Raw genomic sequence first — 72089 nt, 5'->3', positions numbered from 1 at the left:
CATTGATAAAAATTTGATTCTGCCTCCATGCCCATATAAGGCATGCTTTTCCTAGCATCTCCGCTGCCAGAGGCCTCTTGCATTCCTTATAAGCTGCAGCTGTCTCGGCAGTGGAGACCCCAGAGAGACTTGCACGCTCTCTCATGGGGGGAGGGGGGGTGGGCATCAAGTATAAAAGAGCGCAAGATGAAGGGAAACATGAAACATTTGGTCACTCCTCAAGCACTAACTCCCAAACCTGTCCTTTTTAGTCCCTTATTTTACACTTGGAAGTCTGGATTTATTGTTCTGAACTGATGGTTCGGTGAGAAGCATTTGGCCCTATACTGTTTTTATTTAGTTTTAGTTTTTTTTTTTCTTTTTTCTACAACTTCAAACAACATTTAAATAAAATACAGCTGACACATTTCTGTCAGACCATAAAGTTTGTTCAGGTGTGAAGCCCTCTGTCTCAAATGATGACAACCTGACACCAGATGGCCAGGTTGAGGTCCCAGATTGGAGATCATTTGCACAGAGTGCTGGCCATGAGGAATTTTCTCTTCACAGGACTACGCTTCTCCCATTTTCCTTGCCATATAACAGACTTGGGTGCTGTCATGGTTCCTTTGCACACTGTGAATAATGTGAAGGAAACCAGAAATTTAAAGAAGGATCGGTTTGTTTAACCAATGCATTATATAGGGAGGGATGAACTGAGGGAGGAGTACAGAATCGAGGAAACTAGGCACCTGTACCCTTAGTCTGCACTTTTATTAAACAGCTTTACACCTGCCTCCCCAGCCGGTAAGCCACTGCTTCAAACTTGACTTCAGACTCAATGGCTTGAGGCGATTTTAATGCTGTATTTACATGATATGGAAAATACAAGCTTCCTAATAATAATTTTCACTTTTCCAAGTTACCTGATTTTTTCCTGAGATAATAAGTCTGTGACCTCTCAACTCATTTCTTTATTTAAAAAAATTGAAAACAAAGGGTTTGCGTTTTGTACGGCATTTAGGAGGTTAGGAGCACGCACTGATACAATGCATTGCCGCACCCAACTCAGGATCTCAGATTAGGACCCAAGTGCAGCCATGCACCTCACAAGTTCAGATGGAACCTGGACACAAATAGAAGAACATACACAGGCTTGGACCACAATAGAAGTAAAATCCTGCAGTACTTCTTTGTATTCCCTGCTATGCGCTCCAATAAACACATGTTATCGGCAATACACTAATAACCCAATTGTGCACCACTCACTTAGAATCTGGAACTAATGTAGAAGGCATTTTAAGACGGAGAAGCTTCTATCTGTGGCACCTCTGCAAGAGAACCATCTCTTTCAACCTTCACAAACATATGCAGTTTTTAATATCTGGAAAAAATTTGGAATTAACTTGCTTAGAGATCTTTATATAGACAACGTCTTTGCATTCCTATGAACAATTACATTCCAAATTTAACATTCCAGCTACACATTTCTTTCACTATCTTCAAATCAGGAACTTTGTTAAACAGAACCTTCCAGATTTTCCTCATCTTGCACCCTCATCCATGCTGGAAAAAATCTTGCTCAATTTCAAGGACTTAGACTCCATCTCTGCAATATATAAAATCATTTTACAATCCCTCCCTTTCAAAGATCCAAGAGGACACTGGGAAAAAGATCTCTCAATTAATATATCAGAAGAGGAGTGGAAAGTAGCAATGCAGAGAATTCACTCGAGCTCCATATGCGCAAAGCATACAATTATACAACTCAAAATTATTTATCGAGCACATCTGTCTCGACTAAAACTCTCCAAAATGTATCCAGGGCATGATCCAACCTGTGAACGCTGCAAATTAGTTCCAGCCTCACTAGGTCACATGTTCTGGGCCTGCACCAAATTAACATTATTCTGGACAAAAATTTTTAATTACCTTTCAGATAGCCTTGGATTCACAATCCCTCCTAACCCATTAACAGCTGTGTTTGGGGTTCTTCCAGAGGGTTTAAAGTGGAGAAGGACAAACAAATTGTGATTGCCTTTACTACACTTTTGGCACGCAGACTTATTATGATAAACTGGAAGAATCCAAACTCTCCTCTTTTAAGTCAGTGGGAAACTGATGTGTTATATTATTTGAAATTGGAAAAATCAAATACTCAGTTAGAGGATCCGTACAGACGTTTTTCAAAACATGGCAGGATCTAATCAGTAATATTTTAAAATAAGTTCATGAAGCATAGAGAATTTATTAATTTAGGTATGTTTAAAAGCTGTAAAATTTTTATGCCGTTTGGCTTGCTCTCTCTCTCAAGGGTGGGGATCGATCTGTTCTTAACTCTATTTTTCTTTTTGTAAAAACTTGATTGCTTTGTATGGAGTGTAATAAAATTAATAAAAATAAATAAAAAACAAGTTCAGATGGAATGGAATACTGTGAGGTTTTTTTTTTTTGGTGGCTGGAGTGCCAATTCTGCCTCCAACCCCCAGGTTTTCCCTGCAGGTTGGAGGGCCTACGTGCAGGGCTGGATGAAGGATAACATCCTACCCAGCACAGATACGACATATAGAGTGATGGTAATATTTGCCTAATGCATTTCATTTACTTGCGATGAATATGTGAGCATAATCTTTACTGCTTGTTGTATTCATCGATTAGCAAAACAACAGGGACCTCATGTTTCTCACAGACTTAGAACTGGACACGTTTGGGAACAGAATAAAGTGGGAATGTGCAATGTCCTAAATGGTCACTTGAAAAACCTTCAAAGCATGTGAAGGCAGTAGTCATTCCTCACTGCGCTCAATTCCACTTTACACACCTGATTAGAACTCATCTTAGTGGCCCCGATTGACTTGTACCTTTAACGCTAAAGTAGTTTCCTGGCTCTGTACTTTGTGAACTCGATTGGCATTTTATAATCCGTTTCATAGATCTTTTACTTAAAAGTGTGTAGCTAGCAAGTATGCATGGTCCAGTTCTCCTTATTTGAGACCCCTGTCAGCCAAGACATATTCTAACCCATTACAGTCCCTCCTTGTACATTTTGTCCCCCATTTTCCCCCAGCCCACGTTGAATCATAGTTACAAGGAACACTGCTCTCTGGTGGTTGATCAGTTTGAATTTTATTCTCTCTTTCTGTAAAGGCTTTGTGGTTCCCTCTCTGTAATATTATAAACTGAGCAATACTTCACACCACGCAGTCACTTGAGTGGTTCCTGTTCTTTAGGAACTCTCTGCCAAAATTTGTCTGGGAGTTTTACATTGATCAGAACATTCAAATATCTATTCACCCCAACCACCCCTTTCCTTTCCTGAATTTTAAATATGCTTCTTGTATTCAACTACTATGAAAAGAACAGAAAAGTGCTGTTAAGATACATACTGATAACTGTCAGCTTATCCATTCATGTTTTTCACAGGTTGCTAACCCAGCAGAAACAGAATGTCAGGCCACTATAAGGGTATACAAGCATATCACACAGACTGGAAACTTCTATTTTGAACTATGCTTAAAAAGCTTACTCAGTGCATCTTTCTTTCCTTTTCATTTTCTAATCTGAATTCTAATTGCCCGTGAACACATTTTAGTGTGTACTATGGAAAGGCACTAAACAAAACGTGATCGACTGGATTTCCTTGCCCAGCTTGTTGTATGTGTGTCCCTAATGAAAATGTGCATAATCTACTAGAAAGGCTCCTACCTTGACATTATAGGTGGGCTCAACTCTCATTGTTGGCCAATAAGCATATTCATGTTGTTGTTTAATTTGCCTTTACATTTATTTGTATTCCAGATTTATTGTAACAAAATTTAGGGTAATTAGTCAATTATTCTGTGGACTTTTTATTTTTGCATATTTATTTCTAATTAAACCTACACCTTTTGAGTTATGTTCTTTAAAGTCTCCAGCTGTTTAGTGCTACTGGTTGTTTTAGAATTGTGAAGAAGGAAGATGACTGATGCAACAATATGTTTACAGTAGGAAGTGTTTGCTGGATAAGTTTTAAATGGTGCAAAAACTACACCCTGGTTAAGCTGTCAGGTTGTTTCACTTTTGCAATCTATCTACCCAATTTAAAACTAAAAGTTATAGTATTTAAAGATCAACCTTGTCTATGCGAATATCAAATGTTCAAATAAATTTCAAATGAGTTGGTCAGTAATTGCTACATTTGTGTATACATCTGTGCCTGTAAATACTTTTTTATGCCTTGGATCCACCAGGCTAATTGTGTGTCTCTCTTATGTTGGACATACATTGTGCAATTTTTGCACAGTTTTAAGCCTGATTTGCAGTTGATGACAGATTTTCTTTTTTTTTTTTCCCTGAGTTGGCCCAAATTTTGGTTTCACCCGCCATCAGTTTATTTGAAGTATGAGACATATGATTGGGCTGTTGAGTTCCTGTCATGTCAGAAATTTTGTTTGGTTGTCTTGTAGTGTGAAGAGTCTCACAACTCGATTTTCTGATGCCACTGTAATGCTTCCTTGTGCATCGATGACAGTACATTGTACATTAGGTCTTGCCATTGTCCTGCTTGTTTTCACATTTTTAAATTCAAAAAACTAACAATCATATAGCAACACACATAAAGCATCTTAGGAAACATTTACTGGAAGAACCTGAAATAAACACACAAAACAGTGAATTACACAGACTATGTAATTCTCTCTGTGCAATAGACAGACCGTATTGTCCGTGCATCAACCATCCACATGTTCAGTTACGCCTTTTTCTTTGTTTTTTTTTTTTTACTTTCAGAAAACAGTATGGCAGGAGACAGGAATGCAATTTTTTATTTTGTTGACAATTTGAGAAGCCTGTGGCTATCATGTTATTTCCGAATGGGTAAAACTGTCCTTTGAGGCCATGTACATGTATAGTCTTGGCATGGCAATCAGACCGAACATGCTTATACAGTTTAAGTACATACACGACTGGAAGGTCTATCATGCAGTCAGAGTACTTTCTAAAAATCGTTCATTGTAAGCCCGGCAATGGCTATCTCATCCATTCTTTAATATTGTTTCCACACCAAGAGTGAAGAGTCAGAATTTCATTTTAGCTTTTATTTGTAGTTTTTGACTTTACTGTTAGTTTAGAGTTCTTTAGTTCCCCCAGATCAACAACAAAATAAAGTATCAAAAAAAAAAAAACTTCACTTTAAGTGAATATTATTAATTATCCTTTTCTTACTGTACTAGTCATGTCTAAGATTTCAACATACATAGTCAAATCCAACATCCCATCTGCATAAGTGAAAGTGCTTTCTTAATGGAGGGAGCTTCTCAAGAACTATGTCTGGTAGCTGATGTTTTTAAGTTGTTAAAAAGAACATTTGTTATTCTGTCCCATATATAAAGATGCTTCTCATTCAATTAAACCTTACAGATATCTAACATGCAGTCAGTTCAAATCTAAATTGCTTGAACAAATGTAGATCTAACAAGTAGCAAAAATTGCACAAAATAATTTGGAGTTATCGTAAAATCAAAACAAAGGAAAGTGTTGAAGTTACTTATATAAAAATCATAGTGTATGAAAGTGAACTAAAGCGTTTGTACATTAAGCAGGTTATTATAAATACTAGACATTAAGCCCGTTACAATAACGGGCGCTAGAACAGTAGTGCATAAACATTAGTAGGAACAGTCTACAGTATATTAAATGGCAAGGGACCTTGTATGTGGCTGTAATATGCGTCACTGTATTGTGTGCCTTTAAATTTCTCTCTCAGTAATACTGGTTTGTATTTACATAAAATGCCTGTAATTTTGTCTGACAGTAATGCAGTGGAACCTCGGTTCAAGACCATAATTCGTTCCAAAACTCTGGTTGTAACCTGATTTGGTCGTGAACCAACGTAATTTCCCCCATAGGATTGTATGTAAATACAATTAATCCATTCCAGACCGTATGAACTGTATGTAAATATATATTTTTTTAAAAGTTTTTAAGCACAAATATAGTTAATTATACCATTGAATGCACAGCATAATAGTAAACTAAATGTAAAAGCATTGAATAACCCTAAGAAAACCTTGAACAACAGAGAAAACAGTTTCTGCTATAGCCTTACGACCCGCTCGCTAAAAACACTTTTTTTAAAGGAGTTTTAAGCACAAGGAAAAAAATGAACATTTGAAAAATACGTAATTTAATAAACAACCAAGAAAAGTAACATTGTAACAATGCACATGTGCGCCTGTGTGTGTCTCTCTCGCGGGCCTGTGTGTGTGTGTCTGTCTCTCGCGTGTGTGTGCATGTGTCGGTCTGTCTGTCTCTCTCTCGTGTGTGTGCCTGTGTGTGTGTGTGTGTGTGTGTGTGTGTGTGTGTGTGTGTGTGTGTGTGTCTGTCTCGTACGCGCCTGTGTGTGTCTGTCCCACGCACGTCTGTGTGTGTGTGTGTGTCTCTCTCGCGCGCGCCTGTGTGTGTGTGTGTGTGTGTGTCTGTCTGTCTCGCGCGGCCTGTGTGTGTGTGTCTGTCTGTCTCTCGCGCGCCTGTGTGTGTGTGTGTGTCTCTCTCTCTCTCTCTCTCTCTGCACAGGGAATGCACAGGAAGAGACTGAACACGTGCCGTGTGGCCCTGCGTATGCGCACTTCACCAGAAGAGAGACACACACGGACACCTGGATGCACACAGGGATTTTATTAAAGAGGATGTGCTTTTGCATTGTAACCCTAGTAGCTGAAATGTATAATTATTTGTTTTTACTATCTACATCACTGTCATTTAAAGTTGCTTTCAGCTTTCTATTATCGTTTTGTAATGTCAATATTGTCACATCTGCAGAGTTGAGCAATTCTTAACTGCAGCATGCAGCACTTCGCCACTATCTTACCTCAATACGTATGTATTCTTTACCTGAAAAAACTTGTGTTTGTCCTAGGAAGATATATTTTAATAATGTATATGGCAACCCCCAGAATTTTTAACAGTAACTCCACATTTGCCATATTAATATAAAGCATATTAAAAGTTACTGTTTATATTAAATATTTTATTCATTAAAAACGAATAACATGACCTTCTGAAACCTGCTTAAGATATTCAAAATGGAAATTCATCCTAAATGAAGAGTTTTTCCCATCACAGAATACATAAAAGCAGAGTTTAGTACCTTCTTTACTGTAGAAAAAAATTCAGAACCAGATTTGTTGGAATATCCATCTGCTCTCAATCTGATTTAAGGCTAGGTTAAAGTTTCCAGTTATTCTAACTGCATGTCTTTGGGAAATAGGAGAACAACTAAGTAACTGGAAAAGAAGACCTAGGCATAACGTATTCACATTTATTATAACTGAAATGAAGTGCAGGTCAGCTTCTAAATAATATTATGTAAAGGAACAGCTATCTTCGATGCACCAAATAAAACTAAATGGAGAGGATATGAAAATTCCAGAGAAATGGCATTTAGCTGGATGCCACTGAGTATAAGAGCTCAAGATACTCTGTGCCTTGAGACCTGGAAAAAATAAAAAGTAAGGACTATTAAACCTCAGACCTTTAAGGGAAGGAAGAGAGAGGGAGCAGCAAGAAAAGTAATTGGAGTTGGGCTGATAATGTGAAAGCCTTAAAGTGTTGCCTTCACTGAAAGGTGCTCAAATATACAGAAAAAACACTTGAGTGAGTACACTTGTTAGAATGACTGGTCAAAATTGTTTTTTGTGCATGTGTGAGTTTTAAGATCATAATAAGAATTTTATTTCCTTTATTTAGTCAGTCATAATGTAGTGTAAAAGGTACGAAAAGGTGTAATTCAGTAACATCATATGAAGGTGTGATCACCACACTACTAAAGAGAGACAGCAACTTTAGTAGCTGTGCGGAGGAGAGTAACTAAGTGTATCCCTGAACTAAAGGGCTGGTCCTGCTCTGACATCCTAAGAGATTTAAACCTCGTAGTCTAAACAGGGCAGCAGCACAGCACAATGGTTAGCATTGTTACGTTGTGGAACCAGTGTTGTGTTTAAATGGGGTTTCTTTCTTCATCTCCAAAGACATGTAGATTGTGTTGTTCTGTGTTCCCAGTATGACAGAGTGCTGGTTTGTGTGTGTATGAATACGAGTGGAACTAGCAATGCACCAGTGCACTGTCCACTGTTGTTTCCAGCATTGCATTTGGCGCTACCAAGGGGGTAGGCTCTAGCGCCTCATGATACTGAATTGGATAAAGGACATTTGAAAATGTATATATGTATTCTTCAGTAAGAAGTAGCTACTTCAGAACCCACTTCAGTTCTTCAAAGGACAATTCTTTTAGTTAAATAGTGAGCCAGTTACGTGGGGATACTTAGTAAGAAAGTGGAAAGTATCTGAGTGACATATAGGGGCAAGTGATCCTGTCCAAATGATCTTGATGGACTGAATGGTCACCTCTCATCTGTCGAGTGTATGGGCTAACAGCTGCTTCAAAGCTCATGTGACCTGACACTTAATTCTTTAAAAACATGTTTTTGTATTAATCTGCTGTGGCATTCCCAGGGTCATTGGTAGAGCTGCAGTTGCCTATAGCTTTGAGTGTGCAGGGCTGATTATTGATTTCACCAAGCAGCTGCATTTGGATTTGACAACCTGGAAATTCAGCCTGGGGTGAGTGATGCAGGGTTCAGTACTGCATTGCCAGTCGACAGAATGAGGTGTGAATGTGTTTTGCTGATGTGTGGCATTTGTGGATTGTTGCTCATTTGCAACTTTCACCTGTGTCTGTATGGGTTTTCCTCTGGTTACTATTTTTTTTGTCTTCAATATTCGAAAGATGAGCAGGTTAGATAAATTGGTGATTCTAAGTTGACACCAAGTGAGTTTGAGTTTGTTCTACATTCAAATGGTGTCCCATCCAGGTTTGGTTCCTGCTTTGTCCCTAGTGTTACAAGGCTAACCTCCATGACTCTGAATTAAATGAAGTGGATTTGTTAATGTTGTCTGATTTCTGATATGAGAAGATGCATGAGGGTGTTTTTTTCCCTTCCCTGCAGATTTTTTCATTTTTGTGCCTGACTTGTAATCATTTACAAAATTTGTTGAGCAGGCTGCTGTGCTGGCAAACTATGTAGTAATCGGGGCAGGCCTGAGTATGTATAATCAAGTTATATAGCACCTTTTAGTGTGAATGTTTTCATAGCCGAGGGGGACAATGGTATAGGATGAGAAACAGAAGGCTGTCATGTTTGTAGACAAGAGGAAGTGTCAGCACTTCCTTTTGATCATGCCGGATGTAATCACCACTGCTGGAGATTCTCGGGGTAGTGGTAAAGTTGACTGGTCGTAGCAGTTGCATTTAGGTTGAAATTCAAAAGCCTCACAAGAGAGTTCCCCAGTGAGGGGACAGCAGTAGGGGGAGGTTGTATCAGAGTGGAAAGATAACATGAAGTTTAGTCACACAGATACAAAGTCTTATCAGGGAGCTAATCCAGCAGTGGCTGGCTGGGTGGGCAGAAGACTGTGATTATGGCTGCCCCTCTGTGTGTATGTGTAAGAGTGAGACTAAGGGGGGGGTGTTTTTCCCTCCCCTTTCCCAATTGGGACTGAGCACATCTCTAGCCATTGGCTGCTGCTGTCCAAATTGGACTGCTTTGCCTTTTTTAGTTGTCGCACACAGAGCTCTGCATGCCTGTCTGGCTGGCAGGCTGACAGATAACAAGATGGCAGCTGGAAAATGTGAGATTAGGCAGAGGGGAGGTCCAGCTGCAGAATTGTGTCTTGCCACCTATTGTGATATTTATCTTGAACCCTTTCAAGTTTTTTAATTTAGTTCTAATTATGGCTGCACATAAGCCACTATGAAGTCCTAAAGTTATACTTTGTGGTGTTTATATGCGCTCAATGAAAGTCCAGATTATAATAAGCATAAACTAGAAAACAAAAGGGACTCCTGTCATGGATCTAGCGTCTTAGTTGAATCTTGTGTGCAGATGTTGGCTGTGTGTAGTTTGCATGATCTCTCCCTGTTTTTCTGGCACTTATTTCACACTCCAAAGATGTGTGTGTTAGACTAATTTATGACTCTAAATTGAACCTGTGTGGGGATGCACATGCAAGAGACCGGAGGCACATCTTCATCGATGTAGACACAGGGAGCACATGCCAACTCCACACAGACAGAATCTTGAATTTCTGAAGTTATAAAAGTAGCACAGATAGTTTTACATGGATTTAATACACTTTTTCAAAGAGCTGCCATTGGTAAGTTTAATAAACTTCAGAGCTTCAAATTGGCCTTAGCACTCGCACATTTTGTGCTTAGGTAAACACACATCTTTTTGAAATATTTTATTAAGGGACAAGAAATTAGTGGTCGCCTTCCAAGAAAGTGACCCTGAATTATCTACTTTTGGTTAGCTGCCAGTTTACATTAAGTTTGCTCTATCATCTCGGACACTCTTAACACATCACCATGTTATAAAGTCAGAAACACCAAAGACGATACTTTAATCCCAGTGCCAAAACATTGTGTGCATAATTAATAAAGAATTCTATCAATTGCTAAATCAGACACATCATTTTCATTCATTTGTATGAGGGACAGTGAACCGGAACACACAGAACAGTTGATTGAGGTAGCCCATGTCTAGCATCAGTGGTGAGTAACAGATCAGATGTGAAATTCCAGCATTGAACTGCCTTAGACTGTTTGTATTAACACCTTATTGGTTGACAACCAGGGGTTTTGATTTGGATCTTGCTATCCATCCATCCATTGGAATACAGGGTCACAGGGGGTCTGCTGGAGCCAATCCCAGCCAACACAGGGCACAAGGCAGGAACCAATCCTGGGCAGGGTGCCAACCCACCGCAGGACACACACAAACACACCCACACACCAAGCACACACTAGGGCCAATTTAGAATCGCCAATCCACCTAACCTGCATGTCTTTGGATTGTGGGAGGAAACCGAGTGCCCGGAGGAAACCCACGCAGACACGGGAGAACATGCAAACTCCACGCAGGGAGGACCCGGGAAGCGAACCCGGGTCTTCTAACTGCGAGGCAGCAGCGCTACCACTGCGCCACCGTGCCGCCCTGCATCTTGCTATCCAAAATCAAATTCCATTGATTTATATAAACTAAGGAGCACATATTTGCTCTTCAAATTTGTTTATTTTTTATTTTTTTTACCAAGAAGCTGTGTTATTTGTCACACTGAGAGACGTTTTTGTGATTTATCTCTGAGAGCTTCTATGTAAAAAAAAAGTTTTCATACTGTATATGAAAATCTGGTACCAAAACTTAACATTCTTCAACCAACTTAATCGAATTAAGTTTTTTTGGGGGCCCAGAGCCTATCCCATTAACATTTAGCAGGGACCAACCCTAGATGAGAAACCAGTCCATTGAAGGGGCACAACCACTCGCGTACCAGTAATGGGCCAATGTAGAGTTGCTTATTAACCTAATGTAATCCTTTGCATTTGGAAGAAGACTGAGTATCTTGAGGAAAATCTACACGCAAAATCCCAAACCAGCATTACACTTAGCAATGGATAACCACTGTGCCACCCATAACAGAGCAGCTGGATAGATTTTCAAATAGAAAATCAAGTTCAAATCCAAAAGGCTCCCCGTTCTTCAGACGTCTGAGGAAAACCTAATTGTCTTTGCTCACTTCAGGTGCACAGTAGAATCTTATCTTCATGAGTAGCATTTCATTCTAGGAAGAGGATGGTGATGGTGACACAGAACGCTACTGGTGTACTGCTTCAGTCACACATGCTAGTCAAATGGTATTATTAAAGACTTTGACTATCCCACACCATTAATTTCTTTGTTCAGGCTTACATTCTAGATTCTGGAACAGTTTTTTCCCAGCCACTCAACAGTTACTTTGCTAACTGAAGACGCATACTTGACAGTGTGCCCTGTCATTTAATGCTCTTGCATTCTTTGTCTGTTAGTGATATACTTCTGTCACTTGTCTGTGGGAGACATCAGGGTAAAAAAAGTATCATTGTTCTCTGCACACATGACAAATACACTTGAAGTTCTCTTTATTTTTTTTTTTTAATTGACCAGGAAACAGTATTTTTTTTTCTTTTAAAAATGGCAGGAGCACAAATAACCTGGGGACATGAGGGAATCTAAGGTCAGGGTTGTAGTTCCACATTCTGTGCATTATCCACCACAACATAATACACTGACTGCCTAAAAAAGATTTTGGTACTTGTGCACTAAACGGACGTCACTATTATCGTCACGCAAATCGTTGGGGCCACCGCCCAAGTTACTTAATTTTTGGAGTTTAAATTATTAGACTGACCTACCCCAACCACACTTCTTCTTTTGGCTGCTCCCATTAGGGGTTGCCACAGCGGATCATCTTCTTTCATATCTTTCTGTCCTCATCATCTTGCTCTGTTACCCCCATCACCTGAATGTCCACTCTCACCACATCCATAAACCTTCTCTTAGGCCTTCCTCTTTTCCTCTTCCCTGGCAGCTCTATCCTTAGCATCCTTCTCCCAATATAACCAGCATCTCTCCTCTGCACATGTCCAAACCAAAGCAATCTTGCCTCTCTGACTTTTGTCTCCCAACCGTCCAGCCTGAACAGACCCTCTAATGTCCTCATTTCTAATCCTGTCCATCCTTGTCACACCCAATGCAAATCTTAACATCTTTAACTCTGCTACCTCCAGTTCTGTCTCCTTCTTTCTGGTCAGTGCCACCGTCTCCAGCCCATATAACATAGCTGGTCTCGCTACCATCCTGTAGACCTTCCCTTTCACTCTTACTGGTACCCTTCTGTCACAAATCACTACCAACACTCATCTCCACCCATTCCACCCTGCCTGCACTCTCTTTTTCACCTCTCTTCCATAATCTCCATTACTTTGTATGGTTGATCCCAAGTATTTAAACTCCTCCACATTCGCCAAATCTACTCCTTGCATCCTCACCATTCCACTGACCTCCCTCTCATTCACACACACATGTATTCTGTTTTGTTCCTACTGAGCTTCATTTATCTCCACCTCTCCAGGGTCTCCTCAACCTGCTCCCTACTATCGCAACAGATCACAATGCCATCAGCAAACATCATAGTCCACAGGAACTCCTGACTAATCTCGTCTGTCAACCTGTCCATCACCATTGCAAATAAGAACCTACCCCAACCACAAATACTAACCTTAAAGTTAGTAGGGGTGGAGCATAGTTGCCTATAGGTCCCTAATGTTAATGTCCCCTTTGGGTGCCTAATCTTAAAAACGAAAATCAGATTTGAGTCACGATAATAGAAAAGGGTACTAGCCGTCCATTTAGTACACAAGTACCCAGATTTTCTTAACATTCTATGTAAATTGTGGTGTTGTTCAGTGAAGTACAGAAAATTTACTGGTATAATTGTATACATCTTGTCTGTTTTTCTTTCACATTTCAATATTATCATTTTTTTTCCAGTTACATTCATCACAGTATTGTTCCAGACAGCACAAAGCATGAGATTGTGCTGCACTTCCAAAGCTAAACCACCTCCACATTCAAAATGGGCTTCATGCCTTGCTCCATCTTGCCAATAAACAATCTAGTATTTGACAGTCCTTAAAACAACTTACCCACATAGTCAGACAGTAAAGCAGCCTGCACTCAATCCTTCTAGAGAAAACGTTGAAAGTGTTTTACAGTATGTGATGGTTTGTGTTTCTCTACAATTTGGCTTCCTTCAGTCGCATAGTGCCTGCCTGGCCTTTCATTTTCAATACTGCTGAGCAGTAAAGTGCCATGTGGCAGCCAAAGCATTTGAAGACCTATATTTCTATCCAGGTGTTCATAGGTCTTTTTTAGTTGTAATTGTCAGCTTTGCTTTTAATTCTGCACACTCCCAAAGGCACTTTTTATAAAATGAATTGATCTATCATTCGTAGAACAAGACTTGCTTTTTGTTGTTTCCTCTTCAGTGGCTTGGGGTGCATTTAAGAGTGGATTGCTAGTCTTGTTTAGTATTTCATAACTGGAGTCTTCTTAAGCAAATGGATATTTTTCATTCTCTTAGGTTGTTAGTAGTTAATTGAAAGCTTGGAAGTTTTTCCTGAATATTTTTACTTTACTTTTGCTTTTTTTCATTTTGCAGGATTGGTACTCCAGCCACTGTAAAAAATAAATAAATGACATCACTCTGTTCCATTCCACCTGAGCTATTGTGGTGCTGAGGTGTTGCACGGCTGTGTTTGGGCCCTAATTTAGGATCCTGAGGTGGTTTGTCGTGTGGTGGATACGGCAACACGCTGTATTAGTGAAAGCTCCCAACCTCTCTTTCTTTCAATAAAAATGAAAGAGGACACATTCCATAGTTTGTGATGTTGGAATTTATTATCCACATTTGCTTGAAATGACATACTACAGTTCACCTGTTTCACAATGGGAAATGAAGAACAGCTTGCCTGTTTTATGTACTAGACTCTTTCCCAGGCAGCTAACAACCTCTGCTAGGCCTTGAACGATTTTGTGGAACCATGCTTAGTAATTGTCATAACACATGGATCATGGATTGATGTTACAAGATCTTAACAGGTTATGGCTTAAAAATAATAGTAAAATCCATAACAAGTAAGCCTGAGCTGAGATTCTTCCTAGAGCGAATCAGTTGGCAGGTGTATTGACCCTAAGAGAGATGTAATATCCAGCATGGAATTGTGTCTGTGGTGGTCCAAAAAGATGCACAGTTGAAAGTATTCAGTCTACAGGGTGTCCCATAAGTTTGGAATCCCTCAGAAAAATTACCAATTTCGTTTGTTTATCTTTGCAACTCTAAAATGTCTTTGAGTAAGGAAGAACAGGTTCAGATAATTCTTATAGAAACTGAGAGACATTTCCACTGAATGTACTGTTATTACAGCCATGTTGTATTTTTTGCTGTGGTTTCAGACTCGTAGGATACCCTGTGCATACCCACTGAAGCTATTAATTGGAGTTTAAAATTTGAAATGCACTTTAGAATGTCTTTTAATTGCAAATTTTAACTCAAGGTTCTTTAAAGTTGTTTCTATATTTGGACACCTAAAAACCTGGCAGGTTATATGACTTCCTCAAGGTCGCACAGTGAGGCAATGGTGGGATTGACACAGGCACTTTGTGGCTTCCAGTCAAGTGTTGCCTCCAAAGCATTGCATCATTTTGATGCCAACTTTTTTAGGCCGATTGGCCTCTCATACAACGGCACTTCTGGCAAGGATGTCAGAAGCAAGTATCTGAAGGCATGGCCGTATGAGGTCACAGTAATTAGAGCAGCTAAGCAGTGGCCAGAAGAGAACAGGCAGATGCTTTCTTCTGCCATCGTCCCCTAAGTGGCTCTGAATGAGTTAACGGCTTTCTGGTAGAGATTGAGTTTCATTGCTCAGCTGTCTAGGGTCTCAGCTGTTGTCAAACACAAGTTGGCTATTACATGGGAGACCCTCACCCCTCAAAGCTGCTTGAAAAGACACCTATGCACCTCAAGTTAACATTTTGTTTGGGTCCCTAAATGAACTCGGTTCTTTTGATTCTAATTTAAATGTTGTTCAGGTATTGTATGAGAGAGCTAGCAAAATGTAGCATGTGTTTTTATCCAAATCACAGTATTTTAGTTGTTCCCCTTTTCCCTCTGAGAGCAGTGAATGGAAGGGTAAGTGACTTGCTCAAGGTAGGTAGAGGTAGAGACTGAAACAGCAGTTTGCCTATTGTATTGAAGCTTTATTGTAAACTCCAACCTGCCTTTTTACATAAAGGATTAATTGTATAAATGTTAAGAGAACTGTATGCCCACTACATACATATAATTGACTTTAGGCAAATTATCTAATTTACATTCTACAGTCTTTTGAGTAATGTGTGACCTAATAAATGACCTGAAGTAACTGTAAGCAGGATGAAGGCTTCCCTTTCTGCTCTTAATCATGTGAATGGTGTGACTTGAAGATCTCGAGAATCATCTTGAGCACTGCTCACATCCTAAGTTGTATTTTGGTTTCTCCCTGTCTTTACTGTTTTTCGGCCCATGTCGAACAATTGGGTATACAGTAGCTTGTGGCAATCGCTGACAACTTAATATGTTTTAGCATAAGAAATGCCTCCCTTTTAACAAAAGGGTACTGAAGCTGGGAAGTGCTTAAGAGTTTTTGTACCAGGGGTCCTCAATCCCAGTCCTGGAGAGCCGCAGTGGCTGCAGGTTTTTGTTCTGAACTGGTTGCTTAATTAGAAAGCAATTCTTGCCAATAAAGCACTAACAAGCTATGAAATTAAATTAACTCTGCTATGTCAGGTCATTCTCATATCCTAGATTTTCTTTCGCTTTCTATCATGCAAATGATTTGAAGGCTAAAATGGACGAGTAATTCTCAGTCCTTCACTTTTTTCTCTTCATTTTTCTTCCAAGTATTTAATTAAACCCAATAGTGCTGATAAATACACACAGGTGTAAATGTAAATAAGCTAAATGGAGAAATGCTGCTCTCTCTTGTCATTTGCATGTTATTGATAATAAGGAGCAATTAAAATAGCTGTTTAAGACAAAATGAAGCAATAAGGGCTCAAAATCACAAAAGTGAAGCAGAAGTGTTACTTTAGCAATAAGTGCTTTTTATTAAGCAACTGGGTTGGAGCAAAAACCTGCAGCCACTGCGGCTCTCCAGGACTGGGATTGAGGACCCCTGGTTATAGACTAAAATCTTGTTCACCAGGACCAGAAGTGCTACAGAGGAAGGTGAAGTTGGCTCAGATAATCACTGGCACAGCTCCCCTCTGTTCAGGATTATATCTTACACTGGCGTAGATGTGAAAACTGTATTATCTGAAGCTTCAACCATTCTGCATGTTTACTCCTCTCTTCCCTTACTGACCAATCACACTTCAACCATGAGACTCAGGCAGTTTTTATCAAAATATCATAAGGATAATCAATAGCCGTTCATACAACTGTGATATGTTTGTGATGTTGTATTTATTATATGGTATTTTATTTATTCATTTGCTGTTGTTAATAGTAATACAGCGGAATCTCGGTTTGCGAGCATAATTTGTTCTAGAAACGTGCTCTCAGTCTAAAGCACTCGTATATCAAAGTGAATTTCCCCATAAGAAATAATGGAAACTCAGATGATTCGTTTCACAACCCAAAACTATTCATATAAAAATGATTAATACAAAATATAAAGTAAAAATACACAAAACAAATTAACCTGCACTTCACCTTTAAAAAGAATCATGGCTGGTGTGAGTGACTTTCTAAACTCTTGTGGGATTCCACCCAATAGGACGACACACGGAAGAGCGTCCCAGCGCTGTAGCAGTTCGCCGTAAAAGTGAATCCGAAAAGATCGCGGACACGCTATAAGCGCCTGCCGTCGATGGGTGTTACAAGGAACATTGTAAAGATCCCGCTACAATAAATAACCGCGCTGTTGCTGTTTCAAGCTGAATAAAGCTGGTGTTGTTAAAGTACTGAGACTCGGCTTTGTGTTTTAGGGCACAAGACGGGGACACGCACTTCACAGCGTGTGCACACACACAATCACAACGCTGTAGTAAACAGTATATGCTTGTACGGATGTTGACTATATGAGTGAGGCACGCAGACTCAGACGGAGAATAGGAGATGATTGCCCTCGAGAGAGAGAGAGGAACCATCAGCTCAGTTGTGATCACATGACGCTCAGCAGACAAAGTGTATCCATACTACTCGTATTGCAAGACATTGCTCGTTTATCAAGTCAAAATTTATTAAAAAATTTAGCTTGTCTTGCAAAACACTCGTAAACCAAGTTACTCGCAAACCGAGGTTCCACTGTATTTTTATTGTAATATGTACACATGGCTATAAATTTGAACATGAAATTTCAACAAGTTGCATTTATTGAATCCCCTCTTAACCCACAATTTTGACATGCAGGAGGAAACTAGGGTAGCTGGAAGACAGCCGCATAAATACAGAAAGCACATGCAATCATCACAGATAGTGATTGGGCTAGAATTTGAACCTAGTATTCAGTAACTATGAAACAGCAGAGAGAGCTATTTTTGTCTTATGTACTGTGCCACATTTACATAGCTTAGTTTATCTTTAATAGTAAGAAATGAATTATCCATCACCATTGACTAACACATGTTTATGGATTAAAATCATTTAGCACTGCATAGTGATGTTATGAGTTAACTTTGTTTACCGGTCAATCGCTGCCATAGCTTCCAATTAGTGGTCAACAAGTCTTTAAACACCCTCATGTACATGTCACAATAGTTAACCTATACACTTCGATCTCAACAATTTTGCCATCAGTCATTATTGTAGGTGTGATCAATGAATGAGTGAGACAATAAAGAATACACTTTCATGTTTACTCCTTTAAATTATATAAATAATACAGTAGCAACAGGTTACGGCAAACCCAACAAAGGATTTTCCAGTTTAGCTTTTTAGATTTTTAGGCAGCATTCTTGTCTAGTTGTTGCCGTTTTAGATCACTGATTAAAAACAGGTTATCCATTTTTTTTTTTCCCCCAATTCCAAACACCGAAACAAAACGAGTGTCTTATACTGTCAGTGGCATTCATAATGCCAACATTCTACACAGCAAATGCGCTATGTGCAAACCTGCTTCAGTGGTGCATACTAAATGTGTCATTGTGCCAGTCTAGAGTATCATAAATAATTTTAACTTCCTTCAAATCCTACATAGTGTTTTAAACCCCATCTTTCTCTGGTACTGATCTGAGGCTCTTTATATTATGTATCCCTAATGTATAACTTACTGTTTAGCTTGCTGCATTTTTGGTATGCATATGTGCAAAAATACAGAGCTGCTGCTAAGGCTATGAACTGGAAATTTATGATCTACTGAGCAAGTGCACATTATGTTATACAAGTGCAAAGTTTCTGTTAGTTGCCTGAACAAAAATGGGAAGTAATTGTGGCCTAAAGCCAAGACAACTGGAAATCATAAGAATGAAAACTTATGAAATGTAGTTGAATTGCAGTGCTACAAGTAGGTTTACAATGCTATAGAAGGGTTCCTTCCTATGAATTTTCACAACTTACATGACTTAATAAAAGGGGAGGGAGGAAATAATAAATGGGATGTAAAACAAAGGGGTTGTTCATCAGCATTTATGTCTGCCTGGCCCATTGATTGTGTTAAGAGGGATCAGGGGCTTAGTTTTGCCTTGGGGACCTCATGGTAGTAACTTTTCTGGGGTATTCACCAGTCTAGGGTCTTCCAGGGAGGTGTGGGAAAGCTAATATTTAAAAGTAGCTACTAAAAGTAAAACTTGAAACGTCTTTTTTTTTTTTTTTTTTTAAAAGAATAAAATACACTTAATCAGTGCTGAATCAGACAGGATGTTTGCAGTAAAGCTGCAGTTGCCGTTCTTGTGGGCAGTGCTGTGTAAAAGCCGCACATGTAATGCCTCTTTATAATTTTCTTTACATTAAAATTAAAATAAATGTACCCAATTACCTTGTAGCTTAGTGCAGTGTTATGAGTTAATGTAGTCTTACATTCAGTGTTGCAGCTTAAATTAAATTTATTAAAATCTACTTGCCAAATGCTACCCATTAGTGAGCCATGCACAAAAGCAGCGTTGCCCATTTGCTATAGCTTTGATTTTTGTTCACTTACTTTTATTCTTCTACATAATAATTATATTCTCTTGAGACAACCGAAGCATTCTCCTTTAAACTCTGCATTTAAATCAAATGACTGGTGAGCTTCCAAATGTATTTAATTCACTGTTCACCTTCATATCTCTTGAATTGTATGTGGTTGGTTTTACAATGTAAGTTAACAATGTGCTCATTTATCATTGTTCAATGTTTTAAAAGAAAATAATAGGATGGCAGTATTAGATGCAAGATGGGAATAGAGCCTGAATGAGACAACTGTCCATCCCTGGGACCACTCATGCATATGTACACTTCCGCTCAGATTCTAAAAACTATCGAATCAAGAGCTAGACAGGGCCTATTTGCACACTCATAAAAGGCCAGTGTCGAAGTGAGTTGGCCTATGAAAAATGTCTCTCAGAATGTGAGAGGAAAACTACACAAAGACATGAGGGGAACATGCAAACTCCATATGCACTGCAAATGGGTGCAGAATTCTAACCCAGGATGATGAATCCATTGCAGGAATACTCCACCCAAAAACATTTTTTATATACGTTGTTTACTTGATATAGTTAGAAGTGATGGCCAAGAAAAAAATGTTAATGATTTTTTTCCCCCTTGGACTTTTTGATACCGTTTGTTTTTTTTGTCCATTGTTGATCAGCATAGTTGCCTATTATGGTATATCAGAACCTTTGATAGCTGCGTTTTGGTTTAAAATATGAAATTAAAACTTTTCCGCGGTGGGTTGGCGGCCTGCCCGGGATTGGTTCCTGCCTTGCGCCCTGTGTTGGCTGGGATTGGCTCCAGCAGACCCCCGTGACCCTGTATTCAGATTCAACGGGTTAGAAAATGGACAGATGGATGAATTAAAACTTTTTCTTGGCCATTACCACAAACTACATGGGATAAGTAACCTATAAGAATAATTGGGTCTAGTATTCCTTTAAGACTGTAGTGTTAAAGAGATAAACCTGTACTGTTGGTTTATCTATATGGGTGTTTTTTTTATAATTTCTCTATTTCCATTTAGAGTTTTAAGAAGAATAATATCCAATATATATATATGGAAGGGCAATGACTGTTGAGTTTGATTTAATTATTTGGAACATATCTGCATTATTGTATGGATTGCATCTTTGCAAGAACTGTGCTCAACTGTTTGTTCCTTTAAGAAAAACAAAGTGAATGAATGACCAACACACATAATCCTCCATTAATAAAGGGCCTGATAGGTTTCTCCACTATTATTCACTAGGTGATGTGTTCATCTTTTTGTAGTTAATTGACAGTTCTGGATGAATGCCAAACCACACCCCCTTTCAAATAATCTTCCCAGTCACTGTCTTGGCTGCATAGATTTACAGATCTGCTTCCCATCTCCTGTCTGTATTTAGATAAGTCACATTAGTATAAACAACGTAGACGAGAGGTGTGCAAAAATGACCCAGCTAACAAAGTGTGTAACAAGTCGAAGGAGATGGCTCCCTTCTGAACTGGCTAGCCAGTTCTGAAGACTTTCATGAGGTTAAAGCTCATATTTGACAAAACCCATAACTTATTAGCTGATGTCATTACTCAGCTCTTTAAATTCTCAGAATCAAGAAGCAACTCTTGACTGCAGATAGATCATCCACCTATCTCCCCGTCTCTTGGTATTTGGTACCTTGCACAGGAAATGAATAACATTATAAAGCTGAGTAAAGCTCCTGTTTTTTTGTTTCATATTTCATTATGTGAAACTGCAGCAAGAGTGAGTATTTTGTGGGGGGTGAGGGTTATATTAAGGTTAATTACATTTAAAACCTTTTCTTTACACCCTACACCCTTTTCACCCAGTCCAGCGTAATGTTCTAATAGAAACACGTGGCTCTGGACATATTGTGGCTTTGATTAAACAGGATTTTCCACTGGCCTACCCCTATTTTATATATTTAGTGGGCGTCTTTATACAAGTCAACTTACAGTCAAGTAAAACAATAATTAGGATAACCCAGAGATATGCTTTCAGTGATCATTGGTAATGGCTTTATACCATGAAAACCCAATTTGTGCAGATTGCACTTCTTTCCCATTATCAGGAATTTTATGCTCAGCCTCACATACACACCAGTTTCAAGTTCATGATGCGATGTTCATTATAGACAATTCATGATTTTAAAAAAATATCACTTATTTATATTCAGGTAAGTGATCAAGAAAGCAAAAAGACAAAAAAAAAGATTAAACAAGCTTGTTGTTTCTATTTGTATTTTCATATTATACAGTCCTTTTCTGCTATCGGAATTTGCATACAATCTAGTGCACATTATCAGGGTGAAATGACACCTTTAATTGACTAACTAAATAGATTACAAATGCAAGCTTTCGAGGCAGCTGTATCAATCTATGGCTAACACGGTACAACACTCTACTGCTATGGATATTATCAGGCAGGAAATGCACCGATGACCAGAGGGGCCAGGCCTGGCAGCAGGGGTGGTCTTAGTGCTTCTGAGACCCCAGGCTTTTGTTAATGTGTTCCAGTTGTAGAAAAAAAAAATGGTTTATTGTGACTAGCTAAAAGGCATTATGAGTTAAAGGATGCAAATAGAAGTAAGTACAAGTATAGTATAAGTTACATAGTTGTGAGGAATTGAAAAGGGAAAGTTTGATTTGAACGCTGGTATGTTTTATTTTCCCAAAGAAGTTACTGTTTTGGTGTTGAAAAAATGTGAATATGTGCTAATTAAGGCTACGTTTAGACATCCCATGGCTGGTTCACTGCACTGTTGTCTAAGTTTTGGCCTTTGATTCAGAATGCCAAGGTTTGCTCGCTGGGATAGCCTTGAGCTTCTCGGTGACCGTGCCCTGAGTAAGCAGGATTAGAAGATGGATGGGTGACTGACTTCAAAAACTGTACAGAAGCTTTATGGTCAGCTTTGCCAGACTCGTTACACAACAGAACCTTCTCCAGCCCAGTAATGACATGTACTTATTTACTAGTAGTGTGTCTGCAAAGTGACTTTACACAAGTTGTGATGAGAAGTTATGACATGGCAGGTAGAACAACCAAAACGTTAAAGGATCTGAACGATTAGCTTGAGTGGAACCTTTTAGAGTGAAAAAGGTTTTGCTTGAATTAAGATTTCTCAGTGTGGGGCCTAAGTGCAATTACTGCTGCTGAAAGATGTGATTTGGAAAGTGGGGCGTGGTGCCTTCAAATTATCGAAGTTTCCTGTTTGAGATTTCCCAGTATGAAGGGGTTGAGTGAAAGTGAACATGCTGTATGTTTTTGGGCTTATTGTAGGTCTGCTGATATAACTTAAAAAAGGTAATGGTTTGACGCTATATTGATTTGAAAGTTCCTGTCACTGTACCTTTAGAACAGTGTATTTAGTTATTTTAAAATTACATCCCTTTGTTTATTCATTAGTGGACATGTAGCTGCATTTGCTAAATGTCTTGTTGTTTTAAGCTTAGCTATCTTCTCTAGATACTTTTCTTGCATGTGTTGCTTTCTAAAATACCATAGAACCTTTAAAGCAATCCTAGGCCTCTTTATGAAAAGCAGTGTGCAGAATCTTACTCTGCTGCATGGGTAGTTCTTAGTTTTACTTCAAGGTGTGAGATTTTGTTGATTTTTCCTTCAATTGCTTCATCATTACTCAATATATAATTTTTTACATTACATGACATACAAAAAACTAACATAATTAAATGGTCTCCAGTTAACGGATACAGCCAGACACTCACTGTACATACCACTTTCTGCCCCTACATGCCTTAAAATGGAGTAACTCTCTATATTTCATTTCCTTGTTTTCTCGTGTTTTTTTTTTTTTTTTTATTTGCTTTAACCAAAAAAGTTACCTAGTCATGTTATTTGAATTAAAAGCATGTTTAGTTCAAAATGTTCAAAATTCTTTAGCAATAGTCAATCAATTATTCCTTGGTAATACGTCTTGTAAGAGGTGTTTTCTCCTTTTTCAATATATATTCATTCATTCATTCAATCAATGTCTTGTGCCCATGCCCATTGGATCTAACTGTATCACCACAGACTCCTGGAGTTAATCCCTGCAGCTTCAAGCCATAAGCAAAAAGCCACTCTGGATGAGGTGCCAGTCTGTTGCAGGAAATCTTCTGAACATCTCCCAGTTTATAATTCTAGAGTGCACACTTCACACAGACAAAGACTAGTCATGGAGTTTGAGGTATTGATGCTAACCACTGTGCCACACATTCAAATACGGTGATGGTGAATCTAATGTGGCCCAATACATGTGTGTATGAATATGGACTGTGCCAGTGCAGACTTAGGCTGTTACCCCCCATGACCCTGAACTAGGTAAAGTTGGAATAATAAGTAATAAATAGGTGAGTAAAAGAATGTCATATCAACTTCATGATTATTTTTATTTGTACAATGGTATAATTAGGTTTGTACTTGTATGTCTCCTCCAGACGACCCACAATAATTATTATATAAATAACAAACATTAAATATAACATCAGACACGTGTGTATCAAAGTGCACAAGTGAGGGATACTATCAGACGCATGTTGTAAGCTTGTGATGTGGTCTGTAATGAAGTAACCCATTTTTTTCCAGCTACATTACTGATATGCTTACAACTATCTAGTTATTTTTTCTTTTATATCGTTTTAATTTTATGACTCATACCTTGAGTCAGTACTTGATTCATGTACAGAACATTGCTTTAAATGGAAGCACGCCACACCAGGCCATGGCAACGGTACATCAGCAGCTTGGTGAAGCAGTCTTTCGTCAATTCTGGCTGCTGTCCAAAGGCTATCTGTTTGTTAGAGGTCACATTTTAACAGCTTTTTTTTCCTTGATGCTGGATGCTCCGATCTTATGCTTAAATTTGTGAAAATTAAGATTTGTTAGTCAGAATTTAAAGGGATACTCCACCAAAAACATGTATTTTTTTGTATGTATTATTTGCCTAATGTGTCTGTAGTGATGGCTGAGAAAAAAAAAATGTAATCTCGTGTTTTGAAACGGAATGGAAATAATAAACGTTCTGATAGAATAAGTATGTATGGGGACCAATGCTGGACAACCGCAAATAATGTTAAAATGTTGATTTTAAAAAAAAAAAAAAAACACTCTGATTTACTTGTGCTATGTAATCCACATTTATCCTTGTTATATGCTCACCATGTCCAAAGTGCCTGCATTTTTTTTTTCTAAAATATTGCGCTGCTGCCTCGCAGTTAGGAGACCCGGGTTCGCTATATTCCCAGGTCCTCCCTGCGTGGAGTTTGCATGTTTTCCCCGTGTCTGTGTGGGTTTCCTCCGGGCGCTCCGGTTTCCTCCCACAGTCCAAAGACATGCCGGTTAGGTGGATTGGCGATTCTAAATTGGCCCTAGTGTGTGCTTGGTGTGTGGGTGTGTTTGTGTGTGTCCTGCGGTGGGTTGGCACCCTGCCCAGGATTGGTTCCTGCCTTGTGCCCTGTGTTGGCTGGGATTGGCTCCAGCAGACCCCCGTGACCCTGTATTCGGATTCAGCGGGTTAGACAATGGATGGATGGATTTTTAAACAAATGCTTCCAGAAAAATGGAGCAGTGCATGAACAGGGTGTGCATTTACACAAGATCAAGCTTTTGAATCGATTATCTGCCTCTCTTCCTCATTAATTGGTGAAGAATCCTAAATTCAGTTAAAAAGCTCAGTCACATTTGAATGCACTTCCCATTCACACACTTATTCCTATATAACACCCTTCCTATTGCACATACTTGGAGTACTACATAGATTGTTAAAAGCAAGGTGGTAATATACATTACAAAAATAACCATCATATTGTTAAATAATACCCATGACAGTGGAGGAGAAGAAAATTCTATGCGAGTAGTGCAAATGTACAGTGAGAATTCTGATGTGTCACGGCTTTAGTGTTTAAGGTTAAAATCCTTACTTAGGTCTAGGGTTGATCACCAAATTTGCCAAAGTGTTATTCACAGCGAATTTGCTGCATTTGCGTTCTCCCTTGTCCGTTGAATTATTCACTGATAATTTGGTTGATTGAAGAGAATTTTTTATTTTTTAATACCGGCATTCCATAATGCTTTGTGAGGCCAGTGCAATGTCCACCAGGACTGTAACAGCCAACATTGATGGGACTGCCCCCCGGGTATATAATGTTGATCATTTGTATTTACAGACTCTGTGGGACGAGTTATCTAAACTTGTAGCCATATGTGCAGGTTGATCTTTGAGTTCCACATCAATATAAGAGAAGGAGGCGTGTGCCCTATGCATGCATAAAAATTAACCACGTGGCATGGCAACAGTGAAATCAAACATTGATGGAGCCTGATGGGCCCCAAACCCTAATAGAGGAGACTCAAGGAAATAATAATAATTCAAAAAAAACCTTATTACTATTTACAAGATGTTTCTATGCACAGACGGTTTTGAGAGCCTTCAACGCAACTTCAAAAAATAGAACAACCCAGAGGTTTCATTTTTTTCTGACTTTTGACTACGATTTTGACATTTCTGCTTTGTTTTGATGAAATTTTTGATTGTGTGTCTGACTGCGTACTTTCTTCTCTGATCTCACAGAGTTACAGTGGTGCAGTGGTTGGCACTGCTGCCGCACAGTTCCGGCCACCTTTTTGGCCACAATAATGAAACACATACAGCATAAATAATGAGTTTTTTCTGCTTGTGAAGTTGTAATGTATTTTAATAAACAGTTATGATTATAGAGTAGGTTCACCTACTTTTTCAAGTTGCAGCTGACATTTTTGAATTGCCAACAGTCCACAGGGTTTGTGAGTAACTTTAAACATGGTTTTAAATGGGCGAGACATTATCAATACTAAGCAGTAAAACCGTCTGACTAACAAATGTTAAAAGCCATTAAAAGCAAATACAAGTTGTTACCAGAACCAAGATGCTAAAACCATAACTTAGGTTGGTAAATGGTATGCTATGAACAGGGCCGGATTTAGATGAAAAGAGGCCCTAGGCTATTCCACTTATGAGGCCCTTTCACCTCCCATTTTTAAGTTTGTTCAAATTGCTAACAATTTGAATGTAGGCCCCTCTTGATCTTGAGGCCCTAGGCTGAAGCCTAGTTAGCCTATAGGAAAATCCGGCCCTGGCTATGAATCATTAACCAGAAAGTTTGTTCAAGGTTTTTCGTCAATGTGCTGGTCGATCTTCGAGTGCCACGTCAGTTTAAGAGAAGGAGGTGCATGCCTTATGCATGCATAATAGTTTGCCACCTGCAGATAAAAAACAAAATCTGAAGGAGCCTGACCGACCCACAAACACAAGGAGCTCTAGGAAATAATAATAATGAAAGGTTTATTACTATTTACGAGATGTTTCTATCTTTTTAATAGAAGAAAAAGTGCAAACAACAGCACAGACAGTTTGGAAAGCCTTCGGCGCAACTTATGGCAAAAATAGAATGAGCCAGTGGCTTCAATCATGACTTGCCTCTTTGAGTTTTCTGCGTTTAACAAACCTTCATATGTTTTTTGAAGTTTGATTACGATTTACACTTCTTTTGATGAAATCTATAATTGCACATCTCTGACTGCATTCTTTCGTCGAAATCACAAAGGCCTGGTGGTGTAGTGGTTGGCACTGGTGGCACACAGCGCAGGTCACCTCTTTGGCCTCTATAATCACTCCAGTATAGTTGGCAGATGTTTCCCTAGCCCTCAGGGACACTTAAAAGACTACTGCACCATTATAATCCCGTCAAATCTAGATCAGTTTGTCCTTCCCCATTCACTTTAATACAGTTTGCAAGTTCAGCGAATATCATAAACATTTCCGTGATTTCGAGGAACTCCCGGTGAAGTGAACTTGGCAATGGTCGCTCACCACTACTTGAGCCACTGCCTGTGCGAAGTTTTGTTGGTATTTTTTTAAGGTTACGTTTATTATTGACTCTTGCTTTGTCCAGCATGAGTGAATATGAGTGTGTACTTGACCAGCAATGGACTGGCTCTCCATCTGTGTTTTGTACCCAGTGCTGATGGGATGGTGTCTTGCTCCTTGTAAAATATTAAACATCTAGATAAACCTCTGGGTGCCCACTGTTCTTAGAAAATGTTAAAGTTGTAGCTTAGTGAACCTAGGCCTAGTTATCATCCGGCCGTTCTCTGGGATACAATGCAGGCAAATATCCATGTGTATCTAGCAGCTGTGAATAATCCTTAGGAATAATATCTTTGAAAAATTAAAATCTACTTAAAATGAACTTGCCCTTATGAAATTGGATGGCATAATTCAAATAAAAAAATATTAGAAAAATTATGTTTTGTTTTTTTTTTTTTTAAATGCTGGGTTACTCTTTCAAATAAAATTAGATGACAGAAACTCATGGAACAGTACGATGTTGTGCTAGCATCCCAGACAACTGAAAATACTTTCATCTCATAGTCAGTAGGGAATGGTTTGCCCATCTTCAAGTGAGATGTCAGTTTTACAGGCTGTGTGCAAACTTAATGAGAATTGTTTACTTCCTCAAGTTAGGAAAAGCACGTTTTCAGTAAACTAAAATGCTAAACTGACTATGACTGTGTTTAACTAAGAGTTTATAGGGGACTAGTTGTCCCCCAAGGTTACTATCACCACACACCTTGGCCACATAGCTGAAAAAAATCAACAACTACTTGAAGCTAACACAAATACTCAAGTAACAGCTCTTTACAGCAGTGGTGTGCAGAAGAGCATGCGTCATGTTGCACAGCACACATCATTTCAGGCTGCTTCTATGAACATGTTGGTGACTTCAGAGTGCCATATAAAGCGGAACAGAAGGATCTCTGTATGAGTACTTGGCCAAAACATTCTGCAGAGACTGGGTGATGCTGTCTCGCCAGATAATATTACAATCCCATTGTAATATTTCCCGCACCATATTAAGTCCATGTTTCAAATAATTAAGGCTATTCTAGAGGCAAAAGGCAGGCACAACCCTGTGCCAGACTGGTGTACCTAGTAAAGTAGCCACTGGATGTGTGTTGTGTTTATAATACTTGTACACAGTACACTAGTCCGGATCACTGCAACCTGTTAATTAAGTTACACCTTTGACTGCACTATAATCCTGGTGCAGTCATGTAATGATCTCCATCGGTCTTTATTAATAAGAACCCGTGTAGTACATATCATCCCAATGTACCTTCTAAAATCAACAGTAATAAAGTTTAAAGTAGTAAAATAGAATACATCATTAATTTACAGTTGGCAATAACATAACATCCTCATAGCCGCATAATCCAGTTCTGGGCTGTAAGAGGCTGGACTGAAACACAAAAGAAAATTAGGGCTCGGGTTAGCCGATGTAACAAATAAGAGGTCTCCCATATAATATGTGTGTGTGTGTGTGTGTGTGTGTGTGTGTGTGTGTGGTGTATGAACAAGCAAGCTGACATCTTTAGTCCTACCTTTTTCTCTCGAAACTTAGTGCCATAAAAATTGAAAATAAGTGATTGCAGAAACAGATCCATGTGTAATTCCAGAATTCATGAAGATCTGAGTTGCTGTGGTACCTCAGGAACTTAGATTTCCTACAGCATATCTGTATCTTGGTTACCCATTTATTTTATTTTGAATTTGTGAATAAATTAATGTGAATAAAAACAAAAAAGAGCTCTTGATATGTTTTGCTGGTGTTGCTTGAAGGTACTGGAGCCAATGAGTGGAATACAGTTTCTTTATTTTCTATTTGTCTCTGTTATAAAACCTCTGTGAAGTTCATCCCTCACTTGTGCCCAGCTGTTACACGCACTTATCCATAAATAGAACAACCTTCACCTCTCAGCACCTGTTGCATACAATGTGATCCCAAAGATCGGAGTTGGGAACAATGGGGGAGTATGGCATTGTAGCTGTGACCCAGAAATGTAGTTACCGTTATGCATCTTCCTGTTATATATGTTATTTTTCATGGCCAAAATTTTTTCATGTAGATTTAATGTTTATCAACAATTTGTTTTATTATTTTTAAGGGTGGTACATTGTTTGTTGCTGCTGGACTTGGCACTGTGTACACTTTGCACATTTTCCCTGTGCCCACATGTTTTTGTTTTTTTTTTTCTCTCATACTATCTCAGGCTTCCTCTCACACTCCAAAATCGTGCTTGTTAGATTGTTTGGTGACTCTTAATTGGTGTGATGTGGATTGAATGCTGTAACATTCAGGGATGGTTTCTGTTTTGGACCAGATAATCTTTTTGAAAAACTACAGTTCTTTACAATGTCAAAAATAAAGATTCAGAAAATGGATGAAATCATGGATCTTTTGATTCCTGTGCTCTACTTTATTGACATTCAAGACTGAATGGTGGCAAACCGATAGGATATTAGGCATAACTTACACTGAGGTGTAAATTCTTCCTCCATTTTCCTTTCCCCCTTAATTTCTTTTGTTGGCTTTACTGTGAAATGAGCCTTTAGGAATGGATTTGAATTACCGATCAATTAATAAGCACCCTTTTTTTTAATATATTGTGCCTTTGTGCTCACTGCCGAGCAGTGCATTTTTCAAAAGATTCTGGTGATATGTTTTTTTCCAAACAGCCACCCCCCTGGTCTCGAATCTGTTATTTTATTGATGTATTGCTCTTGGTATAACTTCAGTGAAATGATTTCTATAAACTACTTCATTGTTTTACAAGGCTACCAGTGAATGGGCCTCAGTTACAATGCCATAGGTTAATCGAATGTGTCAGATTACTATGTTAAAGTACTTTTATGTATACAATATTTGTATTTTTTTTAAACCATTATTATTAGTTCTCTTGAGCTGATTATTGTTGAACATGCTACAGTACATACAGTCCTTGGTTGTGTTTGGTGTGAAAGAGATTGTAGCTGAACTCTGTATAATAGCAGTATTCAATAATTTTACAAAGATAATTTAAAGTTGATTTCATTCTAAGGTAAAAACCGCTAAAAAATATCTAAACTCTCAATTATCATCAAATCCTAAACGTTTTCACTGCCTCAGTATACAACAAAAAAAAAGTTACTTGTACTCACTCAAAAGCATTGTCCTGATCTCTTCTTACCACATTCTGAAAAACAGCGTTTCCATCTGCTAAAGAAGAAGATCACAGTTTATTCTGTTGAATCGTGCCTTGGCTCCATTGGTTAATTTGCAGTGGTGCTTTTTTCTGCTTTTTTCTTTATTCATCTTTTTTTTTTTTTTTTCTTTCCAAAAAGTACTTAACGCTGATAGATGGTTGGTTTTGTGAACTTAATAATGATATGCAGGTGTAAAATAGTGTTGTTGACCTTTTCAAAAATGCAAGGCAATGAACTGATAAAAAAAATGTACTGTAATCAGTTTATCTCACATTTTATTGTCAACACGGGTCCACTGATGGAAGGTAAAACTGGGTCCCAAGGCCACAAAGGTTGAATAACAATGCTCTAAGATAAATGCTGTAATCCAGCAAGACAGTAAAATTATTCTCCCAGAGTCATTGAGAGAAAAATAAAAAAAGCAACAGTTACTACCTTTAACATATCATGTTTGCCGATGCTCTTATTTAAACTTTATAAGCGCTGATGACATCGTCTGGAGCAGTGCACTGACTGATGGGAATTGTAGTCCCTACTTTGACATTTGCATAAGGTAGCAAATAAGATCAAGGGGTGGGGGATGTAATATACAACTGTAAATTAAATACCTTTCTGACTGGATCAGTTGCATGAAATCGACTACACTCACAGCCACAGCATCTGGCAAGCACTTGCTAAATGCGTCTTTTTCTAGCTTTGCTGAACTTTGCTCCTTTAATTTTGCTTCAGCAGATTGCCTACATTTGCATAAACTGGCATGCCTTATTTTTCCATGAGGTCACTGTTAGCACTGTGGCAAAATGGGGGACTCTTTCCATAAGAATGTCCCACCCACTTCAGCATTATTAATGACAAATACAGTTAGCTAATTTTTGTTCACCAAATTTCAATCAGATTTGTGAAGGCACTTTTGAGATTTTGGGGTAATTCATTTTTCTATTTTTATTGTATTTATTTATTTATTTTACCCTTAAAATTGATATTTTTAAAATGTCGTTTTGTAGATACCTACTGCCCTAGATGTACTGTACCGTCAAATTTCAGCTTATTTGCTAAATGGGAAATAGTGTTTTTGTTAATGAAGTGAGTGAGTTGGTCCGTTAACCTTGCAATGTATGTGTATATATACAGTGTATGTGTAATATATATATAGTGTGTGTGTGTGTGTGTGTGTGTGTGTGTAGTATAACATTATTTGTGATACTGTTTGTTTTGTTTTTGTTTTACTGTTTTGTAATATGTCAAGTATTATGATTTGATTCTGCTATTCATTCTTCTTTTATTTGACTTAAGTTATAATTGAAATTCTGTCCCTATAGGAAAAAATATCAGTCTGTTACAACTCATCAGAAAAACTCTTGGCACATTCCATCCCACTTAATTTCTTGAAATTCACCAGAGTAAGGTAGTACATAACACATTCACACAAAACAGACGTTTCTATTGAAATGACGCCTTAATTTTGGAGTAATACTGTCAACATATATATACCCTTGTATATCAGCATAAGGGTAAACAAAGCATGTGCAGAATGACATGAATTATTGTTTCTCCACTTTTTCTTTGATCACGTTTGCCATTTGTAAATTCATTATAAATCAAACTTCAAGCACTCTGGTCAGCTGGAGATAAAGACACACCATTAGTTTGTACTTTGTTGGAGTACTTGATTCCATTCATCCATCCATTATCCAGCCTGCTATATCCTAACTACAGGGTCACGGGGGTCTGCTGGAGCCAATCCCAGCCAACACAGGGCACAAGGCAGGAAACAAACAACAACAACAACATTTATTTCTATAGCACATTTTCATACAAACAGTAGCTCAAAGTGCTTTACATATTAAAGAATAGAAAAATGAAAGACACAATTATAAAACAAAATAAGTCAACATTAATTAACATCGAATAAGAGTAAGGTTCAATGGCTAGGGGGGACAAAAAAAACTCCAGACGGCTGGAGAAAAAATAAAATCTGTAGGGATTCCAGACCATGAAACCGCCCAGTCCCCTCTGGGCAAAACCCCGAGCAGAGCACCAGCCCACCACAGGAGTACTTGATTGTAATATGATAGTTCTTGTAAATTGCATGTTTCCTAATAAGCTTTATTATCAGTAATATTGTGAAAATCAAAGTGACTCCAAACACACCACGTAAACATAGATATAAAGCATGTGAAATAGAAAGAGTGCAGCAGTGTCAGTGTTTACAGAACACTATCTGTTGGAATGAAAAATGCATTGTGCTGCACAGATTTCCATAGCCATATTGTACAAGGTGCAAAATAACTCGCAGATACTTCATCAGTTTATCGATATTAAATAATGCAATGGTCAACTGCATTGATTTGTTATGCGACTGTAGGTTAATTCAGATGAAATGTTAAATGAGGTCCAGAATTAATAATTAAACTTTTAACAATCCTGACAGCTTACACTAAAAAGAGAAAATATGTATTTACAGTATTCTTACGGAGTTTGCAGTTTTCATCCAACGTTTTAAATGTAATGGGTTCCAGTTTACAGCTTTTGACTGGGAATATAACACTTTCCTGTAATTCACTGGCACATTGGGACATAATACATATAGTGTATGGTTACCTTTGGGGCCCTTTGTAAGTGTGCCCCAGTTTGAGTATTTATCATCTCGTATCTCCCTCAAGTGGGTTCATCTGAACACTCCTCCTGTTGTATGCTACTAAGGAAGAGAAGCCCAGTTTGATTTGCTTTAGTGACATTAAAAATATATGCAAAAACTCAATCTTGACCTGTACATTCACTAGTATTATGTTGTCTATCTGTTCATTTTTAAACCTCCTTAAATGCAGTTGCAGGGTTATAGCAGCATTGTGCTCAACATGCCATTTTATCAGAGAACATACTAATCATAATGGACCAGTTAAACTAACCTACAATGCATGCCAGTGGGATGTGGAAGTACCTGACATTTGTGCATTCATATAATATAGTTAACATTTATTTCATAGTTGTTTAATAATATACACTGTATTTTAAATTACTTGCAAATACATTTTGGCCTTAAATCTTGTGCTGTGATGCCATTTGGGTTAGTCTTTAAATGGGGATTGTATTATTCATTTGTACCTATGGTATAGTTTAGTGTTGTTAAATTCACTTTTGTCCTCAAGGTTTGCTGCTTATTCTTAAGCTCATGCATGGACTGCATACTGCTGCTAGCTGAATGCTGAAATGGCTGGGGCATTATTTTTCCCCTTTCTTCTTAACAAGGCGTTGAAATATACACTCAATAAAAGCATGTTATAAGACCGCTTCATTTGGAAAATTAAGTTACTGCCAAATTATTAAAATGTTGATATATTACAGAAGAACATGTCAAATTAAATCCACACAACAATGCAGACAGCATTGCAAAAAGCACTTTATTAGTAGCACCTTTTTTTTTCCATAAATTAAATTTTTTGGTTTGTTTACCTGCTTACACCAGGCTTTTTTCCTCCTAATTTTTACATTTAGACTCTAAACATCTATTAGTAATGTAGTGTAGCTTGTTGCAGTTTTCGAAGTAACAACTCTTACACACCACCAAAATTTGCTGTTTATGATTTAACTGTTTTTGAAAGTGTGTGGACCGCTACCAAGTGACTATCCTTTTACGGTGGTATGATTTGTAAACGTAACACTCTGGAAGTTAGGTCAAATTTTGGATCTATAATTCAGAGAGGTGATCAATAAAATAAACATTCATTTGTAAATTGTAAATAAATAAAAATATCAAAGCAGTGCAACCTCAGCTCAGTGATTCAGAGTACTGTAGAATTAATACAACGCAAATGGCATCATGAGCTTTTTTATGGGAAGTGTATGCAAGACTGATTCTAGAATCATTTCTTCACACAAAGGATTGTGGTTATTTGGAACAAAGAACTGGCACCATGGTTAGTGTGTGTGTATGCTATCCATAATGTGTGGGTGTGTATAATCATTAGCTTATTCTGCCAATTATCACTTGCATTATTACCATAATGTTCGCATAAAGAGCATATCTAAAGAAATGAAGCAGAATTATTGTCCGGTTTTAAAAATTATCTTGAAGAGAAACTGGCATGACTTAGTTAACTAATAAGCTTGCTAGACTCTTTGTCAAAATGTTTTGTGTTCTTACATGCTATCAATTTCTCTGTTTTTCCATTTTATAGGACTCGGTCTATATTGATTTATTCTATAGTACCCTTGCATCCAGCTATAATATGGTGCTTATCATATTTGTACTTTTTTTTTTTTGCCAATACAGGAAACACTAAAGCCTGCCTTTACGGTAGCTAGCCTTCCAGGCACCAGCACCTCAAATCCCACCGCTCCAACCACTTCAACCACTATGCAGGTGAGCAGTGGACCCTCCTTCCCCATCACCAACTACCTGGCTCCCGTCTCTGCCAGCAGCACCAACAGTATTACCAGTGCCAATGGGACAGTGCTGAAGGCGGCAGGCACCGCTAGTAGCATCATGCAGATCCCAAGCAGCTTTACCTTCATGTCAGGTAAGCCAGTTTTCTCAACAAGCACTTGTATATGTATAAAAATACACTCAAAATCCTTAACAGCATTCTGATAAAATAAATGATAATTTCTCATAATTTCTAGTAACTTTTCTTTGCAGTTGTCAAGTTTTCTAGAGCAGCATTCTAGGAAAACAGGCACACTGTTAGTTGTGTATGACTTAAAATCACCAAGGAATGGATTCTTGTCATGGTTCGCTCTCTTTTTTTCTGTCTTTAAGCTGATTTAGCTACAAAGTACAAGCCCAATTGTAGGTATTCCTTTTAGATTTGAAATAAAACCATTGAGGCAACATTTACTTTTTTCTTGCCTAAATGGTCTTTTTTTTATTTAAATTAATGAAAGTGGGCTGTAAAGTCCAATATTCAAATGAGTTTTGGTGACTATACACCATTCCATATCAGTGGTCAAATTTTCTGGCTGACAGGATCTTTAAAGAATGGTATTCTCCTGGAAAGCACCAGCTTAGATTACATTAATGAGCTGTTAACATGTCATGCGGTATCATCAACCCATTCATTTATTCATCCATTCATTCATTCATTCATTGTCTACCTTGCCTATCCAGTTGAGAACTGGCTGTGTGGACCTGCTGCTTTTAGAGGTAATACATCAAGTACAAAGGGGTACATAGATATTTAGTCATGTGGACAGTGACAACAGTTCAAGTTTAACTAATATATTTGGTGAAAAACCAAAACAAGCGTTTGTTAATTCACACCATCTGAATGTCTTTCTACATCTTATAAAAGTTACATATTAATCAAATTAAATATTCATTCTAGATTAGAAAAATGCTAGTTGGGCCTGTAAAGAATTACTGTTTCCTAAAATACCCTTTAAGAGCATCACTTTGGAGTGGTTTTTGTAAGGTACCTCTTATCTGGCCTATTTTATTAGAGAATCAAGAGTGAGGCTAAGGCTGTTGTGAAATGTTTCAATTAATTATTTACATGTGCAAAACTCAATTCCGGTTATTCTTATTATGCTTAAAATGCATGGAAATAAAGTAGTCCTTCCTTACTGACATACGTAGTCACTTCAATAAATGCAGTATAACAACAGAAAAAAAAATCCACAGCAGTGTTTTCCCAAATTAGAACACTCAGTGGAATTAAATCAATTAAACTAATAGATATTCCTTAACTGTCCCATAAACTATCCTCCAAATGGTTTCCAAGATTTCTGCAGAAAAATAGATGCTTCCTGGTTACCACTTTAAGGAGAAGTGGAACATTTTTATAGGTTTAATTTCTCCTGTTTTGCTGGAAAGTTAATTACCAAAAATTTCTGTCATTTTTTTTTAGTTCCTTTCTGCTTTTTCTTGTAGTTTCATTTAGCAGATACTGACCTTGCTTGATAGAAATAATGGTGCTCTCCAATGTTTATAAATGTGAGCAATAAATACAATTTAAAAAAAAAAGGGTGGAAACAACAGAAAAAAATCATCCAATTATTTACTGAAACTACATAGTTCGATTTTGAAGTTGTGGGAGAAAAAGCCTATCCTGACATCATTCAGTACATAGCAGGATGCAACCCTTCTTGATTTCAGATCATGTTTATAGAACTATTATATTCAATATTTAAAATCCTTCATACTGTGGACAAGAATTTGAAATGGGCACTGCAGTTGTTTTGTGCTTTACTTTAACTTATACAAAAAGGGGTATGTCTACAATGAGGAGGTATATAGGCACATATTAAAGAAGTGCAATGAAGTGGCATCATACACTATAGCAGCATTAAAAAGATATATTAACAAGTAGGAAAATGTGCATGTGGCTAAACCTTCAGCGGCATTCAGAGAATTAGTTAACTGTTTTGAAGGTTGTATCATTTTACAACTTTCTATTTACCTCATCAAAGATTTAGTTAAGCATAATTTTGTGTATTAAATATTTTTGTAATCATAAGTCATATTAATGAACAATTATGATGATAAAATGTAATTACCTGTATTAATAAAATACATAAAAATATGTTAGTACCATTTTTACATTCATTTGTAATTTAAAAGCTAGCCCAAATAGGCTTGTGGTGGCAGAATAACTTTGTTAAACAGCAGATTTCAACTCAAGTTTTATAAAATTGTTAATTGTTGGCTGTATATGGTCTATGACTAATTGAACTTTAAGTTTCTTAAGCATTCAATTTTTTTGAAAGATGTACCTGATGGAAATTTAAAATCAGTGTTGAAGTCTCCTGGGGACTCATGTATAAATGGTGTGTATGCACAAAAATGTTAGGTACAAACGTTTCCATGCTCAAATTGCGATGTATAAAACCTAAACTTGGCGTAAAGCCATGCACATTTCCATGGTAGCTCATACCCTGGCGTATGCAAGTTCTCCGTTCTGTTTTGCAGACTAACAGCACCCAGCGTCAAAGCAGTGCTACTGTTCCAGTGTGGTTTCCCTTTCTTTTTTAGATCCACAATCCTGATTCGGCTTTATAAATATACTGAAATTAACCGCATATTTTTTTATTAGTTTAATGCATCTGATTGTAATTAACCTGTAACAATATAATGGTCCACAGAATGGTCAAACTGTTCTCAATACAATAGCTGCTTTAGCGTTGTTACTCTCACCGCACCTTTTTCTTCTTCTTCTTTCAGCTGCTCCCATTAGGGGTTGCCACAGCGGATCATCTTTTTCCATATTACTCTCACCGCACCACTCGGAGTATTTATATCACTGTATCTGAGTGGGGAATCACAGCTGTGCAGCAGCTGATCGGAAAGAGAATTATCGGTATACAGCATCTAGCACATGGTGCCTCAGCTATGCTGTCTTTTGAACTGTTTTCATATCGACAAACGCTTCAGAGCCTTTCCTTTACGGACTTCACGGTTCAGAAACAGTTTCATCCCAAGAGCTATAAACGCACTCAATCAGTCCATCAAATGCTCCTTGTAGAACTGTTTGTACTTATAAGTACAATTACCTCACTGTAAACTGATTGTTCCTGCCTCATGCTGTATTCTTGCTGGGACTGCCGTGACACTGGATGGATATAATAATTTAACATGTACTACAAAGATATTTCAATATTCCTTAAAAGTTTTGAAGAATCGGTGTTCTAAGCTTACAGATGGCTTAACGTCTATTACATCTGATTGTATGGCGATTGGGTATTTGGAGAAAGAAAAGTAAGGACAGGAATTGGAGTTTAGTATGTTTGAAAGAGACAGTACTGCTGCAATAAATTATTTCATCAAAGGTAGCACACGGTGCAGCAAGCATCTTGCATGAGGCATGAACAATCACTGTGCCACCGTGTTCCCATGTTTAATAACATGCTTTAACTCCTATCATCATGAAAATATCAAGTATAAATCTCAGTATTTTAATTATTCAGAGAGCTGTAATATCACGAATGTAATGGATTCTGTGTCCTGTCAGATGAAGAGAAAGCACATTTAAGTGATTTACACACATAGAAGATCAAATACAAAACAAAGCATTTAACGTGCTACTTTAGTTACGATGGGGTATGAGAAACTAGTAAATTAAACGATTTTAAGGTGAAGTTTATGACATTCTACTTTAATGACAAAATAAACTACTTGATTAAAGTGGAAATTTCGAGATTAAAGTTGACTTTTTGTGCTTTTTTTCCCCACTGTGTGCCTTTTTTTTCCTACGTAACCTAATAAGCTTTCATATGACACTCAGATGGTGGGCTACGACTCGCCTTTTCACAGCGACTTTGATATCAGACAGCTTCTTTTTTTATTTCAGGCACTGTGCAACTTTGTGAACTTGAGCTTTCGAGTTTCTCTGACACGGTCTCACTCGATCAGCTTCCTTTTATTGATTATAAGCACTGTTTAAACCAACAAATAGTACTTTTTTCTTTGCCTCCACTTGATATTCACTGAAATTCTTCTGTTTTTCCCCCCGTGCTTTTGCCATTGCCTTTTCACAGAATGCTGAGCTTAAGGGCTATTTATATCGATTTGCATATTCAAAGAGGCTTAATTCTGGAGGAGGCGGGGCAGGACAGCAGGCACATGCGTTACTTTTCACACTGACCGGGATTTATGTAGCTGAAGAACGTGGAAGTTGGCGTTCGCACAGATTTATGCATCTGGATTTTTTTTTGTGTGTAAGCACATTTCTGCTTTTGCCCTTATGCCATGTTAGAGTGTCAATTCTACGCACAGCGTTATGCATGAGGCCCCTGGTAACTGCCTCCATCCATGGTAAATAACAGGTCATCATGGTACTTTGCCAATAAATTATAGTGTCATTGAAATTTATGAATCATTATGATCTGAAAACAATGTAGCTGTGAAGATTGTTTCTAGTGTAGTAGAACTCATAAGTACTGTCTTTTTTTTTTTTTTTTTTTTACTGAATGCATAAAGAATCGTGGAGCCATGGTGAGGGAACTTGTTTCTTCTTTCATTCATTTCTACATAAAGTTTAGTTGCTTACATTTTTGCATACCTGCTACAGTTTCAAGGTGCAGAAGAAGTGAGCCGCTGTGGCAAACGTCTGTGCATGTAATCATGTAGCCACAGAAGATGCTTCCACAGACAGTATATCATGCAGCAAGCACCACTCTCAGGTGTTTCACTGTTTTGCCATCAGGAGCAGCTGTTGAATAAATAAATGACTAAAATATAAAAATCCACAGGCTGAAGTGACCTCTCCTCAACATAAATTTGAAACAATAAACAAATCAGTAATTTAGGTTGCACAAAATGTTTTTCATTGTATTAAGAGAAAAGAGTGTGAAAATTCACCAATGCTTTTCAGTGGAATTTGAAATTTCAAAAATGTGTACAATGAACCATCCTTGTATATAATTTGATACTATCCGTATTTATGGTGTTCGCGTCAATACCCCGTATCTATGGTGTTCGCGTCAATACCTCTACTCGATACAAGTTAGAGCCATGCAATGGGACTCTGCCTCTGTAGTTAGAACATAACGTGACAAACGCGGACGCGTTGCATGATTGGCTAAGAATGTTCGAATGCTTCAGTGATGCCGCTGGACAACCGATGTTGGTTCGAGCAGATAACAGTAAGTTCGGTTGGTTTTTGGAACGTTGGTTTGGTGAGGCGTACTTTCCAGGACTAACATCATCGACGGCTCTGGAACCGTAAGTAATTTAGAACGTATCGCCATTTGCTTGGTACGTCGAAATCTATCTTTCGGCAGTTTGGTTTTGGCATCCATCATTCTGACTTCTATTTTCAAACTGAGTAATGACGGCTGGGTATTAACAACATTCATTGTTTAAATTTTAGCCGATCACAGATCTAAAATGACCACGCCAACATAATTATTACTCCGACTCTGACTAGAGTTGTAAAATACGGTTTGTTTTGAAAATTTGTTTGCCGGAAAAAAATCAAATGAGGTGCGTCGAAGAGCTGAGTTCACATCTTGCAGCCCCGTTTAAACAGGAAGCACTTCATTACATCGGCCGAAAAGATCTATTTTAAGCACAAATCAGTGCCATGATGATAAAATCATTTCAAGGACTTAAAAAAAACATAATTCTTTGCAGAGAAAGTATGGATTTCACAAACGTAGAATTTATAGCCCGATTCGATCAGGCTCCCAGTCGCTATTGTTAAAGGTAACTAATTTTAACAAATTTTGTTAAATAAGTGTACCAGATTTCAACAAATCTGCACACATTCTGTATAGTTGGAGTCAAGTTCTTTAATTTTGACTGACTGACATGGTGACCACAGTAAGTGCTTTTCACATTATATGTGAATGCACTGAAATGAGAGGCATTTACCAAAAAAAACAAAAGGATGATTTGGAACAAAGTAAATTACTATCTTTTAAGTAATGGGTAAATACACAAAGATCTTATGATGCTAATGTTTAAAGTAGTAAAAAGTAATGCTTCTTTGACATTATAAGGCTGATGTGAAGTAAGTGATGAATCTCACTGGTGATCCCGGGCATTGTGTTTTTGTGCTGCTGTACAGTATTAGAGCCTCTTACACTCTCTTGGACAACATGTATCACTGCACCCTGTCAAATCAATGGATCAATCTGGGGATCTGCTCAGGATTTAATATTCTGAATTTTGCCATATATACAGGTCACTTGAACAAGTATCTTTTTTAGAGAGCTTGCACTAATCTTTTTAGAAATTTCTGAGAAGTGGCAGAACTCTTAAGATTTGCATCCAAAGCCTAATCTTAAGGAGTGTGAAGCTGTGAAGAGCTTCTCGGTCCATAAGGAAAGCTTAGGTATGGTGCTGAATCATTGGCACACTACACTGAAACTAAACACTGTGGCATATTTAACTCTTAAGATCTATCATTTTCAGACATGCAAATTACATTTTGCAAGCTCCATATTATAGTTGTACTGAAGTTCATAAGGAGCAATATGCTAAATCTTGCTAAAAAGTCATTTTCTGATGGTTCTGCTGCTATGTATTGTCTGCAGTTTAAAAAAATGTAAGTAGCCTTTTCCACACCCACATGATAAAGAAGTGTATGCGTTCTTAATGGTATGCACATGTTACCATAGGGTGACATATGACACTTTCCAACAATTGGCTGAAACACTTCTTGGTTTGATATTCTAAAATTAGCCACAGTGGCAGTTTTCACCAGTACAATCTGTACTATAACATCTCAATAACATTTTAGCACTCGTAAACCAGTGTGTTTTACCTACTTCCAAGTCTTTATGTTTCTGCTTATAGGTCATGCTGCACTCCTTTATTTTGTCAAATTAATCTTTTCTCTGGGGTTTCCAGTGCTGCATCATGGCTCAGATTGTAGCACAGTTATGGTGTGGAGTTTACACCTTCTCCTGCACCCCAAGTTCCTTCCACTTGCCAGAGATGCATGTTAGATTGATCAGTGAATCTTTACTGCCCCACATTGGACTGGCATATCATCCAGTCTTAATTTCTTCCTTATACCCAATGCTGTTAGGAAAGGCTCTTATTTCCAGATACCCTGTTTGAAATAGACGAGTTCCAAAACTGAATAAATTCATCTTTGTGTTTTAAACTGAGCATTTTTTTAAATTAAGAATTATGTGTTCATGTTTTTAATACATTTTCACAATACATGGCTTACTTTAGCCTTATTTTAGTTATTATACATGTTCAGTAGTAGTAAATATTCACATAATAGTCACATACTTGCTTTGATCCAGTTTGAATTAAAATTGGCATATTGAACAAGTGACATGTTCGCAAGAAGTGATTCCAAAATCAGTGAAAAGGAAACCTTTATTAGTCCAAAATAGGGCAATACATGGTGGACACTAATAAAAAAATTAAAGCCTGCATGAGTGGTAAAGCTATACTAGCTTTGTATAGTGGTACCAAACTTTATCCCTTTGCATATCCATCTAATTATTGTGGTACTGCTTCTTCAAAGATGCAGTTGTCCCCTAATTGTTTGGTGGATTGTTGACTAGATCTCTGTGGAAAGTAGAAGGGGTTTATAAAGGCACTTGGATAGCCTGCCATACAAATCCTGCTATGTTGTATCTGTAGGCCTTCACGATATCTCCTGACTGGCCTAACAGCCTTCCTCCAGTCATAGTCACCTGCTTCGCATAACAACACAGCCAACCTGAGCTATGATGCTTAGAGTTGATCACACAAAGTCCAACAATTCAGCCTCCGTCCAACGCAGTCAGTTGTTTGTGGAAGCACAATTATCCTAGGGTCACCATGACTTCGTACAGTCTAGTTATCAACTTGGCCCTTTGATGGACTAGAAGTCCTGTCCATCAGTACATTATGGCATTGAAACAATCCCACCTAAAAGTAACACTACGAGTCATTGTAAAAACTAGCACACATATTGATGATGGACAGGTAATTGGCCTATTAGAATTGGGAGCAGGAGCTGCTGGCTGGACTGAAAGTGCCTTATGATGTGAGCTAATTGTATTTGATTTAACGTGTGCATATGCTAAGATCCTTTGATAAGTACCCAAGACTGTTTGCCCATTTAAATAGCATGGAGGCTAAAAGGCTCCACTTAAACTCACAGAACCCTCATGCTGTTCATCTGGCAACAGGGTGACACTTTTGCAGTTGTGTATCTGCCAAGCAGTTACATATTCGGTGCAAACTGACTCCTTGTCCTTCACATGAAAGGATATACCATAGGATATACCAAGGCACTGGATAAACAAAAGGTAAAGCCCAACTTTAATACTGTCATGGCCACAAATCTGAGATGATATAAAAGTAATTCTGTCCAAACATTGGGTTGCTGGCTCAATGTAACATGAATATTTCACTTCAGTTACAGCTTTTCATATTCAAGTCTAAATAAGGTTGTATTTGATTTGTTTGAGAAGGCAAGACTATATACAAACATTGAATGGCACCAGAGAGGAATAAAGTAGTGGCATAAACCTGAAAGAATCACAAGATTGTGATGCCACTTTAGTTGAATGTTGCCTGGATGCTTGTCGTTTCTATGTTTAATGTGTTGCATTTTCTCCATGGTCTTTACTTGTCAGCCAGATGTTAGCCTAAACCCCCACCTCTTCACCACCACCTTCACAACTCAATTCGGTTTTATCTGATTTGTCGTGCAGGCACTTCTCTCCCACCCGGGACCCCAACCATTCCTATTGGCCAGTTACAGCCGCACTCAATTGCCATCCAAGGTCAGCAAGGTCAGACGATCACAGCCACTGCCGCACAGGGGCAGCCAGGGCAGCAGACTGTGTTCCGGTTTCCAGCTGCTGTCTCCTTAGCAGGTTGGTGTACTGCTTTTAAAAGAGGGCACAGGAAAGGATAACCCTGTAGTCTTTCAAGCAGTGATGGAAAATTTTATAAAGTTAAAGTACATCTTGATTAAATCCATGGCCAATGCATATAAATATAAAAACCTAACATAATAAAGGAATACACTACAACACCTATTCATTAATAATGACAAATGTGCCTCATGTGCTGTGTTGATTTTAGCAAAAAACAGTCTGGGCCTTGGTCCTCTGTCTAAGTGATTTCCTATTGCTGGCATAATGTTTTATCAGCTTGTATAATGTAGATACATAAACCTTTTCCTTTTCTGGCACTAGAGTGCGGATTGTAGGGGTTGTGTCAAGCACTAAATATGCTTGCTAAATGTGTTTTAAATTTGCCTCAGGTTTCTAAAAATGTATGTTATGAATAACATGGAAAGAAAGTTAATTGGCAAAGCTAGAGGCTTAAAATATCTCCGGCTATGTTCAGTGGACAAAATCTTAAAAGGTTTTTAATCAGTGCTGTTGTTTGAGACCCAAAGCTCAACTTACTTTCGAGGTACTGCTGAAAAGTTACAAGTTGAACTCTTGAGCTGATGTTGGGTGAACTGTGATGTCCCTGGTGTTTTTGAATGTCATGTCATTCCTTAAATCGGGCAGAATGTGATGGTTGATGTCAAGACTTCGGTTTGTTTTGTTTTCTCTCTCTCTCAACCTAATTTGGACATTACAGATTTGGTCACGGGTCATTGAAACTGGATTAAACATGAGGAAAATCCCAGTCGAGGAATAGACTGCTTTGGACATCCATCTGTATAGACCTCCATGGAATGACTGTCATGTCTGTCTGTATTGCAGGGGGAGCAATGGCTCCACAGCTGCAAGCAATCCAGGTCCATCCATCAACACAACACAGCTCCACCTCCAGCGAGAGCGGGCCAGAAATCTCTCAGGCAGCCACCTGCTCTACAGGTAATCCATCATAAACTAAGTTATTTATCACAATGTGTGGAAGAAACATTGAGAGGTCCAGTTTATGCTGTCTAACACACTTTTAAAGCTGATTGTGGAATGCTGTGATCAGTTATATCCTCCGTATTACAAGGAGCTTTTAACAGTCTTGGTGGAAGTCCAAAGATGACCTCCTCCTACAAGGAGATATAGGATAAGTTGAATATGTTCAATCTATGCAACACAAGTGAAGAAAAAACACAAGAGAAATCTTTCAGCTTATGAACAGAATACACTAGAATGTCAGCTGTTAGTTTAAAATAAGTTGTCAAGTGGGAGGGTGCCCGGGAAGAATTTAAATAAACATTATTATGAAATTACTAAAAACAAAAATATTTCACTCTATTATGCTGAACGAATTGGTTGGCATTATGACATAAAATAGGTAATGCAAGTGAGTTATGCTGAACTGAGTAGATCTTTCTTTTATGTTTCAAGATGTGTCTAAACTACAAGGGTTCACTTTTGCCATTTTAATGAGAAAGAAACGGTACTTGCAAGTTCAGTATCACTTCATTTTTTTGTTGCTTCCTTTTGACCACCTTGCACCGCTGTTGGTCTGTTGTAAGCATTCTAGCTGTATTAGACATTTATGAATTTTAATGTAGTAACTTAAGCACGGACTTCAGGTGAAGAGTGACATCTAAATGTTGAAGTTCCCTGCAGATCACATTGGTGAACACTGCTAATGTATACAAAGTAGTCATTAATTTCTCCTCCCTGCACTTGTATAATGAGGAATGTATTTCTGAGGCCAATACTGCCACCTGCAGCCATCCACAAGAACTTATCCACTGGTTAGTTGTAGCTCTGAGCTGTCCTAGTTGGTATTTTCAGGTACTACAAAAATAAAACCTTACAACTCAATTAGTATTTAATTGGGAAGCAAAACTGAATAGCTTCTTTCAGGTGGTTCTGTTATAGTTTACTACAATGCTAAAATATCTTAATGTGAAATGTTTTATTGAATGAAAGTATTTTTATTATTTCTCTCTTGGCTTATTGCTTGTGCTTTCTTTTTTGGGTACTATATCTGCAGTTACCCTGCCTGCAACAATTGTGACATCTTCGGTGCCAACATCTGTGGCAGGTCATATGATGTACCCAAGCCCTCATGCAGTGATGTATGCCTCCACGCCCACACTGGCCGATGGCAGCCTGGCTGTGCTCAACGCATTCTCACAAACCCCCTCTGGTATTCAGGTATCCCATGGTCAAGTTCAAGAGCAAGGTGAGAAGAAAAAAAGTATACTGATGCCAAATAGTGAACTTAAATATATAGAACTTGTGAGTCTGTTAATGGAGCAAATATATAAAATGGGAGAACTAATGGTTGCTAATCACAGGTTAATGAAAACCTCTGTCCATCCATGAAAAACATCCAAGTACATATATTCATCCATCCATTTTCCATCCCGCTGAATCCGAACACAGGGTCACGGGGTTCTGCTGGAGCCAATCTCAGCCAACACAGGGCACAAGGCAGGAACCAATCCTGGGCAGGGTGCCAGCCCACCACAGCAAGTACATATATTGTCTCATAAAACATTCCTATCAGTAGAAGGTCATCTGCTTACCTATTATGAGGGTAAATCAAAATGTAAAGGCAATTTGAAAATTATGCTGTAACCACAATGGATAGAATCTGATACAATATAACACATTTGTAATGGCTTATGGGTAGTCTGAGTACACACAGCACTCTGTCGTTAGTGTAGTCGAAGCCAGGGTCAAATGAACATGGATGCTCAGCTGTGGGATTGCACTGTTGTTAAACAACACAGCATAGTGAGAAGTCTTTGGGTAGCAGAAGTAAAACCTACTAAAATTCAGAGAAAGATGAATTACTTTTTGATTTATCTTTGTATTTAAGCTGAACAATTCAGACTAGGTTTATGGGGTACTAGTGTCTCTCTCAGCAACAACAGATCAAATAAAAAAATAATTAATAAAAGCAAAACCTGGACAGGGCGCAGTCGCCCAAACATTTAATCTCTGTACATTTAGAATCGCCTGTTTACCTAACCTGCCTCTCTTTGGGACATGGGAGGGAAGAGTGGAGTACCTGAAGAAAAACTTACACAGTCATGTTGAAAATGAGCACTGCCCACAGAGACAAGGACTGGACTGGACTGGGATCCAAACCCTTACATTTTGGGGCTGTGAGGATATAACGTCAACAACTGTGCCATCGTGCACCCAGAGAAGGTTGTAATGTAAGTTATCAAGAATTGATTTTCCTAATACATTTTGGCTTGTAATGTGACCTCTCCATAATGCGTAATGCAAATACGTAATAAGTACTTCTTTATCTGTGAGAGGGGAAATAAAAATATTTAACACATGAAGTTGTGTATGAGTTAATAATGCTAAACAGTATTAGAGGCAAAGCCAAAAAGACTAACCAGTTGACTCCTGGCTTCATGTGGAGTATCTGAAAAGCAGCCTACAGTGGCTGGCCATATGCTCATCTTCACTCCCAAATGTGGGTGTGGGATTAATTGATAAAGCAAAATAAATCGTTAAGCACGTGGGAGAAGTAAATCTTAAATCAAGGAATATACTCCTCATCATCTTTGTTTGGAAAGACATTCAGCTTGCTTGTTCAAATGATTTAAATTATTTTTGGGATGTATTTATAGATTTTCACAGGCTATACAACTGTGATGTGCTTTTAATAGCTGCTTTGTGCTTCCATTTTTTGGGTATATCTTCAACATGATAGAAAAAAGATTATATTTGTTTGAAGTCATACAGTTTTAAGCATTTTTTTTTTTACATTTTCAGTATTAAAGTAACTTGCTTATTTCCTTTTGCACATGTACACAAATTAAACCATTCTACCTCATTCAGATTAACATTAAAGAGAATATTTACCTCAGGAAGTCAATTCATCCTGTGAGTTCTATGAGGAGTCATACTTAAAGCGTGTCATCGACCGAGTGAACACACTGGTCACAAAAGAAATGTTGGAGCACCAACTGGGTCACCCCTTTTAATATTTAAAGTGTCCAAAATAAACAGGTGCTTGATGGCACATAGAATAACAACAAAACTCAAAAGTAATGCAAAAATGGGTAATCAAGGTGGTTCAAGGTTCTTTAGAGTGGTGGGATCTCCGTTCTGCAGTCTGTTCTCTCCAGAACGAGATGACCCCTCCCATGAGCATCTTGGCTTTATAGTGGGCAGACAGAAAGGGGCAGAATCATTTGCCCTCATTGGGTGGTTTCTCAGGGCTGTGGGATAAAGAAGAGCGGATACCATCCATATCAACACTTCCAGGAGTAGTAGTGTTAACCTCAGATGAATCCGGAAGGCAAACTTCAGACACGCATACACAACACAAGTAAGCTTTACGTTGAGAAACAAGCATGTCTTTGTTATGTACCGTCCATATTAAGATCTGGCAGAACTTGATATACCCATAAATACTCCCATGTTATTAAATAGAAACATTTCAACAATCAATCAAAGTAATTTGTTCTCTGATATACACAGCAACTTTTTTTTTAAACTTATTTTTATATTTGTATTTTACTATTTTTGTATGTGGAGCTTCAGGTGGAAAAAAAGTGCTCCCCAGTAAATTTCAGGTCTGTGCACAGCTAAATGGGGGATTTGGCAATAAAAGCATCTCATTGTCTGTCAACTCGCAACATCAGCTACATTCACTTTAGAAGACAGAAATATGACTTTGAAGTTACCAGTCATGGATTTAAAAAGTTTTGAGATGTTATATTTACTTATTGACATTTTCACACATAGGTGACTAATTTTCTATGTCACAGTTTAGGTTCTGTTTTTTGCTTTGTATGATTTGTCTTGGTTAAAAGCAAACTAAATTCTCCTACGTCAACCATGCACAGAATGACAACACTATAACATACGAGGTGTGGCAGAAAAGTAATGAGACTGATTTTTTATTTACCAAAGTTTTTATTTTTTTAAACATCAATGTTATCCCCTTCAAAGTAGTACCCTTGGGCAGCTACACACCGATGGAGACGTTGTTCCCACTGTTTGTAGCAGCGCTGGAATTCTTCAACCGGTATGGTCTTCAGCATGCCCGTTACACTCTTTTGGATGTTTTCTAAAGTCCCGAAATGACGTCCTTTGAGGACATTTTTCAGTTTAGGAAAAAGGAAAAAGTCGCACGGACTGAGGTCAGGTGAATAAGGGGGCTGGGGAACCACAGGAATGCCTTTTGAGGTCAAAAATTCTGTTATGGAGAGGGCAGTTTTTCGGCACCATTTTGGTACAGACCTTTCGCATGTGCAAATGTTCAGTCAAAATTTGATGAACGGTAAATCTGTTCAAATTTAATTGTTCACTCAACATTCTTAATGTTAAACGACGGTCTGATCTCACAAGAGTGTTCACACGTTCGATGTTTTCATTGGTTTTCGAAGTTGAAGTCCTCCCTGAACGGTGTTCATCTTCAACGTGCTTTCTGCCTTCCAAAAATGATTTGTGCCAGCGAAAAACTTGAGCTCGGGATAAAGAATGTTCCCCATAGGCCTGTTTTAACTTTTCAAACGTCACACTTGCCGTTTAATGGCACAACGTTGCTCCAAATTCCGCTGTTCCATTTTGCGTGATGCACAACCAAAAACACAACTTCGCTAATAGCAGTCACAAAAATCACGTAGTTAACGGAAGGAGTTAAAACTCGCACTGAGCTATGGGAGGGTACTGATACACGTGCTCTATTAAGGACAACAGCGCAGCGTTGCCAGATCGCTTGCAGTGTTGCCAGTCTCATTACTTTTCTGTCACACCTCGTATATTACATACAGTGGGTACGGAAAGTATTCAGACCCCCTTCAATTTTTCACTCTTTGTTATATTGCAGCCATTTGCTAAAATCATTTAAATTATTTTTTTCCCTCATTAATGTACACACAGCACCCCATATTGACAGACAAAAAAAAGAATTTTTGAAATTGTTGCAGATTTATTAAAAAAAGAAAAACTGAAATATCACATGGTCCTAAGTATTCAGACCCTTTGCTCAGTATTTAGTAGAAGCACCCTTTTGAGCTAACACAGCCAGGAGTCTTCTTGGGAAAGATGCAACAAGTTTTTCACACCTGGATTTGGGGATCCTCTGCCATTCCTCCTTGCAGATCCTCTCCAGCTCTGTCAGGTTGGATGGTAAATGTTGGTGGACAGCCATTTTTAGGTCTCTCCAGAGATGCTCAATTGGGTTTAAGTCAGGGCTCTGTCTGGGCCTTTCAAGAACAGTCACAGAGTTGTTGTGAAGCCACTCCTTCGTTATTTTAGCTGTGTGCTTAGGATCATTGTCTTGTTGGAAGGTAAACCTTCGGCCCAGTCTGAGGTCCTTAGCACTCTGGAGATGGTTTTTGTCCAGGATATCCCTGTACTTGGCCGCATTCATCTTTCCCTCGATTGCAACCAGTCGTCCTGTCCCTGCAGCTGAAAAACACCCCCACAGCATGATGCTGCCACCGCCATGCTTCACTGTGGGGACTGTATTGGACAAGTGATGAGCAGTGCCTGGTTGTCTCCACACATACTGCTTAGAATTAAGGCCATCTTTTTTTGTCTGTCAATATGGGGTGCTGTGTGTACATTAATGAGGGAAAAAATCAATTTAAATGATTTTAGTAAATGGCTGCAATATAACAAAGAGTGAAAAATTGAAAGGGGTCTGAATACTTTCCGTACCCACTGTATGTTAGTGGGATGCTGGCAGTTATATCTAGAGCTAAAGAAAGTTTACCAAAAGTAGGTCTAGAGGATATGTTATGAAAAGCATGCATGCCATCACTTAAAACCCTGTCTTAACAATTTAAGGATTTGCATGAATATTGCTTTTTAGTGAGGTGCTTGGTGACAAGTGGCATCAACATGTATAGGCTGTCTGCTATAAATTCAAAACCGTAGTATAATCCTTCTCATATAATTGGGACACTTTACAACAGACTAATGTTTTATCCATAAGGTTCATGTCCTGCCAAGGCTAAGAAAAAAAGGATGGTTGGCTTAATGGTCAATGAGATTTTTTTTAAGATGGCAGAAGAAGCTCAGCATTCATAAACTGTGCATATGCCAGGAAACTAGTAACTCTTTGTTGCACTGATATTTGTGATGGCATTGCTCTGATAAACTGTCACATGTGTGATGTAGTTTTTTGGCAAATAACTGTACTTGAAACTCCTTCCCTTCTCTGCCTGTTAGTCTGACAAGAGTAACAATGTATTTATCAGAATTGTACATACTTGCATTTGGTCCCAGAGCCTCTGTAGGGCCTTTGACTCGACAGTACTGGCATTCCAAACAGCTCTTCTGTCTGCCTTCACTCTTCACCTTCTTGATGTCCAATCTTTTCCGGTCTTTCTAGGTGTCACTGAGTCAAGCAAGATAGGATTTCCTCTCCTAGCACTGATTGCAGGGCTTCCCACTCTGCATCTTTCTTGGGTCTCTGTCAGTCAACACATGTTGAAAGTGGCCTTTCCTTTGTGGTTTGATGATTGTGACTAGAAACATATCCTGAAATAAATAACCAGAACTAGCAGGTTAGTTCTAGTTAGCCTTGAGGCAAGGCCACAATACAGGCAGGACTTTACAGTATATATTAAATCACACTGGTGTTGGAGCATTTTATAATTTTTGTACTTCCCGCATTTTATTAAAAATAACAGCAATAATAAAATGCAATTACATGTATTCAGAGACTACATTATATGCATGCTCTTTTAACAGCACTTTTACCATATCATGTAGTTAAAAAGTGATATGATATGAATGGTGGCTCAACAGCTTTCATATAAACAACAGTTTCCAACTCAAGTGATTTCAAAATTGTATTGAATGGTGGCCCCTTTAGAGTTGTTCGTAGTACAGGAACTGTGACAAAATGTAGTTCAAATTTATTAAACATAACATTTTTGAAAGAAATACCCAATGTAGTGCTAAAATATCTATTAAGTCCTAGAGCAGTTCTGGCGCTTACCTATGAATTACAATGTCGGAGGGGAAAAAAAAAATCAGTAATTATAATGTACAGGGTGGTCCAGATCTAATTATGCAATTTTCATTACACTACAACTTAAGTTTCTTACATAGAGAATTCACAAAAAATTCTTTTTGTTGGCAATAGATGGCAGCACCTGCCCTGCATTCCAAAATGGCAGGGAGAAGGTTGTCTTGTCTTGTCTTGTATTGTTTTCCTGCATTGCATTGAAAGTTGCATAATTAGATCTGGACCACCCTGTATAGATAATGGAGCTTTGAGGTTGTTTTATACTGTAACCAAGTAGATATTTGTTCACTCTATGCTTACGTAATTCTGTTATTTTGCATTAATTTCTAAATAAATCATTATTTTACTTTTACAGTTACAACTTACTTCAAGCAGCAGGAGAGATGAGCAACTGTACCAGCAGCTTGTATGTGCACTTCTCTCCTGGCGTTTGACTAACTTGTATTGAGGATCCATTTCGCAGTGTGCTAGCAATGTAGTTTAAGACACCATGATAGATTGTTCACAAGGATTAAAGTGCCATCGGGTGTCACTCTAGATAGTGCTGTTAGAGGGATAAGGATCATTGTGCATCCAATCCTGTCTGATAAATAAGCAAAACATTTCATACTAAAAAATGCCTGAGCCTGGGACATTCCCAAGTCATATATTCCAGTGAGACAGGTGTCTGCCAACATCATTGACAGTTATTCTTGACCCAGGTAATTTTTGGGTAATCGGAGTTAAGGGAAATGTGTGTGATGTGCAGTTTAAAGTTTATTTAGTCCATGCTTTACATAAATTGATGAGTTTATTTTGTTGATAGCTACCTTTCATTCATTATCTGAAATTCTAATAAAAAAGATTTTAAAGGAAAAAAAAACACATTTGGTGATATTGTCCATAACTTCATCATTGCTAGATAGTGTAGTTTTAACTGCATATATTGAGAGGGATTGAATAGATTATATATGAAAATGTGCCACTCCACCAATTTGTCACATAATGTCAGAATCATAATTATTCACAGTTGTTTAATGACATTGTTTGGTGTAATGCTTAATGTAATATGACTATATAACAGTAAAGTTACTGTGATTACATTACCTGTGCAACAGCTTATTTTAGACATTTGGAAAAATCCTTATCTTTTGCAATGATGTTTTTTCCGTTATCCAAATCTGGGAAAAACAAATTTCTTTATGAAGAATAATATAAAGCCTTTTTAGGATTTGGCAAATTTATTTATTTTGTTCTAATATAAGTCTGCCAGAGCTGTGTCTCTCTTCTGTTTTGCTTTTGATGCTTTAGTTTAAAGTCAACTCCAGAATTATTGGTACCCCTCATGACAACGAGTTAAACATTAATATATAACATGAGTCAATTAAGTGTAAGCCTAATCTTTAATTATTTTTTTTTTTAATTAAAAATATAGCTGTCAAAAATACTGGCACTCCCATTGTTAATACAGGGGTGGCAGTGGTAGCACTGCTACCTCGCAGTAAGGAGATCTGGATTTGCACCCCGGGTCTCCCCTGCATGGAGTTTGCATGTTCTCCCCCATTTGCCTGGGTTTCCTCCATAAGTCCAAAGACATGCAGGTTAGGTGGACTGGCAACACTAAACTAACTGTAGTGGGTATGTGGTGTGTGCATGTGAGTGAGTGTGTTCACCCTGCTAAACTCTGGAGCCCAGTCCTGGGATTGTTCCTGCCTTCTGCTCTGTGCTTTCTGGGATAGGCTCCAGCATCCCTCAACGCAGCTCAGGATTCAGCAGGCTTAGAACATGGTATGATTAATATTGACCCATAACATCACTGCCTGTTTTATATAGTTTTTAACCAGGTCAGAGAACATTTGTAGAGGGGTCTTGGATGACTTGCCAATGCTGAATGTTTCCAGTTTTTTTTAAATATGGGTTTTCACTTGGGTTAAAATCTGGAGACTGAATGGTCATTTCAAAACTTTAAATCTGAGTGCGTGAGACCATTTCTGTGTTGATTTTGAATTGTGCGTGGGGTCATTATTTTATGATATTACACCAATGGCCAAGGTTCCTTTCTTTCTGGCAGAGGCATTCAAGTCTTGGGCTGTAATTTGCCAGTATGTAGTGGAATTCATTTTTCTATCAGCCTTCAGAAAAGGCAGTGGATCACATGCAAAACAGACCCCAAGCATCAATGATCCACCACATTTCACAGTGGAGAGCAACTGCATATCTTTATATGTAGTCAAACTTGACAATGGTGTACGTGACCAAAAAGTTAAGTTTATCTTGTCTGAACACGAGACCTGATTACATTAGCAGCTTCAATGATGCTTGGCAGACTTCAGGCACTGCGCTGTGGCTTATTCTTAAGAAGAGATTCCTTTGTGAAACTCTTCAAAAAAGCCACTAGTTTTAGGGTGCTGTACTGTGATAGCCATGGTGGATGCAATGAGAAGTCAAGCAAAATAACACCTATATTGGCTAACTAAAAAGAATACAATATGCAAGCTTTCATGGCAGCTCAGGCCCCTTCAGGCAAAATCGTGACTGACATCTTGACATCATTCTCATTGCAAAAAGGCACTAAAAACTAAAAGATGAAAGAGTGTCTTAGTACATTCTGGCTTGCTTGTGCTTTTGACAAATAGCACATTTTTTAGGCTATTGATGAATAAATCATTGTAATAATTTAGTTTGTGAGTGCTTTTAAGGGCTTCTCATTTTATTTCTGGTGGTTGGAACACTTATTTGATAAAGGGATAGTCTGAATAGTCTCAAGTAGATGCAACAGCTTCATGGTTCCTAATGTAAGTAGAAAAACTAAAAGGAACCAGTGAGGCCAAAAACACAAGTGAATGCAAACAGAAGCAGTGCACTTGCAAGCAAACTACAAACAAGGCAATGTTGAGTCAAGGCAAGTGTTGGAATTGGTGGTGGGTGCTGCTCAACATCATTTCTCAGTTTGTCTTTATGTGTTATGTTAGGCAGCATGGGGTAGAGCAATGTGCCATTCCGAAATGTAAACTTAAAGGCAACTTTAAAGTGAATGTTGCATTACAACAGTTTTGTTCATTTGATTAGATAGGATAGATATAATATGACCAATCTGCTTGTTGAAAACAGTCACAAATCCACAATGAGTTCTAGTACGAGCCATAAGCATTGTCTGACATGCATTCCCTTACTTCAGACACTATCCTGTCACTTGTAACAGATTCATAAAATGATCTGCTTTCTTCTGTAAATTTCAAAAATTCAATTACACGTGTGAAGTTGATTGCTCACTCTTGAATATTTTGACCTTTGTATTCATCATTCATTTTAAAAATATTAAATCGGCGTATATAAAACCAGAGCTTTTCCTATGACTTGTTCATTATGTTTCATCCAAACCACTAAGTGGTTCTGCCAATGTTGGTTGCACAATGGGAGATGGAGATAAATACAAACTGCACTTTCAAACTTCGAACCAACAAAATCGTGATCATGATCCAAGCAATAAAGCGGTTTGTAATAAATGTAATCAGTCCTAAAAATCTGTTTTATTTATAAAGTGTTGTTTCCCCATTTACAGTTTGGAGCAGTCAAATGAAAATAATGAAATCAGCAGTCCAAACAACACTAAAAAGTCACCAAACAAAAGCAACTGCTGGAAATACTAACTCAAGTGAACCAAGTGTGACAAGATTTATATTTTTTAACATAAGAAATGTAGTGTTATTTTTTTATATTGTAGAAGTTACTTTAAAAAAATTTTTTTGGACTATTGGCTGTACAACAGATTCTCCAATATTTAGTGAATTTTTGTATTAGTCACTGCATGTTTAGCAGTCATGTGAGGAGACTCCAAGATGAGAACTCCTTTTTGTTTTACCTAGTTGCATTCAATATGCTTCACATGCCATGTTGCACTGGTTACCCATCATTTTATTACACAGTAGCAACCCGGTGGACTTTTAGATCTCGAAACATAAGTGAATAAGGATTGATGTATTTTGGACTGAATTTCCTGCCTTGTGCCCTGTGTTGGCTGGGATTGGCTCCAGCAAACCCCCGTGACCCTTTAGTTAGGATGTAGCGGGTTGGATAATGGATGGATGGATGGATAGACTGTTTTTGTCATTTGCTTTTGTTCTTATGTCATCTATTCACACTTGAGTTGCGTAGGATCCTTTTTATACTTTTTATTATTATTATTAATATTTTAATCTTCATTCTGCTGCAGTGTATTTGGATATTTCACTGAAATTCCCCTCTCTTATTTTTCCCCGTAGGAGGAGTTCCACAAGTCTTTCTTACTGCACCACCTGGGACAGTACAGATTCCTGTGCAACTACATCCAGTATGAAATATATACATATATATATATACACATATATAAATATATATGATGCCTCTGTCTGTTTTTTTTTCCCTAGTCATACTCACTTCTCTCCTGTTTGCCATCATTTAGAATGAACTTGATTAACTTATTTTTTTATATTATATTGCATGGTTGCCAGTATATGTGACATGGTAATGCAGTGAGGTACTGATGCTATTAACACTAGAATTACCAGAGCCTACAAAAAAACACGTAGATCCAGCCCACCTTAAATCCCATCACACCTCTCCACCAGCGTCCTTTGCCCTGTAAATGTGCCGATAAAGACAACCAGCAAGCAGCCGGCTATTCCATCCCTCCACTGATTTAGAATGTGCACGGATTGCCCTGCATCATGTTGAATGAATTAACTGAACAGTGGGGTTTTTTTTTTTATATTTTTCTGAAGATGTTTTTGTTAACTTAGTTCATTACGTTGTAGTAGGAACTCATTGAGTTTACTAAAAATGTGCCTGAGTCGTTTCAATCAATATCAATATAATCTGATTTTAAATTTATATATTTAGGAATGAGGTTATATATTCCCACGCTGACTTTATATATCCGGTAATGACGTTATGTAATCGCTAATGACTTTATATATTCTAACTCTGACTTTATATATATATATATATATATATATATATATATATATATATATATATATATATATATATATATATATATATATATATATATATATATATATATATATATATATATATTCAGGAATTACTTTATATATTCCAACGCTGACTTTATATAATCGGTAATGACTTTATGTATTCTAACTCTGACTTTATATATTCAGGAATTACTTTATATATTCCAACGCTGACTTTATATATTCTGAAAATAATTGCCTGTTTGGCACCCCATAGGCACTGTATAATAGATATACAAAAAAAAAGCTAAGGGGATAGATCTATAGATAGATAGGAAGGAAAGGCACTATATGATAGGCAGACAGGGAAGCTGCTATATAATAATAAAATTACTGTTATTACTATATAGATAGATGGAGTTCAGGCAGGCAGGCAAAACGCGAAGGTTTTATATAAAAAAAAAAACATTTTCTCCCCAGCGAATTGAACTTGGGTGTCTAAGCCACTGCAAGTCTGCTGCACTCTGCAAGTCAGCAAATCTTAACAGTACGCCACAGAAGCTGTTGTATCGTTCTTGAACCTTTTGTGAATGTGTTTATTTGATGTTTGGACTTCAGGATTCACAAATTTTATAGTTTATGCCTACATTTTGTAACATTTATTACTAAAATATGAAAAGGTTTCTGTTTTAACAATGTGTTGACACAGATTACTGTAGAAACGGAACACACATGAAATTCGTGTGTTCCAAATAACAATCTATTATTTCCACTCTAAAACTCCACTTCACTCCCAGGTAATCAATCAAGGCATGAGCTGGGAGAAGTTTGTGCACGTTCTAAGTCGGTGGGGGGATGGAATAGCCGACAGCTTGTCTTTATCAGCACATTTAGATGACAAAAGATGTTGGCGGAGAGGTGTGAACGGATTTAAGAAGCGATTTAATGTGGGACAGATCTACAAGTTTTTTCGTAGGCTCTGGTAATTCTAGTGTTAACTCCAAGCACTTAAATGTGATTACAGACCCACTTACTCTGTGTAGTTTGCTTATTTTTCCTGTGTCCATGAGTGTTTTTGAAATATACCTGTTGTCTATCAAATCCAAAGATGTGCACAATAAGTGAAGACACTAAACATTTGAACCAGCCTAACTAAGGACTTCAGCACAGCTTCTCCAAAATGTCCACCTGTGACCACCTGCAGCTTTGATCATTGATAACATGCATTTGTTAATCTTTGTCTTCTTTGTCAATGGGCATCACTGCTCTGCTGCCTGGATGCATCTTTTTTTAACATTGTTAGGCAAAAGTGAAATAAATTGAATTGAGTTTAGCTTGGTCTTTAATGTCATTTTTATTTGTTTATTCCCAGTTATATGGAATACCATTTGTGCCAAAATGAAATAAATAACAATAATCATATGAAAAAAAAAATATATATATATAAAGTCATTAAAAAAAGAATAATTAAATCAGTTATTTAATTTTTAATGAAATACAATTTAATCATTTAATTATACTTCAATAGTGTAGTTATGTTGTATTTAGTTATTGCAAATTTCATTTAGAAATGGTTGTGGTTTTTTAAAAACTTTTCTAAAACAGCACATTTACAGGAATACTCCGTCCAAAAAATATTTATATAACACTTATCCCATGTACTTTCTAGTGATGGTAAATAAAAAATTGGTAATCTCAAGTTTTCATGGAGAAAGGACAAAACAAATTTTCTGATATAGCAGGCCATACTAGTGACCAGCACTGGAAAACCACAAACGATGGTAAAAATATCCATTGAAAAGAATCTTGTGTTACTACTGTTGCAAAATTTACATTTCCTTTATCCAGTTGTATGCTCAAGATATGCAAAATGCATTAATGTTTTCTGAAATATTGTTTAATATTTTCGTCCGGAATAATCAGCAACAGTAATGAACAGGAACCTAGAGCCTCATGGGATTGACATTTTAAATTGAAAACTGGACTCTTACGCACCAAATGAGAGGGAGATGTGGACCTTCCAATGTAAAACGTCTTTCCCATAATGGTTTTAGTTTCCTGTTTATGATCAGCATTGTTCACACAGGAAGTAACTGATAAAATTTTAGCAATAAATCTTGCGTTTTGAGCATATGACTGGATAAATGACTTGTAGATTATGTAACATGGGATTCATTTTTCTTTTTTTCCCCATGAACGTAGAATTTGCTGTTGTACACCACTGGTCAATATTGGGTTCTATTATGTCATATACTTATTTCTCTCACTCTGCATGAAAACATGAGATTACATTTTTTTCTTGGCCATACCTACCAACCACTTGGGTCTAATAAAATATTAGATATTAAAAAGATATTAAATATTAATACTACATTTTTGAGTGCAATATTCCTTGAATGTCGGCACTATTAATTTTAAAATGCATCTTTTCATGATCGTTTCATCACTTGTTATTCAATACAAATACCAACAAGCTCAACCTGCACCTATTAGTTAATCATTTGCATTTCTTTCCCATGAGCGTAGACAGTAGGCTACCAAAGGTCTTTCACTCTGCTTGTATTCCAAGTGGCAAAGACATGAAGACAGTTAAAAGCTGGGATAGTTAGTTTGGCAGCCCTGCAGCAAATAATTGTAAAGCAACTATATTATTTAATTCTGCATTTTTTTCACAATTTAATGACTCCTTTATTTATATATTTATTTTTTATTTATTTATATTAGTTGTACTTTTATCATGTGATTAGTTATTTCATAATTGCTATTTATTTTGTTTTGCCACAAATGCTGTTCCATACAGATGGCTTGTGATATGATTTAATCAGTACGACTAATTCTTGTCTTTCTGTTTCAGATGGTCATTGGACAGCAGTCCACCAGTGGTGGCAGTAATCTGACAGAGTTACAGGTAGTAAACTTGGAAGCCACGCACAACTCCAAAGAGTGAGTGACCATCCAGCTTCACCTCGTTACCAACTAAGGAACTCCAAAAGAGCAGCCATTCATTTCTAGAGACTGTTAAGAATTATTTATTTTATTATTTTTTATTTTAAGGAAAAGTACTGAAAAAAGACAGATTGTCTACAGATCCTTGAAACTTTTTTTTTTTTTTTTTTGTAAACGTTACTGCGATGTGCGTACACTGCAGATTCTGTGGCTTTTCACTTCAGCCAAAGAGAATGTTATTTTATTTTATCCTTGTGCGTGTGATAGGGGAATGGTGCAGAGTTGTACAGATTGCACTGCCTTCCCATTTTTTTATCTTGAAAAATGCCTCTTCAAGCCTGTTTGTGTAATAATGTGTGGCTGTTTATATACTGTGTGTGTATGTAATATATATATATATATATATATATATATATATATATATATATATATATATATATATATATATATATATATATAAATGACATTAGGCCTGATTTCTCTGTGTTATTGCCAGGGCAAAGCCCAATAGGCATTTGATTGTTTGGAGAAACCCTAGTGCCAAAAAAATAAAATAATCCAGGTGAGCCTTTATTCAGAGGTCTGGTGGGATTAGTTGATCATATTCATGCTGCCTTAGAGAACAATTGAGCTGCCTATAATAGGTAAAATGAGGAGAAACCCTCTACACATATGGAGTTGGCAGATAATGCTGTTGTGGGGGTGGCAGGGAAGCAGAGGATGGTCATGTGTTGTTATAGGGCTGATGTCCTTTCCCTGCATCATGTAGGCTACTCAAATTACTGTTGCACAGAGCAAAGAAGATATTTCCACAGTACACTGGCTACTTCAGCATGGCTTGTAAAATGGCAAGAGGTCAACTACAGTAAAATTAGCTGTAAAACTATCCCAACTCAATAGATGGTACATCCTATACCTGAGGATATAAAATGGGTGTTTTCCCTGTAAACATACTGTAATGGGGAAGCTGGTGAAGGTGCAGAGCATGCAAGAAATAGAGCCACCCAGCTCAGTCCAGACAGGCTTCTCTTGCAAATGCTGTTTTCTTCTGCTGCTATACTTTTGGTACATGGTGTTTATGATGGACCCTGTCAGCCAGTTGTGAAGTGACACTATGTTGAGGAAACATTTAATTCATTACAGGTAACTCATCTGCTGTTCCCAGTTTCAGGAAAACATAAAGGAAAGTTACTGTACCAAAAGATGGTATTGTGTTACGCAAATTCACTTATATATATGCAAATTATTTAAAAACATACATTTTAGGACTTAAAAGTAATTACAAATGGCAGTGTGTACTGAAAGCTTAGCATGTACTGAAGCAACAGGTTGTACTACAATGTCCTTTAGCCCAAATGTTAAAAATGTCTGGTATTTACTTTCAAAGTGACCAAATGAGTGATAAATGTTCTCTAGTATACAGTAACTAACGGGATTAATATTTTATGAATTTGTTTGCATTACCTATAATGAATCAAACATTATCTTTTGTACACATACCCTAAACCACTGAGGAATACATTTAAGTTTTGTTGTGGTACAGTGTTCAGCACTGCTACCTCACTGATCCCAATGTCCTGGGTTTGAATTCTACTCCTGGTTGCAGTGTGTGCAATTTGCATGTTTTGCTCATGTTTGCATGGCTTTTTCTCTGGGTACTCAGAGTCTCTTCCTACATCCTAAATGCATGCATGTCACAGCACCTATTGGCAATTCTAGTGTCCCACCCAGGCTTGGTCCCTGCTTTGTGCCAAGTGCTGCCATGACACTAGATGGCTAACCCTGAAAAATGAAAATGTTGTAACTACATAATAAGAGTGTTTTAGATAAGAAGGAGAGTAAACAACAGAAGGTTGTCATTGTCAGCTCTGCCTAGAAGCCAATGAGGGACAAATTAGACATTTTTAATAGTTCACATCAGCACTATAAACTATAGGTTTTGTACACATTAAATGAGGGTTGGACAACCTGTATACATGTAAAACCCTAAAGAGTCACTATAGATTTGCTGAACACATCCCCAACTTTTAATAATGAAATAATCAATTTTTGTTTTTAATTAGCACTCTTCATATCTTCACATGGCTTATTTCTAAACTACATGCCCCAAAACTATTACTCATACTAAACAATGCAGCTTGGATATATGTGTGTGTGTGTGTGTCTGTCTGTATGTATGTATGTATGTGTATGTGTATATATATGTATATATGTGTATATGTATATATATATATGTATATATGTGTGTATATATATATATATGTGTATGTATATGTATATATATATGTGTATGTATATGTATATATATATGTATATGTATATGTATATATATATATATATATATATATATATATATATATATATATATATATATATATATATATATATATATATGTGTGTGTGAGTGTGTGTTTTTCTCAAGAACACTTAATTTTCTATGGGGCCAATTTACTATTAATGAAAATGTTTGTGTCATGGAGCTTTGTGCCACCTTTAAAAACAAAATCTATATCTACTCTACAAAAATGTCAAATTTATTTAGCCCACAGACAAAAATATGAGTTCCTTGTTCATTTTTTTAAATATCTGCACTACAGTTGTTTTACAGCAAAAGTACACCAGAAATTGTAACAGTGGTGAGCAGATCCTTCATGATGGCACATAAACAGACAGGCCTGCCTGGAAGTGTGTTTCTTCATTTTTTACACTCTTACAATACAGCTGGTTCTAAATTTTGGCCAGAAAGTTAGCAAAACTCTCTGTGACTAAGCGGAAGTTAATTCTAATAAAAATCAAGCCTTTCTTCATGTTGAGTTTGTATGAAATGTTCAGCACACAGTCACTTATGTCGAGTAGGTCTAGATTGCTTTCAAGTGTAATGGCAATCATTTACTGACTTTCACAGGACGAGTATATTGAATGGTGTGTGTTGTCACATGATGGAGACTACTGAGTGTAGCAGCTTCTTGTGAAAGGACTTGACAAGCCACTGTCAGTTTACATCAATTCATAGTTTGTCCAATATTCTAAAATGAGACAGCAGTCATTAGCTTTGACTGCAAATGATTTAGTGGTAGACCTCTAATTATATAGTGCATATTTAACTGCTCAATATAAGTTTTATTAATCTTTTTTGTTATCATCTAACCTAAATCCTTAAGCTTGGCAGAGTGTTTCCACCACCACCTTTTGCTGTTTATAGTTAGCTTCATCCATGTGGTTCTAAAATCAAACTTGTATTTTTGAAGATGCATAAAGAAACCGTGAACCTTTCAAGGTGTATGGATTTGTACAGTAAGTATATATGTTTATTTATACATTTGGCACATTAATTGTACCACAAATCATGATCTAATTGCAACCTTTAGGACCTGAGAACTCTGGTCATTTCCCTGCAGGTACTCAGGTGGCTGTAAGCACAGAAACCCTTTCTGCATCAACTCTGCCTCCTAATCTCCCTATTTGTGTTGTATATTCAGGAAACTGCATTCATCAACTTCACACGTTTCAAGTTCCAGATCTGTCTTCAGAGAGGTTTATTCATATTGAAATACGGGGCTCTGTGTTTAAAAATATTTATTTCCCAATGGCATACTGGTTAACACTGCTGTATCGCAGCTCCAGGGCCCTGGTTTTTAATCATGTACAGTGATATTTTAAACAGGATTTTTATTACAGTTTTAATTTGGTTTATATTCATTGTCCCAAACCATTTCAGCTATTGAAGTAAGAAAACTTCTGTGCTTCCTCTTTTTGTGGCAACAGTCAAACCTTTGAAAATTAAAGAGAAATTAATTCAATTAAATGCATGTTTAAGAAGGAATAGCCATTGTTCATGTTCTGTGTACAACAGACAAAATGGTTACCTCCGCTTTAACAGTATTGTTTTACATGACACTGGATTGCCAATTCTTAATCTCCAGCACAAGGGAAGGATGAAAATGCACACTTCTAGAAGAGCTCTCTGCTCCCTGCAGTGCATAAACTGCGTTAAGAAAATGGTCCGCTGTTTATAAGAAAAGATTCCCCAGCACTGATTTTGAGAGGAAAAACTTCCTACAACTCAAGTGTATACCTGATTAAATAAAGATGGCTCTAGACAACCTTGTATTGATTATATGCCCTGTCATTGATAGCTTCAGTCACAGACACTCTGTGTGTGTCTTTGATAAGAACGACTGAAATGCTCTTAAGTTTACTTAAAGATGGCACAGCACCAGGGACCTGGTTTAGATTTATGCCACTTTTTCAATAACACTACGAATGAAAATGGGATGGATGACATGGTTCCAAGTATGTTCCTGTGAAATGTAAGAATGTTAAATTGTTAAATTGTAAAATGTTATATTGATTATATCGAACATAAATGACTTACTTTTGCATACTGTCCTAATCCACATGCAATCAGTGGAGAAAATGACTATGTTGGTTATTGTTTAGTTTGTCGTTTTTCCATATTCTTGGGTTTGGATGTCATTTTTTCCTTGGTATTGTTTTACACTGGGTGCCTTTCTTGATGTTTGTTAATGTAGTTTATCAATAGTGATCACAGTTTCAAAATCATGTAAAACTTCCCCATCATCTCAGACTTCATTAAGTACTTGAGCTTTGTCTGCAGTGCAGAACACTTGCATTATGATTCCATGTGGAAGAAAACATAACCAGTTTAAAAAGCCAGATAGTCCATGGTCCCAGAGAGCGATTAAGTTTTGCATGTTTAGCACAGGTAAGTGCGAATTTCACTGTACTCGTAACAGTAATGACCCTATAATGACATTTTAAATGAAACCGAGATGAATAATGCTTCAACTCTAGCTCTGTCATCTACTTCATAACACCGGCAGAAACCAACCTGTGACATCATTTTTATAGGTGCCACATGCACAGGAGACATCAAGCAAGATTCACATTTTAATGGGTCATTCCAGGATTTCCTAACCACATTGGTCAAGAAAATCACTGGATCCATTTGCTGCTATGTCGCAGTCATTTTCACTTGCTTTTAGGATGTTTCCACACCCGTGTAAGCACTCTTGGGTCACAGGAACATTTTATGTACTACAGATTATATGACCTGTCAGCTCTCATGACTTAGCAGAACAATGCTTTTGGTAATCGCAGTTACACGATGGGAATTGGTTACATCCCCACTGCATACATGTTGTTTGTTATTTGGTTTTCATTTCTAAGATGGTACTCTCGGTTGAATTGGAGTTTTGATCTGGATGTCACCTGTTGTCATTTTTCTCAGAAACTTATGCTGACCATTTAGCTCTTTAACTTCCTTTAATCTAGAATACCAAAATTGTATTCACTAAATAAATACTGTACAGATCTTCAATCTATTGCACAATATTAGTCCTTTCAGTATTGTGCATTTATTATGACTTGGACTCCACATTCTTCCTGAGACAAGAATGAATTTAATTAGAAGACAGTTCTCCTCCCACACTTCAGAGGTGTACAGGTTAGGTTTCTTAGTGACTCTGAATTGGCCTAATGTGATTGAGTGAGTGGGTGTGAATATGCCCTGTGATGGACTGGCACCATGTCCAGGGCTGGTATCTGCCTTGCATGCCATGCTGCTTGTTTAGGCTCCAGTCCCCACCAGCCACTAACATGCGTAATGCACACCAGACAATGAAAGATTGAACACATAGGTGGAAAGGCCTGTTCTTGGAATAGACCCATTCACGGTCACTTTTGCAGTTTGCACAGCCTTGTACATCCTGTTTATGGTCAATTGTAGCAATATAGGGACGCCATAAAGCATGTTTAGTAATACGATTCTTCTTGTCAGAGATTAAAGATGTGAAAGTAGACAAATGAAAATTGTTGAAAAATCTACTTTTTAGACTGAAAGATTTCACTGAAACTACAGCCATCACTAAGCTTGAGACTAGGAGTGAGAGTTAGTGTCTGGAATAACATTTTCCCCCCCGTGTTACTTTAACAGACAGGACTATATGTTTTGCTTGGAAGAGGAGAAGGAGTCCTGTCACACACACACACATATATATATATATAATATTAGTAGGAGAGTTTAACGATTTACATTTGGCACCACGCATCGTACGTAATACAGGGATATAGCGATGGTACATCTTTTATCTATTCAATTAGGTAACAAAAAACTGAATGTTAAGCATAAGGTGTATATCACCAGTGCCACTTGATTTAATTTACAGGCAAGCAGCAAATACTCCCTATTCAAAAGTCCGATATTATTATAATGTGTATATATAAGCCATTTTTTAAAGAGATTTACTGTAAAACGCTAGTGAATATAAAGTTACATGCAGCTTTTGCTTTTATAAGTGCAATTGGATCATTTTCCATTCCAGTAGCTCTTGGCCTCACTTGCTGTCCTACTGTGACATGTGCTAATACTTCTCTCACTGCGTCGCTCACTGTTCTAGGTATTTCTGCATGATTCAGCTGCACCTTTTCAGCCTGCGTGTGTTGAATTTGTAGGTTGGGTTGAGGATGAGTGATGGGCTTAGGGACCTCTTTACTCATGTGAACTATAACCTGAACTAAAGTCGTAAATTTAAATTCATATTTTTATGAAATCCTATTGAGCTGAATAACTTGTCTGGAGATACTCTCAACTGAGAAATCAGGTGGCACTAAAAAAACAAAGCATTTTAAAACGAGTGCCTTCAGTGTGAGTCTTAACAGCTTTTACTTGGTTGATACCCATGAGTGTGGAGATTTCTCTGGGGAAGGTAGAGACATGGAGACCATAGGGCAGGCTGGTGGACTCCTTCCTCCTGGAGCGCGCATGCCCAGTGCTACTTCTGAGGGAAACGAGGTTCGAGTGTGGCAAGGTGCTCAAGAAAAAAAAAACCATGCCAATAGGAAGAGCAGCAGCTACTGTACTTTTTATTCTTGAGACTGAACAAAAAAAAAAAAAAAAGCCTTGAAAATTAAACAAGAAAAGTTTATTTTTATAGGTGTATAATTCAGTATTTATGTACTATAAATGGGGTGGGGGCACTTTTTCTGTTGTGAACTTTTTCTGTTTTCATGCAATGATTTTTAGGCGGGTGGGAGTATGTACGTTATAGTTAAAATTCTGAATGTCAAGGTTTAAGCTGAATATGTATATTGTAAGTGACCATCAGAAGAAATACCCAAATCAATTTTTTCCCAGTATGCTAACATAAAGAAACATGACTGCTGCATTTAAGATGTACATACTGTAAACGCGTTATGCCATTCATAAAAAAGCAAGAAGGAAATTTTACTTGTAGCCAAAAAATACTGTATGCCCACATGACACATTTTACATTTATTTTAGGGTATATTTTATAAGAATTGTCATTCTACATCGTGCCCTAACCTATCATCAAATGTATTTTTAAAAAAAGTTCCTATTTACACAGATAGCTTAAACCTTGACCTTTTCTAAAATTAAGGGAGAAAAAAGTATCAATTGTGTTTCAAAAGTCTGATGTTTGTATTATTATTATTATTAAGAAGATATTTTTTTCTGAAATGTTTGTTTTTATTACTTCTGAAGGCTGTTTTTGGTGGGGGTTGTTGGGATCAGAACGTGGGATTGGCCAGGGGAAGCCATTTAAGTAACATCAACTGTATAAAGGTTTTTGTTTTTTTTGTTTTTTGTTTTTTTGTATTTAAAAATAAATGTACCATTTGTGACAGTTTGTTGTCCCGCTTTATTCCATAGCTTCACTACACTTTTAGCTGTATAGCTATTTCAGAGTCTGACCCACCCAAGTGGTTTGAACTGCACCTACAAGAAGAAGAAGAAAAGGCAACTGATTGATATCTAGACAGAGAAGCCTGGTATCGAGACTAAACCGAGGAACGCCATCAGGAGCAAACTCGGCCAGTGACAGACACCCTTAAATGGAGGTGATCCATTATTTCATTAGAGTTTGTCATGGAGAAAGAAGCATTCTTATTTGTACCTTCTTTTGTAAATCTTATCAAGCGTCATGAAGTAAAAAGGGAAATAAAGAAAAACTTGTAAATAAAAATATATGCAATTCATAAATTAGAGTAGAGCACAGAGCCACAGTACAGCATAAAACCAGTTGCTGGGCGTAATGTTTTTTAGTAGGTCTGTAATACCAGTATAGTCATAAAGATAGGAGAGCAGGATGGGTTGATTCTGTAGCCCAAAGTACCTGAACTAGTCGGTCATTACTATTAAAACAAATCGCCGTTAGACTTGAAGAAAATGTTAGCCAGCCAGCCAGCGACGTTAACTATTGCTGGGCAGAAGGGTGGGAGAGGGATTGTTGGGTTTGTTTCTGGCACAGTTGTTTATTAATTATATCATTTTGTCATTATTTAATGAAACATTGATCACAAAAAACAAACATACAGTATCTCACAAAAGTGTACACCCCTCACATTTTTGTAAATATTTTCTTATCTTTTCATGGTACAACACTGAAGATGTGACACTTTGACACAATGTAAAGTAGTCCGTGTACAGCTTGTATCACAGTGTAAATCTGCTGTCCCCTCAAAATAACTCAACACACAGCCATTAATGTCTAAAGCACTGGCAACAAAAGTGAGTACACCACTAAGTGAAAAATGTCCAAATTGTGCCCAATTAGTCATTTTCCCTCCCCGGTGTCATGTGACTCGTTAGTGTCACAAGGTCTCAGGTGTGTTAAATTTGCTGTTCTCGCTCTCACACTCTCTCATACTGGTCACTGGAAGTTCAACATGGCACCTCATGGCAAAGAACTCTCTGAGGATCTGAAAAAAAGAACTGTTGCTCTACATAAAGATGGCCTCGGCAATAAGAAGATTGCCAACACCCTGAAACTGAGCTGCTGCACGGTGGCCAAGACCATACAGCCGTTTAACAGGACAGGGTCCACTCAGAACAGGCCTCGCCATGGTCGACCAAAGAAGTCGAGTGCACGTGTTCAGCGTCATATCCAGAGGTTGTCTTTTGAAAATAGACGTATGAGTGCTGCCGGCATTGCTGCAGAGGTTGAAGGGGTGGGCGGTCAACTTGTCAGTGCCCGGGCTTTACACCCGCCACACACTGCATCAAATTGGTCTGCATGGCTGTCATCCAGAAGGAAGCCTCTTCTAAGGTTGATGCACAAGAAAGCCTGCAAACAGTTTGCTGAAGACCAGCAGACTAAGGACATGGATTACTGGAACTGGAACCATGTCCTTTGGTCTGATGAGACCAAGATAAACGTATTTGGTTCAGATGGTGTCAAGTGTGTGTGGCGGCAACCAGGTGAGGAGTACAAAGACAAGTGTGTCTTGCCTACAGTCAAGCATGGTGGTGGGAGTGTCATGGTTTGGGGCTGCATGAGTGCTGCTGGCACTGGGGAGCTACAGTTCATTGAGGGAACCATGAATGCCAACGTGTACTGTGACATACTGAAGGTTTGTCATCCCCTTCCTTGGCCAAAGGGCAGTATTCCAACATAAGGACCCCAAACACACCTCCAAGATGACCACTGCGTTGCTAAAGAGGGTAAAGGTGCTGGACTGGTCAAGCATGTCTCCAGAACTAAACCCTATTGAGCATCTGTGAGGCATCCTGAAACGGAAGATGGAGGAGCACAAGGATCTAACATCCACCAGCTCTGTGATGTCGTCATGGAGGAGTGGAAGAGGATTCAGGTGGCCAACCTGTGAAGCTCTAGTGAACAAGAGAGTTAAGGCAGTGCTGGAAAATAATGGTGCCCACACAAAATATTGACACTTTGGGCACAATTTGGACATTTTTCACTTAGTGGTGTACTCACTTTTGATGGCAGCGGTTTAGACATTAATGGCTGTGAGTTGAGTTATTTTGAGGGAACAGCAAACTTACACTGTTATACAAGCTGTACACGGACTACTTTACATTGTGTCAAAGTGTCATATCTTCAGTGATGTCCCATGAAAAGATATCATAAAATATTTACAAAGATGTGAGGGGTGTACTCACTTTTGTGAGATACTGTAGATTGATAATTGAAATTGGTCAGCAGTATCCATCTACACCGACTCTCTCCGCTGATTGTGACTGAGGGTGACTGTCGGAAGTGGAAACCAGACACATAAAGTACTGAGACACCTTCACTTTCTGCACACTTTACTGTGTTGTAAATTTACTTTTAACAAGGATAAATTTGCCACGTTTACTCTTGCATCTACACTCAATAACCCAAAATGACACAATTTAAAACGTGTTTTCAGAAAGACTTGCAAATTTATTAAAAACCAACAACTGAAATCTCCCACTCATTTATTCAGACTCTTATTTTCAGTACTTAGGTCGTCTTAGGTGAGTCTCTACAAGCTTTCACAACCTGCATTCGGGCGCATTATCCCATTCTTCCTTGCAGATCCTCTCAAGCTCAGTTTGGTTGTATGGGAAGTGTCTGTAAACGGCTTTCTTCAGGTTCCTCCCCACAGGTTCTATAAGGTCTATGGTGGGTCTGAGCTCTGGCTGTGCTATTTCAGAGACTTGTTCTGAAGTCACTCCAGCATTGTCCTGCCTGTGTGCTTTGGGTCATTATCATGCTGAAAGTGGATTGCTTGTCCCTCTCTGAGGATGCATGCACATTAGAGCAGGTTTTTTTTCCAAGGACCACATTATACTTCATCAGAACTGAGGGTAAAAACAGTCTCCTTGTCTCTGCTGCTGAGGAGCACCACCATAGCATGTTGCTGAAATGATCACCCTTCCAACAGGCTCTCCTGTCTCTGTTAAGAGTGCCCATTGGGTTCTTGGTCACCTCCCTGACCGAGGCCCTTCTTGTCCAGGTACTCAGTTTGGCCAAGCAGCCAACTCTAGGAGTCCTGGTGGTTCCAAAATGTCTTCCACTTCACAGGTATTGAGGCCACTGTGCTCCTGTGAGCACTCCAGGCTCTAGAAATTGTTTGATACCTTTGCCCAGATCTATTTCTTGTCACAATTTCCTCGCTGAAGTCTCCCGCGAGCTCTTTGCTCTGAACGTTTATATAAATTAGAAATTTCAGTTTTTGATTTTTTTAATAAATTTACAAAACTTTTTGGAATAAATATTTTCACTTTGTCATTAAGGGTTATTGAGTTAAATAGAAAATCTACACCACAATAATAAAGGATGCAGAAAGTGAAAAGGTCTGAATATTCTTTGAATCCGCTACTCATCAGTCCTGATCGGGAAGCACTCCAAACACTAAGGGCTCGTTTATACTTCACGCTCAGAACGCGTACGCACACACATCATGGTGGCCACGCGTTCCCAGCGTTCATTTGACGCGTCCTCTGAGCAGGTCCTCAGAAATGACGTGTGCACAAGTTGCAGTACCAGCAAAAAGTCGGAGGGCGCAGTGTGATAAAAGTCGGAACGTGACGTCAGAGTCCCTGTTGGCCATCTACTTGTGACAGAAAGCCGCTATGCGGATCCTACGGGATTGATGTGCGTGCAAAATACCAACATACAGATGCATTTGTGGTGCTTTTATATTCAAGCGTCGCATATTCCCGATCGTAATGACATGATGATAAGTTTTAAAAGTCTCACCATCTTCTGAGCCGTCTTTATATTCTGGGACTTCCTCCTGACCTGACAGCAACGGCAAACAGCAATGTGTCACCACACAGAACACATTAAATGTTTGATATTCCAACTCTCTGCACATTTAGAATCCTTAGATTTATACTTGATATCACTTTCATGATGAAATGCATTAAAGTATGTATGTTACATTTTACAGATACATTGGTAATTTCATTTAAATAATGAATACTGTTAATAATTACACACATGGGGTGACACGGTGGCAGAATGGTAGCACTGCTGTCTCTCAGGGCGCTGATATTCCCTACCTGGAGTTTGCATGTTTTCCTGCTGGGTTTCCACAGTGGGTTGCGGTTTCCTTCCAAAGATATGCTGGTTTGGTGACACTAAAATGACGCCAGTGTGTATGTGAGTGCTTGTATTCACCTTGCGATGAGCTGCCTCGTGCCCAATGCTTGCTGGAATGGATACATCCCTGGATTGATGGATTTAATCATTAAACATCCTTTTCAGAGATATTGCGGTAAGGTGTCATCGGAATTTAATGGGTGTTGCAGGCAGTTCACAACACAGCAAAGCCAAACCTGTTCTCACCATGATGATATCTCGCACTGCCACCTGCTGGATTCTTCCAGATTTACGTAAAGTATGTGCGCAACTATAACCAGTGAAACACTTGGGTAGCAGGAGCGTCCGCTGGAGCATCGCGTCGTGTGAAGTATAAACCCGGCCTTAGTAAGCAGAATTAGCAGAGTATGTCCTCGTCAGATCACAATGCATCCATCCTTTCATTTTTACC

At 37.9% G+C, this 72089-nt stretch overlaps 1 protein-coding gene across 1 annotated transcript; it reads left to right on the top strand.

The window, feature by feature from the left end:
* The first annotated feature begins 28269 nt into the window (after nucleotides 1-28269).
* On the top strand, nucleotides 28270-68058 carry LOC120516958 (serum response factor-like). The gene is made up of 8 exons (XM_039738996.1): nucleotides 28270-28365; nucleotides 34903-35149; nucleotides 43734-43898; nucleotides 44745-44858; nucleotides 45937-46128; nucleotides 56145-56212; nucleotides 59692-59780; nucleotides 67477-68058. The coding sequence occupies exons 1-8, from the start codon at nucleotides 28270-28272 to the stop codon at nucleotides 67499-67501; spliced, it is 996 nt and encodes a 331-aa protein (XP_039594930.1). The 3' UTR covers nucleotides 67502-68058.
* The last annotated feature ends 4031 nt before the right edge of the window (nucleotides 68059-72089 follow it).

Source organism: Polypterus senegalus, chromosome 16 (assembly GCF_016835505.1).
Source record: "Polypterus senegalus isolate Bchr_013 chromosome 16, ASM1683550v1, whole genome shotgun sequence".
Lineage (NCBI taxonomy): Eukaryota > Metazoa > Chordata > Cladistia > Polypteriformes > Polypteridae > Polypterus > Polypterus senegalus.
Note: the sequence above shows the minus strand (reverse complement) of the source record. Positions and strands in the feature narration are given on the sequence as shown.

What these genes read in the sequence shown, in the direction of transcription:
- LOC120516958 (XM_039738996.1), top strand. Translation starts at nt 28,270, where the DNA reads ATGCGTCATGTTGCACAGCACACATCATTTCAGGCTGCTTCTATGAAC. An exon ending in CAGCTTTACCTTCATGTCAG is followed by an intron (nt 35,150 to 43,733) that starts GTAAGCCAGTTT and finishes TTTGTCGTGCAG; the next exon opens with GCACTTCTCTCCCACCCGGG. An exon ending in GCCACGCACAACTCCAAAGA is followed by an intron (nt 59,781 to 67,476) that starts GTGAGTGACCAT and finishes TTTATTCCATAG; the next exon opens with CTTCACTACACTTTTAGCTG.